This window comes from Manis pentadactyla, chromosome 5, assembly GCF_030020395.1.
Source record: "Manis pentadactyla isolate mManPen7 chromosome 5, mManPen7.hap1, whole genome shotgun sequence".
NCBI classification, from domain to species: Eukaryota; Metazoa; Chordata; class Mammalia; order Pholidota; family Manidae; genus Manis; species Manis pentadactyla.
The window spans coordinates 129,033,109-129,105,197 of record NC_080023.1 but is presented as its reverse complement, the minus strand read 5'-3'; the positions used below and the strand labels follow the sequence as shown (position 1 = coordinate 129,105,197).

Here is a 72,089-nt window from a genome sequence, read left to right as displayed (position 1 = left end):
TGTATCATCTAGGAACCCCTCACTGCAGACAAAATAAGACTTTTCTCACAAACATGAACAATGAGACAACCTCTTGCATCAAACAAGAGCTAGTTGAGGGTCTGGCAGGGTTCCAGGCTGGTTGACTCAACAGCTGACATTGGCATCAAGGATCTGTTTTCTCTCCCTCTCTCTGTGATCCATCATCTGAGGGCTAAAACTGCCCCCACTGGCTCCCCTGTAGTTATAAGATGGCTCCAGGGGTTCTGGGTCTCAATGCCAGACATTAAAGACCCAATGTTTTGGGTAGGATAGAAACGGCCATCCCTTCATGTGACTGCTTCTTAAAAATGAGGGAAACGTCTCCAGGAGCTTCAGCAGTCACCTCCCCATGAATGTGAGTCTGGACTAGCCAGTGCCCTTCCCTGGTCCAGGCATGGCAAAACTTGGACCAAGCACATGTGCCCTGAGGAAAGTGGGACATCCCACCCTGGTAATATGGGAAAGGAGAAAATAGCTGAACGAAATAAGTTTGATCAGAAAGTTATTCTACTTACATTGTTCTAGTTCAGCTGTGTCTGAAAACATGAATGTTCAGTTCTGGCTTAAGTCAATTGACCAAGAATTGAAAATGCTTTTTAATTCAGATAATAGAATCATGGTCAGAAATTAGGGTGATGTTTTTCCAGATTTTGCACAAGTTCTAACCTTCTCTTTCACATGTATGGTAATGTTCTTTATAGACTTTCTATAAAGTAGTTTTTGAGGGTCAATCTATTGGAGAGAATAATGGAATGTTTGCATTGGAACATACTCTGTTATAGATGAATTTCAATGGTAGTCCTGGGCTGTGCTTTGACAAGTTGAGTTTCTGTTGCTGCTCACAAAGTATTAAAATGTCATTTTAAATGTTTGTTTCTTTAACCTATGTACAGTAAAATTTCCATAAAGAAACACTAATTGAATTGTATATGTAACTAACGAACACAATATAATTTAATGCAATTCCAAAAATGTAGAAATGTCATTTCACAGATGTTGAATATGAAGAAAGCTGAACTGCTTGTGTCTGAACATATTTGGAGAGTAATCTTCAAAAACAAAAACAAAACTTTCATCTCCCCTAAAAGACCTATTTTAACCTAATTTGGGGAATATAGATTTATATGGCAATGCTATGATGTTTACCCTGAGGCATGAGAGAATGTGGCCAGTTTTAGCCAACTCCCAGTAGAAATTAATTCAATTAGCATTTCTGGCAGTTTCCAAAATAGACTCATCTTACTGTGGCTTGGCACAATGACCAGGATAACTGATATTGGACAGATGGCTTCTTTATATTCCATTTGGTTATGGAAGATGTTACTTGATCAGCTGTTTCTAGAAACACAAAACGTATATTTAAAAAAATCCCACCATCCACCTTCATTACTTCCCAAACTCTCTTTCCTTTCTTTGTCTTTTTTGGGGTGGGGGAACAGGGAAAATGGGACACAGGTAGTGGGCCTGTGCCTTACTTTAGTTGCTGATTCTAAGAATCTGATTGGCTGCTGTGCCTGTGGAAACATGAAAAAAAGCATATTAATTCCAGTCTTTAACCCCTAGTTGATGTTGAAATTTTTCATGCCTGGGAAATACTCAGGAACTGGCCTCTTGTAAGTTATTTGGCATGTGGGGAAGGCAGAAGCTTCGAGGGGTCTGGATGCCCCCAGCTTGCTCAGTGGGCCTCTGAAGAGGGGCAGAAGCTGCATCAGCATCTGGGAACTTACTAGAAATGTAAGTCCTTGGCAGCCCCAGAGGATCTGAGGTGGGGCCCACCCACCTGTGTGCACACAAGCCCACGTGGGGTTTCTGATGCCCACTCAAGTTGGAGAAGCCCTGGCTTAGACCATCCACGAGTCTTCCTGCCACAAAAGAGCTCCTTCATTAATTGTGAAAATGAGCTTGTATTAATGATGCAGGTGGAGTAGGGGTGTGCATATGAATGTTATTTAAGGTTCGGAGGGAAAACTATGAATTTCCCTGCTATACCCAACAACATCCTGGGGTGGCCAGGCTAGGATTGCAGATTCCTGGTCGCTTAGAGCTGGCCAAGGATCAGAAGCCTGGGCCACAGGATGGGCTCAGGTCCTGTAACTCATGAATAAACCTCCACAGGAGCCGCCGATCACTGAGCAGTCTCCACCTGGAAGTTGTCAGCCATGTGTGCTATGATTTGGAATAAAGGAATTTTGTTCATTTTACCGATAATTGGTTCATGCCTGCTCTGTGAGATATGCCAAGCTAGGCTACTGGGACACTGAGAGTAGGTACAGCACCCACCGACCCAAGGGCTGGTACCATGTGGTGCAGGTACCACGAGATGCAAGCAGCAGTCAGGCTGAAGCAGAGGGATCCTCTGAAGGACCATGGAGCTGAGGACAGGAGTTTTCATGAGACCAGGATATTCTGACACCGCACTCATCCTGCCATCAAAAGTGTCACAGAATATATAGCATATCCAGGTGTGGAGAGACATGCAGGGGACAGTCATTTGCTTTTCACACTCAGACAAGGCCTGTCCCCTGCACCCCTCCATAGGTCCGCAGGCAGAGGGTCAGCTGTGCTCACCACTGGGAGCCCAGCAGCAGAGGAAAGTAGGTGGAGAACAGAGTTCAGGGTCTCCAAGAGACACCTCTCCACCTATGCCAGCTGATGGAGTTTATGCAAAAACATGCGCCAATGGGTCTCCTTTACAACCTCAGTGCCTCAGAAGCCCCTAATGGCAGCCCAAGACAGACAGGAATTTAGGCAAAGTTTAAAACAACTAAATGGGCCAAGAGTTCGGTGACCTGCTGAACCCTAGTGCACAGCTCACACCTGTTGTCCTGGGTGTTACCTAAGATTGTTCACTAAGAACGGCCACTTAGACATATCCCAGCTACTCTACTGAGCAGGTGAGATCATGAGTGGGAGCATGCTGTGTGCATCCATTAAAGGCCCAGAACAGGTGGATCCATTTGTGCCTGATTTACCAGAAGTGTTTGCTAAGATTTCCTTAACAAGTAACAAAAAAATCCTGAACGTCCCACAGCCGAAGCAGCTGCTCATGTACACAGCTGTCCTGAAACAGTGTGTTCAGGAGGGAATTGCTGCAGTGCTGAAACACTGAAGGCAAGTTAGGAGTCTCGCTGCCATGTTTTAATTTCTGGGTCTAACAACACTAGTATGCAGTCACTACTCCTCTCTGTGGAAGTTCACGTCCCTTCCCCACTCACCCATTCTCCCGCTGTGATTCTGGAAGTGGTGGGGGTCCAGTAGGACTAGCTATGGACCAGGCAGGGGAGGCGATCCTGGTGTATGACCATTGCAGGACTGCCAGGAAGCCCACCCCCCTCCACGGGGAGGATGACCATCTTAAACATACTCACCCCAGGCCAGACATCTCGGCGGGATCTTGGGGACGTTTTCCCCCTAGTCTTACTGAAATGTGCATACTTTAGAGCAGGTCCACTGATCTACATTTAGCACAGCAGAAGGTGAGACATTAATGGGATGCATCTGGTGGACTATGGAGGGACAAGGCCACTGAATGGGGGCTTTTGTCACAGGAATAAATTAGTAAGTGTAAGTGAAACAAGCAGACCAACAACCCTGCATGTGGCAAGCTTTCTGCTGTCTGTCAAGCTCTCCCTGCTAATACTGACTCATCAGCTTCCTGTGGTGGACAGACCCAGATTCAACAGCAGCCCAGCCCAGCAGCTCTTCAGACATTTCCCGACTCCATGCCAGGCAGTGTCTGCTTGCCGATGATCATGAAACGGTTTTGGCCCAGTTTCTTCTTCTGGGCCAAGTGGTCTGGTCCTGTCTAACCCTGACCTGCTTGCCTCTTCTCTGAAACAGAGTGAAGTGACTTGCACCCCTTGCCTCTTGTGAGAACCAGCTGCGAACAGGGTGTAGCTGTCAGCAAACCATACAGCAGCACACGTGGAAGGACTTACTGGTCTTTTCTGTGGAGCCCGACTGAGCCAGAGGTGCATGGAGCACCATGAGGATTCTGTGCTGCCTTCCCTCTGCCCCCAGGTGCCCCAAGATCACCACAGAGCAGTTCCAGCGAGGTGTGTGGCGGCCCAGCTAAGAGGTGAGCAGTTAGGCAGACCTCTTTCTCCATCCCTTCCACAAATCAAATCCAGGCATGTCTATTGTCTCTGCTGCCTCGTCGTTCAGAATTAAAGGCAGATTTGCAAACACTCTGAAGATGGCACCTGGGACACTCCAGGAAGATAAAGGTGAAAAGGAGGTTGTGTCCCCGTGTAGAGGTTTGAAGGCTCTGTGCTGCTCACAAACGTTTAGCCCCTACAGATGTTTTTTCAATAAACTATTCACAGGAAACTGGACCCTCTTTGAAATGAGAGACTGTATTTAGAGTTGCTCTTGACAAGCCAGAATCCTGAGAAACCAGGCAGGGTTTCTGAATCCGGTGCCTGCTCTAGACTATGATTATGTCCTGGCATTTCAGACTGTGGAATTTTCCGGACACATTTTGTCTACCTGGGTTCACTTTGAGTTGATCCCAAAAGAGGCAAACCCTTTTAGGATTTAGAAGGTGAGAGCCAGTGCTGTTGGCTCCCTGCCTTGGCCCCTCAGCCTTCACCATTCCAGTGCACGTGATGGCACCCTGCTGCAAGGGCCTGCGCTCCCCCAAGGGCTACCTCTGCCACCGTGGGCAGGCCAGAGGTGCCAGGCAGCCAGCACCCCTGAGAGCTGCCTGGGGGCAATGATGGGCAGGCCTGCAAGGCTCATCCTGGGTGCCCTATCTCAGTGGGCACCCCAGCTTCCCAGAGAGGAGGAGCAGCCAAGGGGCCAGCCCCAGGGCCTCACTCCACACACCACACAGGACGACCCTAAAGTGAACGTGGCCGGAGGATGCAGCACCTTGCTGAGGCCATCGTTGCACTGCACCCAGGGTCTTGGCAGGAAGCCTCAGTCTCCTCAGGACCCAGGAGCCATAGAACTATTTCCTGACAGCCTCCAGGGGTGCAGGGAGGCAGTGGGAGATGGCCTCCTGTACCAGAGGCCCGCAAGGTGCCTGCCAGGACTCAGATCTTCTGCAGTCATGCCTTGTCCTGCTAGCCTTTGTGGACCCCTTCAGGGCCACCAGGGTGCCACAGCAGAGCCACCCTGCTTGAGAACAAATAAGTGGATTACTTATGAACACAAATCAGAGCATTCTAAATTTCATTCTTCACTGATATTTGAGCACCTATTCATGCCAGATGTTGCAGCAAACACTTCAGGGGTATGTTGTATTATTTAACTGGATCTTTCCCACCCTGTGAAATAGGAGTCATCCCACTTTGCAGATAAGGGAACAAGTCTCCGTGGTGATGGGATGGGTCCATGTTTAGGCAGCTGGTGTCTATGCCAGGGATTGCTAGAGGACCTGATTCTTTCCACCACTTTCCAACTTGCACTTTCAAAAAAGCCCAATTGGTACTTTCACATTTCATCATTTTTGAGAATGATAAGGAATATCACCTATGATTCTATGAAAAAAGGAAATCAGTATGTTCTTGAGCAAAGTCACTGGGTTCTATCATGAATGAGAAGGTTTTCCTAAAGCAGGCAGAGTCAGCAGCCTTTTAGAACAAGGGTTAGAGCCTCAGTCACAACTGTTTCTGGTCACCAAATGCCATGCATTATTTCCTGTCTGCAATGAAAGCAACAGCTCAGCTCCATGACCTTCAAACCTTCTGCCAAGCTGCCTGTGTCTTTTGAATACCTAAACTTAACAGTTGAACTAAGCCAGAATAGGGAATGAAAAGGAGCAAGTAGTAAGTCTCTCTCCTTCCTTGCTTCCCAACCATACCTCTTGTCTCTCCTCCACAGTGCCATACAAATGGTAAGAAGGAATCACTTATACAATTAGCCCTACTTCAGAGGCCAGGCACAGGGCTCAGGCTGAGACAGACCCTCCTGCTGCTTCAGGAAGAGGCAGGGTGATGGTGATGGTGGGGCTCCACGTTTGATTCCTGTAAAAGGAAGATACACAGTGAAGGAGAATCTCAGGTTAGTTGCAGATGACAAGGACTTACTCATAACTTCCTATTTAATTGTTTGTGTTTTAATTGATTGTTTTTAGGTTAGGACTTTTTAACTTAGCTAGTTCCTAGTTCTGCTTTGTAAAGTCACAATTGGAAAGATCTCAGTGTCTGGCAGGGAGCCACACTTCCTGAAACCGCCAGGAGGGCAGGCAGCTGGAGGCTCTCCTCCTCTAGGAGCAGGACTTCCAGCTGTAAGCCCCCTGGGCTAGGAGTGGCAGACGGCAAACTGGGAGCCAGCCTTTCCAAAGCCATGCTACAAAGTGATACCCTTGATATGTGCACCCTCTAATCCAGAAATGAGAGAGAAGCACTCCACTCCCTACTGACAATTCCATTCAAATGAAGTCAGGAGGAACCAGAGCATGTAACAAGTTTTTTACTGGACCATTAGCAAGATTACTAATATATAGAGTTAGCAAGCGGATAAGAAACATTTGCTCTCACACTACACTAGCAAAAGTGGTACCTGTTAAAGAAATCTGGGGACAATTTGGTAATATCCATTCAAATTTAAAATGCACATATACTTGGATCCAGATATTCCACTTTGGTATTTCTATACTCTAAGAATACTTAAAGATAAATAAGGAAGTGGTGAATATAACTGTAAAAAATATAAAAAATTGGAACTCACCATCAACAGTGAATAGTTAGATTATGTAACAGATGCCATAGAATAATATGCATCTATTAAAAAGAATGGCGATCCCATATCACCACAATGGAAGGAACTAAGATTAACTGAGTGAAAGACAATAAGTGTGAAATGATGCATTTGGTATAAGAACCCTTCAAGCCAAATTAATCAACCAATAGGTCAACACACAAACCATTTGACTCTCATTCAAATGAAATAGTAATAGACAAGGACAGTCAATGGGTTTGTTGTAGTCAAATAACATCATCTTATTGGATTATTATCATAATCCTTAATTGCTGATATTCAACCCACACCACAATATAGAAATTCCATTTTATTGCACTTTGTAGTTTACAAGGCATTTTCACAGCCTTCGCTCATGCGTTTGGTGGGAACAGGCTCTGAAGGCAGAGGCATTCTTCATAGCACATGGAGGAGGAATGGGTTCAGGATCCATACCCAGCCCCCATGGTATCTTAGACATTTTCCTTTGTTCCAAGAAAAGTAGCATGTGCCACTTTGCAGTGCAGCGCTATTTTGCCTGAGCACAGAGGAGATGATGTGGAGCCCAACATCCCAGCTGCCAAGCCTGAACACATTTATTCTAACTTGACGGACCCTGAACAGCGGGATTTGGCTCAGTTTGCTGACTATTAGAAAATGCAGTGTTGCCCAAGTCCTTGGGGACTTGTATTCACAGATGGAAAGGAAGATGGATGCCCCTCCACTTACAGTGAAAGAAACTGCATTTCTCAGGGCCATTAGATTCTGTTTCAGTATCTTGCCAGACACTTGGTTTACATAAACTAATAGTCTTATGATAAAAGTCACTTCCCCGTTAAAAGTTACTAAATATGTCATATCACAGTAATAGACACATTTTAGCTTTGACAGGGATACTTTCAGAATTAATTTCAGTAACTCTTTTTAAAGTTGGGATTCCTCCAGCTGACCAATAAACCTCCTACTCCTTTCCTTCCACGTACTCCACATACATGACTTTCATTTTCTGGCTGTTGCATGCTACACATGTAACCAAACAACTGCCATTTCAAGCTCATATGCCATCCATGATACCCCTGATATTTCAGTCTTTTGACAAAACATCACCAGTATCTTTGGTAAATGGTTACCATAGTGACTGAAATAGGAAATACAACTTTTCTTGCACTCCCAAGATGTTTTCAATGAATGTTGTACCTGAGTCATAATTCCAGAAACTTTCATTAAGATTGAGAGTAGACTGTTAGTCATTTGCCCCTTGCCTTTAATCCATTTTCCCATTTTTCCAGCTGTCTCCTATTCTTCCCAGAGGAGGAGAGCTCCAGTTTTCTTTTTAAATGCCTTGAACATTTGGTTCCTGTATACAAGAACCAGTGTGTATTCCCGTTGGGCTTTACCCAATGTGTAACAGCATTAAGACCTGTCATGTGGGCAGTGCTATCCCATCCACATGTCCTTCCCTGTCCAGGCCACTTGGCCCCATTGCCTGCACCACAGTTTCCATTTGCATTTCTGTCATTACTCAGCTTCCAAGCCTTCAAAATCCTTAGACTTTGGCCTCTCTGATCACATACCATTAACAAAGAAAGTGAGAAAACATGGGCGAATGAGTAATGTTCAGTAATAATACATACATGCACACATGTGGTAAGTTTTGCTGCCTCAGAAGATGCAAATGCATATTAAATCATATTATATTCCATGAGCAAAGAATTAGAATGTGCTTGAGTGTTTTCCAAATTCATTAGCCCATTTTTATTTGACTGGTTGTCTTTTTCTATACAAGTTCTATGTATATTCTTGATATGTGTCCTCAAAACAGTATGAAGGGGGTACAAGGAGAAACAAGAAGAACAATGACAGAGATTAGGGAGTCCAGAAACTCACCTGCCTGATTTACACCAAAGGGACCACTGAAAGGCACTGGGGAAGGGTGGTGTGTACAATAAAGTGCTGGGACAATTGGTCCTCCACGTGGAAAAATTAACCCCAACCCCTACTTCACAGCATACACAGAAATCATTACCAGATAGATTTATATTATAGATTGAAATGAGAAAGGTAAAATGATAAACCTTTAAGAAGAAAACAGGTGGATATTTTTATGACCTGAAGGGCAACTTTCAAAAACAGTATACAAAAGCAATAACCTCAAAACTAAAGACTAAGAAAAGTGGTCTTAAAAAAAGGAACATCTCATCAAAACATGTCATCAAGGGAGTGAAAATGAAATACATAGACTTGGATAAGAAGTTTGCAATGCATGTAATACGTCTATTATCAAAGCTAGCTTAAAGCCTTCTTGGAATAAAACAGGAAAACAAAGAATATGTAGCATTTACTGAGCACGTATTGTGTTTTGACATGGTGCACAGTGCTCTCCCCATCCTTATCTGATTAAATCCTCATGAGAACCTTGGATGATAGGTGTCATGACTCCGGGCTTCACAGGGGCTGTACGAGAGGGGCGAGGTAACTTCCCCAAGCTCACACAGACGGCAAATGCACAGGCAGGAGTCAGACACAGTCCTCGTCCCTGTGTGGCTATCAGCCAGTGCATCACACCCCCATCCTTTTTCTCCTCCCTCCATTTCCTTTCCTTCCTTCCGTCTACCCACACACACATCCACCATCCATCTCCCTTCCTTCTTTTATTCTGTTCATCCATTTTAGTGTAAGCCCTTAAATTAAGGTCTGATATAATGCGCTGCTTTGACATCTGGTGAAATTGGGAGGACCTCAAATGGGCAAGCCTCTGTTCCTCTCCCCACTGTGCACCTGTGGATAAGGTGCCCCAGCCAAACAGTCCTCTTTGTCAAGAACAGGTGCACGTCCTGCTCTCCCTGAGTAGCAGTTTCAGTCCTCTGTCAGCCCATGGAATTATTTGAGAAAGGTCAGCTGGGTCCCTACCATTAAGAAGATGTTCATAAAGTGCTAAGCATCCCTCTCCTAAAGGAAGGACAGCACAGAGCACCACACAGCAACAGCAAACAATGCCTCAGGCATTGAAGAACTGAAGAATTACTCCCAACCAATCCCTGAACAGGTTCCTCCTCAAGGTCCCTTTGAGGAAAGATTGCTGAAAACCTGGGATCCCACTGGAGCCTCCAGTCTAGAACAAGTCCTGGTGCAGCCAAGTCAGTGGGTGAGAAGATGGACATGGAAGGATGAGGTGCAGCGGTGGGCTGATGTTCTACCTGTCTGCCCTCCTCTGCTCCCAGCAGCTGGGACGTTATGCCCACCTGGCTTCTTATCTCTGTTTAGCCCCAGTTTTGGACCTTGAGAAAGTCATGTTCCAGCTTACTATTCCACTAAGGTCTTAAAGCCCAAACTTTGTCTTTTCTATTCTAAGCAATGGAAAACTTAAGGAAAAACTCTCAAGAGAAAAATACTTCACAACACCCAAAACTGTAAACATGAAAACTCTGGTAGAGCAAACTACTTTTAAAGTTGCCCAGATTTTACAAGACATCTAATTCCATGGCAAGCTCTGGCAATCATCATGCCATCCCAGGATTTTGTAGATGGGAAGGTGTCAGTGGTTATCAGTCTCAGGGTTGTCAGTCCTTGACGCACAAGTTCCATGGAAGAAGAAGTTCTCCAGTGGATGCTAATGTCGAGGCAGGGTTGAAAACACAGGGTATACCAAGTATCCCTGAATACAGGGGAAGCCAGAAAGATTCAGACACCCCAGCAAAAAGTGAATAAGTGGCCCACAGTCATCCAGGAAGGAACTTGTGATGAATTACCAGGGCAGCATTTTCTCTACTGCACAAAATTTCATAGCTCTGCTATAGGTGGGTAGTAAAGAACACTGGTGGAATTCATCTTCTTAGGAGGCTGACTGTCTATCACTTGGCCAGAAAAGCCAATGAATTTCCAGGGTAAATTTATACCAGGTACAAACTCTTCAGCAACAAAGTCTCAAGAGAGTATGAGTCACATGAAAGAGATGTGATTTTAACCCACTCCCCTGATGGTACAGAGAAAAGAATATTTATTGTTTTGTTTTTATGCCTCTCCTCAGTCTACAAAAAATTAGGATGGCTTGCAACCAGGACACTTACATACTTACAATATTTTTAGGTAAGACATGCTAAAATGGAAACAAATGAAGAATCAGGAGCAGGAAAAACAATTTTAAGGATAAAAAGAAAATTCATACACAGTGATACTGAAATGAACAATGAGGCATTGTGGTTTTCTAAGACTGGAGAACATAATGCTGAAATATTTATTAAAGGAGTTTAATTAAATTAACCATGAAATATCAATACACTGTATTACTATGCAATCATTAAAAAACAAGGTGAGTCTGTGTAATGATACACAGTAATCTCCAAGAGGAACCGAGCAAATGGAAGCTCAGACCCCATCCCACAAGCAGCCACCCTCCCAGAGAGGAGCCAGAAACAGGCTGCCCTGAGGAGGGTCATGGGATAGGTAGGCACAGGTGGGACTGACTTTTCTGTTCTGCTGGAATCTTTTGCACTGCATGTATTTCATCCTCCCAAATAAATAAAATGACACTAGGACTATCATTTAAAAGGAATATATCTATAACTTTAAGAGAAGTAGCAATTCAAGATTAAGGAAAGGAAAACCCTAATTGCTCAGAACTAAATTTCAGGACTGTCCTGACCTGTGTGGAAAAGGACAGGAAGGGAATGGTTGAACTCATGAGAAGCCCCTGAGCATTTCAGAGTGACTTCTCCAGCCTGGGGCCTCTTGGGCTCGGATGGACATTCAGGCTGTGTGGGTAGAACTATCCCCCAGACACTAGCCAGAACCTGTGACCCCAGCATGACCTCCTACTTGGGACACTTTCTCCCTCGGGCCAGGAGCCAGAGTCCTCACAGGGCCCGCTCTGCTAGGCCAGTGCCCAGAGACACTGGGTGAGGGCAACAAGGCCTCCCGCAGCCGCCCACAACCGCCCCCAGGGACGCGCCACCCTCCGGTCTTTGCTGCTGGTGAAGCCCTGGCTCAGCCTCTGTGACCGCCTGTGTTGTCGTGGTGGTGACAGGTAATGCTGCCTTGATTATGAGCGAGCCCCTTCCTCGGGATAAAATGCTCTTTGTATTTTTGTGCAGGGTACATCTTTGAAAAGTCCTGAACTATGGAATCTTCCAGCAGTGACCCGTCCAGTCACGCCAGATCTAAGTAAACTCTGGCATCTGCCACTTGAACCAGTTCTGCATACCCTAAATGTGGCGTGATAACACGCCAGATCTAAGTAAACTCTGGCATCTGCCACTTGAACCAGTTCTGCATACCCTAAATGTGTCGTGATAACTTGGGGGATATCCATTTCTCTCTTTTCCCCTGACGTTTCCCCCTTTTAGTTTCCACACAGAAGGTGACAGACATGCCTCCATACTGAAGGAGGCACGCGACCCAGGGAAAGGATTGGTCTGCAAGACACGCTAGTTGTCTGATTTTCTTGCCTAAGGTCTAAGAACATGGAGCTTGCACCCGGCGCCAGGGACATGGAGAGCTACTGTGCAGACTGTCCCAGCCATCCAGGAAGACGACGGGAAGTGCGGGCCTTGGGGAGGAAGGCAGACAGTCCTTGGCAGTGGGAAATCCAGGAAGGTGCCAGAGCAGGAGGACTGCATGGGAGCCGCCCAGAGAGCCAAAGCCGGGCTCCAGAATGAGACGGCAGACTTCCTCCCCCAGTCACCCCTGCCTGTCCCCCAGCCCTGGTGAGGCCTCAGGTAACCCATGGATGGATGGCGGTTCAAACCAGTTTAGTGGGGGCAGGGTTCTGGGTCAGAATGATGTGATTTAAGGAAATATAGATAAATGTACTTCTTGCATACCTGAGCATGTGGGCTGCAAATCCTGTCAGCCACTCATAACTTTCCAAAACCTGTTTCAGAACAAGTCTGATAACGTTTTGTACACTTATCCTGACTAAGTAGAATTTTAAAAAGAGAGAGAGGCTTTGAAAGTGAGTTAGTCGTCTCTTGCCTCGCGCCTGTTTTCCCAGTGAAAAAGCCTATGTGGGCAAGTCCCTGTTCCTGCTCTTGTCCAAGGGCTGCCTGGCTTTCCCCTGCTTGCCTGCTTTTTAGGAAAGGATCAAAAGCTGGGTCAGAAAAGGTGAAGGAGAGGCTTTGAGTGTCAGAGGGACAGGGCCCTGGCTCACTTGTCCTGCGTCCCCTCCTGGGCACTGCTGATGCAGGAGGCTTGGAGGATGGAAGGGGCTGTGTTTCTGACTTCCCACCAATGCATGTTACCTGCTGGGGCCACATCAATCCTCATGGAAGAAACTGTGGGCTTCTGGATAAATCCACGTGCCCAAGAAATCTGAGGGCACTTCTGGGGACTTGTGAAGTGCACTTACATGAAGAGGAAAACCCAGCATTTCTCAGTGGTGAACAAAACAGACATCTCTCGCTGCACATGAGGAAGGAGCTGGATAAGGTAACAGAGAGTGACTTTCAGGGGCCAGAGGGGTCCTACCCACAACTCTGGACAGTTCTCAGGAGAAACCAGTCTGCACACTGAATAAACTGCTCTAAGATGACAGCTGCAGGCAAGGCAAAGCCTCCTTATTGTCATCTGTCTTTGCAGAAGCAATGTGACAAGAAGCGGACAGGCTGAGAAAAGTGGAGATGGGAAAGGAACTGCAGCCTCACTAACCAAAACAGAGAGTCTGCCATAAACTCCAAAAATGACTTTACAGAAGTAAATGCCATATGCAGACTCTGGTGGAGCTAGGATGGGGGAGGCAGGTGGATTCTGGAACAAGTCACTCTGTACTTCTGCCTTGCAGGCTAATGGGGTTAACAATGGCCATTTTTCACTTCCCCTTCAAAGAAACTGCCTGCGAGCCACTACCTGGCCCATGACCTGCCTCTGCAGAGCTGACGTATAGGGTCTGGGCCAGGCTGCTGCTGAAGCACAGAGCAGGCACCGTCTTCCACCACCCTGCTGCCCCAGCCATCCCACCCCCATCAGACCTTCTACCAGGGCGCAGGACATGGGATCACATCCTGTGGGCTGAAATCACCTAAAAATACATTTTATTTACATGTACGTGGTTGGGTTTCTTTATGTAATTGACAAATAAATTCTCATAAAACATGAATGTTGGTAAAATTGGGAAGTCAAGCAAAATGGGCCCATATCTCATATGCCCACAATCAGATGGGGCTGAAGAGCAACTCCCTTTTTAAATAGGTAATAGCTCTTCCACTGGCCATGGTCCCCACCACTCCCTATTGCCTGACTGGCATGGTCCACTCCTCTCACTTATACTACTGCCTGACCCCTGTGGTTCTGGGGTCAGGCCTATGGGAGAATGGAATTGGTAACTGTGTAAGACTAGGCTTTGCTGTGATGTGGCTGGGTGCACTTAATCACTCTGAACAGCAGGCTTGTCATCTTTAATAGGAGTCATGATACCATCTACTGGGACCTCCCAGGCCAGTGGTGAGACTAACTAGAAGGATGTTTGAAAAGGTTTTTGAGGGTTACAAACAGAAGATAGGTCTGCAGCAGAGGGCCAAGTGCCATCCACCATCTCCTATTAGTTGTTCCTGGGAATGAGTCTTTTCTCCCAGTAAAATGTTGTCTATGTCCCCACAGACATATCAAGTGGCCTGGAACAGACCCAAATAGGGCCACAGCCCAAATCCTTGGGGAGTTGCTTCAACAGAAGTGCCAGGAAACAGCTCTCTGACACTTCGGTATAAGGCTTTTTCTGCCCTGCCCCACAGTCCTTTACACCAACTACCTCTTCTTAGGGGATGAAAGGGGATCCGCTGATCTGTAACTTCCATTGCTATTTGGCTTCACAAACTATGGGTCTCTTACATTAAACTTCTTGAAGGCTAGCCTAGCACACACTGGGATTCTGAAGAATTTTCCCAAATTGATTTTCTCAAAGGAAAATGCTGAAGCTTCCGTTAAATGGATTCTAACTTGCACAGCCTGGGCAATGATGTCCTGACAGTGACTGGGACAGGCAGGTGTCCCCCAACACCAGTCATCTGTCCCTCATGCCACAGTACATTAACAGTTTGATCTAACCCCACCATTGGATCACCGCAGGATAAACACTTTGAGAAATAAATGCATAACAGCTCTTCCCCCAAACCCCACCCAGTCCAGGGAAAAGGTCAACAGCAGTCAGAGTAGGACCCTAGCTGACGATGCCAGTTTTTCTGATGCAGTTAGAGAAGATAGCAGGCCTGGGAGTTTGGAGAACATCATTAGCCATCATGCAGAGAGGCCAGCACCCTCTAAGTCCCGGGTGCTCGGTGCTGCTTGAGGAAGAGATGTGGTGACTCACTTTGCAAGCTGCTCCATGAGCTCTATCTTGGTATCTCTATCTCTGTAGCATGACCTCCATCTAACATATATCAGTGTATTTATTCAATACACAAGTGTTGAGACAAATACAGATACATTCTTAGCTCTTGCTGTCCCATGACATCCAGAAAGAGTTAATTCAACCTTCCCTTTTCTGATCTGTGAAAATTTCTACGAATCAGTGTCCTCCCACTAGAATTCAATTTTGGGGTGATTATTTCCCAATTCTCACTCTTTTCACATCAGGGGAAAACTCAACCTGCACTTAATTTCATCAACACACATGTGTGTATACACACATGCACACATACACCACACACCTGAATGTTGGGGGACATTTTAATAAGTGTCTTGGAGACAAAAGGATTCATGCAGAGAAGCAGTGGGCCCACTGATGGTCCTGCTCCAGTCCTCTGCCACCTGCACGACCTGCTGGCCGAGCTGCTGAGGCTTTCTCTGTCCATTCTCTTTCTCCTTAGCTCTCCTGGTATCTCTGGATTCCTCTTCAGTTCCAATGTTGAACAGATTAAGCCAACCACTGTCCCTGTGGCCCTGGCTGGCTACTCCCTCCTTTTCTGTCCCCAGGAGCCCACCAGGAATTTTCTTCCAAACAAAAGTAATTTCCTTCTGATGAAGAATTATGGTTCAGGCTCTCAGAATAATACTGCCCAGCACCCACCCCACCCCGCACTGGGAACACTCCTTTCCACATACTCCCCACTTTTTCCTACTCTTTGAACTTGCTGCTAGTTGTTATAAATTTTGGTTTTCAGAACACAGAAAGCTTAAAATGACAGCTTTGCTTTGTCCTGGAAATGAAAATGGAGTATTTCTCTTCTACCTGTGCATACTACCAGATTTCTAGCTGCAATTGAAACCAGGAAGTAGACTATATAAATCTTTCACAAAAGTGGAGGCAACTTGTTCTATCAAAATGTATCACATATTTGGAGAACTTTAATTGTCCATTTCTTAGTTTGGGTCCCCCCCAAGTGGCCTCTAAGACAAGGACATGGGTCCAGGCGGTTTTATCTGTGAGGTGACCCCAGAGGCTCACTGAGAGCTTGAGGAGTGAGATGGCACAGAGGGCTGGGGAGGGTCACCCTGGGGGCCAGCGGACTTGGCCGCTGGTAACAGAAGAGGTGGTGGACACGCCCTGGGGAAAGATGTCGGGAGCAGAGGCGTCAGCCCTACACAGCTTGTCAGGATCGGCCGGTGACCTACACAGCAGACCCAGGGGATACAGGCTAGACCCCAGCTCCACCTGCTCCTAAGAACTAAGGTGACTTTTCCCTCCCATGTGCACACTGTGTATCTTATCTGCTCCCTCCAGAAAGTCTATGTAGTTTGTGCTTTCCCTATTGAGAAGAAAACCAAGTACATGGAGAGTTTAAGCACCATGCCATGACTGTGCAGCTGACCATCAGCAGGCCCAGGGCTTCATTCTTACATCTGATGCTATAGGACATGGTCTTCAAAGATGTGCTCCCAGTTCCCTCCCTGTAAGCTCATGCTGCTTCACACATCAGGGCTTGCTGTCTGTGTCCCGCACCCTGAATCTGGGCTGGCATTCGACTGCTGTGACCAACACAGTGTGGCAGGACAGCACCATCCCAGTCCTGGGACTAGCTTTATGGAGCTTGCAGCTTCCAATTATTCTCTTGAAGTCAGCCACCATGAAGAGGTGGGCCACCATGAAGAGATGGGCCACCCTGAGACCATCATGCTTTGTGGAAGCTCAATGTAGCCACATGGAAAAGCCACGTGGGACAGCTCCAAGATTTGAGTCATGTGAGTGGAGACTCCTCGGGCTTCCCAGCCAGCCCAGAAGACAGCCTCCATGAGGAACGGAGGTGCCCCGCTGAGACAAGTCAGCCCACGGTACCATGAAAAATAACAAATCATTTCCATGTTTAAGCCAAAACATTTTGACAAGGTTTATATGTACAACAGCTACCTGAAATAAAGGCCAAATGCTATTTTTTCTGCAGTCACTATCTATTTGTATGTAAATAAAATCATTATTTAAGACCTTTAAAAAAAAGAGTTAATAAAGAGATCTGATAGGAAAATCTTAAGATTTCTCCAAGCCACCATGCAGCTGTGAGCCATCTTTGGGAGAGTATTTCACTGTAGCTGAGGGACAGGCAGCAATCTGTGCAGTGATGCTACAAACGAGAATGTGACAGGAGTGAGCCCAGGCTGGCTCCTCAGTGTGCATTTGATAGTGGACTTGCCTTGCTCTGTCTCCACTTGGAGGTATTTAATCAGGGTTGGGAGTAAAAACTACAAAACGAGTTCCTCCGGGTCCCACTGACAACACAGTGTAAGATGCCTGAAGAGACAGATTGTGAGCTGCTCAGTCAGCAGTTTTGAGCGTACTAGGAAAGGCAAGTGGTCCAGGGAGGAAGAGGAGGCAGGATCCTGTGCTCACAGAGCTGATGGCCTAGCTGAGAAGAAAAAACTAGCATGAGACAAAATTAGACAGCTCACGAACAACACAGAGAACTACCAACTTCAGACTTACCATAAAGCTACAGTAATCAAGACAGCATGGTACTGGCAGAAGACTAGACAAATGGATTAATAGAACAGAACAAAGACCCCAGAAACAGACCCACATAAACATAGTCAACTGACCTTTGACAAAGGAGTAAGTACAATACAATTGAGAAAGGAAAGTCTTTCCAACAAGTGGTGCTGGAATGACTGGACAGGCACACGCAAAACAATGAATCTAGACATGGATCTCATGCCTTTCACATAAGTTAACTCAAAATGGATCATAGATCTAAATGTAAGACACAAACCATAAAACTCTTAGATGACATAGGAGAAAATAAGTGACCTTGCATTTGGTGATTCCTTTTTAGATACAGCACCAAAGGCATGAGCTATGAAAGAAAAAATAATAAATTGAACTTCATTAAAATTAAAAACTTCTGCTCTGCAGGAGACTGTTAAAATAATGAAAAGACAAGTCACAGACCAGAAGAAAATATTTGCAAAACAAATATCTTATCAAGAACAGGTATCCAGAACATATAAGGAACTCCTAGAACTCAACAGCAGGGAAGATAACTAAAAATGGGCAAAAGATCTGAACAGTCATGCAGCAAAGAAGATATACAATTGGCAAGTAAAGATATGAGAAAGATGTTACACATCATATGTCACTAGGGAATTGCAAATTAAAACTGCAATGAGATACCACGATATATCTATATTCAGAACACTGATACAACATCAAATGCTGACAAGGATGTGGAGCAATAGCAACTCTCATTCATTGCTGGTGGGAAAGCAAAATGATACAGCCAGTTTGGAAGCCAGTTTAAAGGTTTCTTACAAAATTAAGTATACTGTTTCCACACAATTCAGCAATCCCATTTCTCAATATTTATACAAAGGAGCTGAAAGCTCATGTCTACATAAAAAGTGCACATGAATATTACAGCAGCTGTATTCATAATTGCTGAGACATGGAAGCAACCAAGATGTCCTTCAATGAGTTAATGGATAAGCAAACTGTGGTGCATGCAGGCAATGTAATATTATTTGGTGATAAAAAGAAATGAGCTACCAAACTATGAAAAGACACGGAGGAACAATAAATGCATATTGCAAAGTGAAAGAAGCCAATTTCAAAAGGGCACATCTTGTTTGATTCTAACTACATGACATTCTGGAATAGAAAAAACTATGGAGCCAGTAAAAAGATTCATGGTCATCAAGGGTTTACAGGGAAAGGAAGGAGGGGAAAGGAAGGAGCAGGGATTTTTAGGCCAGTCCTATTCTTTGTGCTGCTATAATAATGGATACATATCATCATGTATTTTTGTATTTCAAAACTCATAGAAGACTGAAAGTGAACCCTAAGGGAAACTATGGGCTTTATCTAATAATAACGCATCACTATTAGCTCATCAGTTGTAAAAAATGTACCACACCAACGGCAGATGTTAATAACAGGGAAACCCAGGGTGTAGGGGAGGAGGGAGCATGTTGGAACTCTCTAAACTTTCTGCTTATTTTTCTGTAAACCAAAAATATCTCAACAAAAGTCTACTAATTTTACACAAATAAAATAAATAGATGCGGATATGCACATAGAGATAAAAGATGTACACCACACTCTCTATCAGTGGTGGGCTTACTGTATTGATTTTCTTCTCTTCCTCTATTTGCATTGCCTATTTTCCTGCAATAAACACAAAATAAATTAGGGAACAGGTATGAAAGTGTCCTTGCCTGACTTAGGAAAAGAGGAGAAGGAGCTATGGATGGGTACACTGAGATGGCTTCCAGGAAAAACTGGAACTTTTAATGAGAGGAAGTATATAAACATCATGTTTGGGAAGAAAACTGGGGTAAGAAAGGAAGCATTCAAGCAATCCATCCATAATTAAATTCAAATGTATAAAATGAGAATAAATACCATGTTTATACGAAAGTATATTCTAAAAATTATTAAAAACCTCTGTCCATTTCCTCTTGCAAGTTCACGTCATTTCTTCGACACCCCCATTCCAGCTTCACCAGAGAAGCACGGTGCTCCCTCTTCTTCCAAAAGCTGAGCCAAGGCATGGGAGGCTGGGGTGCCTGAGGCCACACAGCGCACTGACCCATGTCCAGTCTGCCTGAACTTAACGCTGTTCGTGAAGTAGCACGGCATGTAATTAGCTGACAGTTCCGTCTTGGACAACACAATTGGCCCCATATAAGGAAACTATATGTAAACAAAATCTGAATTTCATGTGCGCAATTCATTCAAACCGCAAAATGATTTAGTTAAAAAAGTTTCATTTGATCCTTAATCAGTATATCTAGGATTATTAAATTCTTCCAAGAATGGATTTTGGAGAAAGAAGGACCAAATTAAGAAAAGAACTAGAGCATCAAAGGGCTAGTATTTGCTCCCTTCTCTAGGACATATTTGTCTGCTCTGTGTTCATCCCCAGGGGCAGGGCCATGATCAAGTAGACAAGGTTCCTGCTGTTACAGAGCCAGTAAACCCGCAATTACCCAGCTAATTATCTAGTGCTGAGTCGTCCAATAAAATAGGATAAAAGGTGCTGGCTTGGATGGACAAACTGAAACTTATCAGTGAGCCTGTGGCAGAGCTAGCAAGGGGTTGAGAGATAAACGATAAGGCTTAGGAGGTAGGCAAGGTCTTGCAGGTCATGGTGAGCATTGGGATGATGCTCTCAGACCCATGAGGAGCCCTGAGGGTTCTGAGTTCAAGAGTGGCATTTTCCAATCTGTTCTCAAAGAGAATGGAGCTCAAGTATAAATATTACCACCTGAATATTGTTTTAAGTTTTCTATTATGATTCTTCGGAAGTTATAGTAAAAATTATTTTTAAAACAATTGCTTAGTTTGCATCCACCGTTTTAACTCTGGTTTTCAGAGCCAAGGCCTGGAGACCAGTGGAAAGGGAGAATGTTCCCCTTCATCGGTTCTTGCCCTCACCGGCCACTTGAGGGCAGCACTTCACTATGGCTACCACCTTGGGGAGCGGCCTGTGTGCTGTGGGTGCAAAAACGGAGATGCAGAGTGCACGGGAAGGTCTCTGGGCGGCTCTCAAAATACAGAGGAGGACACAGCCATTGTGGGGCAAACTTTATTACTGAGGCCTCCGGGATGCGTCCTGTCCCCATCCTGACATAGTCCCTCCCCGCAATGACCCCTGCATACTCTTCCCTTTAGCTCTCTTTCCCAGGCCTCAGATGTGCGGCCATCAGTCTGACACCCACAGCAGGCCCAGCTCCAGGGCCCTGGCCAACCCTGGTGCCCAAGCAAAGCAGCTTTTGCAGACAGAGGCCTGAAGGTTCCCCACCCCTCGGCCCCAGAGTGGTGCTTCTGAGTCCCTGTGGGACCAGCTAAGGCTCAGGAGAAATGCTGCACCCCTCAAAAGGAACAGAGAGTAAGTCTCTTTTTCTCAGGTTTACAGACACAGATGAAGTGCATTGTGTGCTGGGCTCGTATCTGGAATGAGTGTTCATTTAAATCCTTGTCTATAAGCACAACTTTTGAAATATCTACTTTATAGATGAAAACAAACAACTCAAATGGAGACACAAAAATGTAAAATGTCCTCGTCAGCATCACAGAGCAAGTGAAAGCATGGCTGGGACTTGAACAAGCATCTCCGTCTAAAGTTCATGCTGGCTGCCACTACCGTGTGGTCACAACTACCTGGGCTTTGAGCTGAACCACTGCCTCCAGCCACCCACCTACACTGAGACCATTTAGCAAAGCAGTGGGCTTTAAGAGTACTTTAATGTGGTTCAGTTGCTAGAAAACTGTCCTTTAAAAATAATTCAGGAAGAATTCAGTTTCACAAAAAAAACTCTCCATAATTAATGATGTATGAAAATCAACTTATTTTTGTCTAAAAGTATGCTATATTCTACTATAGTTCAGTTCTGATAAAACTGAAGATCTCTTTCATTCTATGTTGCTTTAATACCTACCATTTATTGAGTGCCTGCCATTATGAGAAGCACTTTATTCCAGACATTGTATTTCTTAATTCTCCAATTTCCATTTTTTATAGTTTCCATTTCTCTACCAAAAGCCTCTGTCTTTGCGTTTATAATGACCATATTTTCCTTTACCTCACTATCACTGCAGCAGTTACTTCAAAGTCCTTGTCTCCTGATGCCGATATCTGAGTCATCTCCAGGCTGTTTCCATTGTCATTTTTCTGTCTCTTACTGTATTAAGTGATATGGGATTATATTTTGGCATTGTGACCATAATGCTATGTTGTCAATTATCTCTAAGAGGAGTGCTGGTGTTTACTTGTCTTCACAGGAACATGAATCTCTTTGGCTCTAACTGAAAACCCTCTTTCCCTGACAGGAGTGAACATCTCAGCCCAGCTCCTCAGTCCTTAGCTGGGCTGTTTGGAGACTGCGGTCCGGGGGTCCATGGAAGGCAGCAAAGCTGTACATGGCATATAGGACCCCATTGGGACTCTCTTTCACAGGATCCTCACTTTCCAGCAGCTGAAGTCATACTGAACTTTGGCTTCTGGCTCTTGAAATCAGCAAAGAGGCAAATCACCTATTTGCTTTAACCTCCCAGTGTGGTGCAGACAGTGCCTGCCCATGGCTGGGAGCCTGGGCAGCAATGTGCCATCCCCTCCTTATGAGTGTTGACTCCCTTCCAGAACTTTCTGTGGGACCCTGCAGAGCACGTTACTGTAGTTGCAACCTTACAATCACCTCTGAGGATGACGGCCTAATAATCAGCTCCATTTTCCTGAACAGCAAACAGGCTCAAAGAGCGTAAATCATGGCTTCAAGATGAAGGTCACACAGCCAGTTAATGTCATGGCCAGGAACCAAACCCCGTGAGCTGGGCTCTGAAGCTGTGGTGCCACCCTCAGATGGCACAGCTGCCTTTGCTTAGCAGCCACCAGAATAAGCCACACTGTGCATTGCAGGGGTCACAAGTGAAGAGAGGTGCTCAGGGATGGGGTCTATGGAGGGGGCGTCAGGGGTTCCCTGGGCAGAGGTCGAGGACGAGGACATGGAGCTGTGGCTCCTCTTTGATTCCAGCTGGAAGCAAAGCTGACCATCATCACAGGGGCTGAAATAAGCTGAGTTGACAGAAAAATGCAACAACGACTTTCTTGAGATTTGCAGAGAACATTCTGCAGAGAACTTGGAGGAGGAATGCAAAGCCTCTTCAACTAGGAAGCTATTGATAAAACCTGGTGCTGTGGACCACTGGTACCCGGGTGAGGGTGAGGCTCTTCCTGCAGCTCCAGAGCACAACAGCTGAGCCGCAAGGCCGTCATGGAAGCCCACCACTTATGCACCAGCTTGTTCCATGTTGCTTGACTCATCCAGGCTTCATCATTTGAGAAGAAGAGCCAGCTCTGTGTCCTCATCGGAGGCACCGAAGAGAGAGAAGATCATGTAGGTGAGGTACCCTGCATGGAGCTCAGTCCTGGGTCTGATAACATGGGCCTCTCCCTCCCTCCACATGCCGTTAACATCCCTGGGCACACGGCCTCAAGGGAAGACAGGGCTTATTCAGTCTGTGCTTTCATATTTTACTCTGAATAACAGCAACCCCTCATGCTATAGGCCCACAAATACATTATCCCAGAGGTGTGTCTGCCACTGGTTCAGGCAGAAGAGATGCTACAAAGGTAAACTGGACACAGACTGCACCTTTTAGGAACCTGGTGGAGGGGACAGGACAGTGTCCTAAAGCCTCACTAATCCAAATACAGCCCATGGGCCAGCGGCACTGGCTCCCCCAGAGCGTGTGAGAAATGGAGTCTCAGGTCCCACCCCAGAGCTGCTGAAGCAGAAATCGAAGCTTACTAAGACCCTGGAGGTTTATCTGCCTCCATGGACGATGATGTTTGACTGTGGTCAGGGAGCTCTGCAGAGATGTGCGGGGTGGTTATTGAGGTAGGGGACCATCTGTTGGTGGGGACAGGAGTTGGGACAGTAACAGGGCAGTTGTGAACACTGGTATATTCCAGTGTAGCCTTCTCCTCACCAGCTTCCTATGTGGCCAGCTTTTCAGTTTTGAGTGTGGGAAGGACTAGACAGGAAACAGGCTGCGCCAGGGAAAGTGTCTGCCATCTACCTGCACGCACTTGGTGTCCGAAAAGCTTCTTAGGTTTTGGTCAGGAAAAGACCCTACTTTTCTGGAAAACTGGTGCCCTGTGTTAGTTTCTGTGCCTACTGTTTCCACTTCTGCCTCTGCTGCTATTAGTACGGCTATGGCTGCTGTTACTGCTGTAATTATTCTCACAGCTTTAAGCTGGGGCAGAGCAAATGCATTCTCAAGCTCTCCACCAAAAGGGACTTGGGTACAGTTGTCAGGTTTAGCAATAGAAATATAGGATGCCCAATTAAATTAGAAGTTTAGATAAATAAAACATCATTTTTAGTGTAGATATGTCCCATTCTATATTTGGGTATACTTGCCTGAAAACATCAATCGTTGTTTATGGGAAATTCCAATTTAACGGGTGTTTCTGTATCCTCCCCGCCAACCTCCTTATGTGGTCCAGTCCAGAGGGGAGAGGAGCAAGCTATTGCCATGCATAAGGAAGAGCATGTTTAAAGTGAGTGTGGACAGAGGAGCAGAGTCTCAAAGGCTAGCCAAGCGCATGCAGTGGGAGAAACAAGCCAGGCCATAGCTGCAGGGTCCTGACACTCAGGAATGATGCCAGCCAAGGGCTGTCCCTCATCTCAAAGGCAGTGCAATCCAGCGCTTTGCTCATGGAACATACCTTGTGTGGAAGGTGCCTGGCAGTGTGCCACTCATTCCCCCTTGGCTCTGGACTCACGCACACCCTGGTAGGCCATTGCTCAGCCTGCAGTCTTTGTAAGGGGTGGCTCTGGAGTGTGATTTCTAGAAACAGAGCCTGGGATGGGGCTTTTTGTTCACCTAGGACTAGGAGAATGGCAGTAAGAAAAAGAAGGTGGAGGATGGGGAGAAAGCCAAACAAGGCGGGCATCTGCCTGATCCCACGGGGAGCTCAGGAGCATGCAGCACCCAGAGAAGGTCCCAAGAGGCAGAGGAAGCCAGTCCTCAAAACCCCTGGACCAGTCACTGGCCAAGGGCTGCAGAAGGAGGCAAGTCATCTCTGGTCTGACATGTCCTGGCACCCGTAAGCTGGCTTCCCCCACCTCATTCACATCCAAGCACAGAACTGCAGCTCAAGGACCAGACGCCTTGCCATGAATGCCACGCAGCAACCATCAGTGCAAACACTCCAACAAGCTGACCCTGGACCCCACAATTGCTTCCTCACATGCACAGGACAAACAGCCTGGCTGGAGGAAACAGTCCACTCGACAGGTCGAGCTCTGCAGACCACTGCCTGATGGCCAGTAACTACAGTCACCCCACTGAGCTTCTAAGCAAGGGTTTGATGAATGCAATACAATCTTAGGGGTTCAAAAGCTCTTGAAAAATCACCTGCATCTTTTTATTTGATCAGCAATTCATAAGCGTAAGTTGCTTATTGTGACAAAATTGTGTGTGTGTCTTGGTTGTCAGACTCAAAAGCAAAAACACAAAACCAGAGTTTAAATATGCAAGAGGCCACATCATGCAAGGCCCGAATATCGCAACAACCAGAAACTTCTTTGGCTGATGAAAGATGCCCGGCGCTTCACATTGGCTTTTTGAAAGAGATTTATTTCAACTGAATACCTGTTTTTTAAACAAAAGATTGTTATATTTAAAACCTTACAGTAAAAAAGCACTAGACTGTAAAGCTTCATCCCCACTGAAGCAGCTGGGTGATCAGGTTCTGGGAGACTGGCTCCCACGGGCCCACAGTCCCATCTGTCCAGTCCTGTGCCACCCTAGGGAGAGAGCACTTGGTGGAAGCTCTGATACACGTGGCCTGGGGGAAGCTCCTGGAGTATTCCAGCCATGGGCTGCTGCCCTGCCATCATTCAGGCCTGACGCCCCTGCCCTTCCCCATGGATCTTCTCTAGCACCCTTTCCCAGGCACAATTGGTCACATCCTTTGTGTTCCCATAATTGTAGCATCTTCACATGAGCATCGCTATCGCCACCTGCAGTAAGAGCATCCACTCATGAGGCATTTATTCTGGCCCAGGCACACCTTTTGAAGAAGTGTATATGTTATCTCCTCTGACAGTGGCCCTACTTAGCACTGATCTATTTACTGGAGGTAACAGGAGCCACTGCACCTATTAACTCACCTTACTAACAAGGACACTGAGGTGGAGGGGTGAAGGGTGAGCTTGCAGAGCACTGGGAAGATGGGGTAAGGACCGCTGCCAGCCCTCTGTGCCTGGCCTGGCCCCAGCCTGAGTCTTTCTAGGAACCACAGGGCCATGGTGTGGTCTGCATTATTAGCACACATGTGTACCAGGCCAGGGGGTTTATCGTACAGCAGTAGTAACTGGAACACCCACCCCACACCCACACACATGATCCAGAGATCAGAACAGAGCAGGAAGCACCTGGAATCAGAGAGGGATCCCTTATTTTATGCAAAAAGGAGGAAGCAAGGCTGAGCCAGCAGGAATGGGGTTGAAGGCAGCCAGATCTCCCTACAGCCTCTGCCCCTCATCCCTCATGTGCAGGTCACTGACTCTCCCTGTGAGGTGGGATTAGTGGACAAGTGCCTGGTGTGCTGAGAAAGGAAATAGATGCCTAACACATATGTATGCATACAGAGACACACATATACATGCACATATGTATACACACATATTCAACCACGAGGGCACACAGAGTTGGGGGTCCACACACATACCCACATGCACATTCTACCTCACACAGGGTCAGGCTGCAATAAGTGTACATCCCTCCTCCTGCCTCCAGAAGATTCACCACACATCTCCTTCAAATAGCTTCCTTCTTCAGCATCTCAGTGTTTAACACTTTGGAATGTCTTTTTGGAGAAGTGTCTGCGCTGCCTGTCAGTGAGCTCTGCCTCCTCATCCTCACCACCAGTGGAGGGTTGGCAGGCACACCTTTGCCAAGCTGCTCCTCATCTACTGAGCTCAGACTCCCTGGGGCCTGTCACAGTGAAGACTCTGATTCAGAAGTTCCTGGCTGAGGCCTGCAGTTCTGCTCTCCTGACACGGTTCCAGCTGGTGGTGAGGCTGCTGCCCTGTGGACCCCATCTACCACCCTTGAAGGCTGCAGGGCCTCTACCGCTCTTAGTAATCTGGGAGCCCAGCTCCACAAGAAGGAAGTGAGGCATAGAAAAAGCTCCTGGTCACTGGCTAGACACACAGTGATTTGCTGGTTGAACAGATGTACTCTGGGCCAAACGTCTAAACCAGCTTCCCACGATAAAAAGGTCTCTTTTTTATGATCAGCTGACGAAGCAGTCTTTCACAGCAATCACTACTGAGGGCTTGCTCTGGAGCACAGCCGCAGAATTCTGGAAAGTTGTTACCAATAGGAATTTCTCAGAAACTGTGTTATTTCTCACAACTGGTAAAGTAGGAATAAACATCCCAAAAAACAAATAAAGACACATGAAGAAGTCAGATGCAGGCTGGAGAGCCCCACTGCTGCCCATAAGGCAGGACAGGGCTGAGGTGGGGGGCATCCAGCTCAGCAGGGCCTTTGCGGGGCCTGTCCTCAGGCGCCTCACGGCCTGAAAGGAAAGTCCCAGCCCAGGTGCCGCCCCCACAGAGACCTGCGGACTGACTTCCACCAGCACTGCAGCTCATCCAGACACACATGCTGTGCTGTGTGCGCTCACAGAGCAAGCTCATTGTATGAGGCCCCCTGTGGTCTGTATGTTATCTTGGTACCCGTGTTTGAAGAGGAGGGAGATCCTTAAAATAACAGCTGTTATCTTGAGTATTGGCAGCTGCCAACTATTGTCTAGATTTTCACATGGTAACAATACTAAAATTACCAGTGAAGATAATTATCTCCATGATACTGCTGAGATGTTAGCAAGGCAGGAAGCTTGAGAGGAAGGTACTTCCAGTGCCTCCCTAAAGACCTCGCAGCCTCAGGCTTGGCCCGGAGCACGAGAGGGACAGAGGGACAGAGGGAAAGCACGTCCTTTCAATCATAAACCTCCACTGGGAACATGCTCACTTTGTATGTGAAACAGCTACAACTGGTAGACAGGGGGCTGGAAAAATGAGGCTTCTGAGAATAAAGGGAGCAGAAGGACAAATGGCTTCATGAGCAGCTCCCTGAGTCCACTTCCCTTCCCACCAGCCCTTGTGTGTGGCTCAGGCCCTCTTTGGCACGGCTGTGCCTCTGGCTCTCTGGCTCTCAGTGATCTCAAATCCTTCGGAGCAGCACGGATGCCGTTAGCCAGCAGAAAGACAAGGATAAGACAGTTGGAGTATATATGAAAAGAAGGAACCATTGTTACCATTTCATTCATCTGTTCTGATTTCCCGTATTCTTCTGACAGAATACTTGGGGGAAAAGAGATTTTAAAAAAGAAAAAAATATACCCTGCACACTTACTCCCTAAATATTCCAGTTGGGTTTTATTAAGAACAAGGAATTTTCCTTACATAACCACAGTGTAATAATAAAATTACATTATTTCTAATTTTGAACATATTACTACCAATTGAACAATAGTATTATCAAACACACAGGTCACATTTAATGTCACTAACCACCTAATGATGCCTTTGATAGCTCCCCATACTTGACATCCTGTCCAAAAGCACATACGCATCCAGTTGTCTGCTCTCTTGTGTCCCTGCCCCTCAGCACTTCACGGAGTACTTGACCCTGATGTGTTAGGAAGCAGAGGTCAGTTACATCTTAGAGCACCCTTCAGCTTGGGTTTGCCTCATGCTCCCTCAAGACCTGAGTCAGGTACGTGTTCTGGGCAGAAATGCCACAAATGTGCCTTTGTCAGGGCCCCACCAGCTTGTCCCAGGGCTGACGATTTGAGCTCCATCCCTTGGTCTAAGGTGGTACTGACCAGGTCTTTCCACTGTACAGTGACTAGTTCCCCTTTCATAACACTAATTTTTTTTTTTCTTGATAGTTTGGTTCTGGCCTATCTTTTTTTTTCTTTTTTTTTTTTATTAAGGTATCATTGATACACACTCTATGAAGGTTTCACATGAAAAACATGTGGTTACTACATTCACCCATATCATCAAGTACCTCCCATGCCCATCAGTGTAGTAAGATGCCACAGAGTCACTACTTGTCTTCTCTGTACCACACTGTCTTCCCTGTGACCCACACACACACCATGCATACACTAATTTTTAAAAGCAAAAATCTTAGTATTTTTTAATCTCACATTAAACAACGTTACTAGGACTTTAGACAACATCTTTGCTACATAAAAGACAAAGAACTTGTGTGGAATCCTCCAAAGATGGTGAGAGGTCAAGACAAAGTGGTCTTGGGGCTGAGAGATTTGCGCCAGGGTCTCTGCAGTACCGAGGGAGAGAGAGGGGACCTCAGAATTTCCGTCTTCCCCCCAGTCAGGCACCAGTGAGAGTGGGAACACAGCGGGGACAGTGTGGATGCTCACCAGACTTTCACCAACCACCCAGTAAAGTAAAAAACACTGGTTCTCAAACTTACACATAATCAGAGTCCTCTGGAGGGCTCATAGAAACATGGATTCTGGTGCCCAATGTTTATGATTTAGAGGAGAGAGGGGACCCCAGAACTTTTACTTCTAGCAAGGCCCAGAGTGATGGGGTCACTGCTGTTCCAGGATGCCACTTTGAGAACCGCTGGACTGGACTTCTTTAGAATGACAGCTGGTGGTCGTGTCCTCTCCAAATAGGGGACCTGTTTCTCCAGGCGTCGTCCTGACCCTCTGGCTCACCTCAAAGTCTATGAACCTTCAGCCCCTCACATCACTCTGTTTGCTGCTTGATTATGAAAATTATGTCATTTGAATCACTGAGCTAAGACTTAAAAAAAAATGGATTTATGAGATTAGGAAAGTGAAAATCCATTCCAGCTGCTCTGCTCCAAAATCACTCCTTCCATGTTCATCAGCAGCCGAAGTGTTTATAAACTACATCAACTTTGCAGCTGTAGCTCTAGGGATGTGAGCACCCAAGAATCTACACTTTAACCAGATAATCTCAGAGGCCCTTTATGTAAACCCTACCCATGGCCTACACATAGATTATCTGTGTCAATTCCTGGTCTCCTTTACAAGATTCTTTTACCCATTTTCCAAGCAAGGCTTGGAATGTTAGTGTTCACTAGAATCATCTGAGGAGTGTGATAGACGTGCAGCTCCCAGACCACTGCTCCCTACCCCACCCCAGGGTTCTCATGTCCGTGGTGAGCCCCACAGCCTGCACTGACCATGCACACATGATTCTAAGAAGTGTCCTAAGAAAAGTGATAGCCCCAGTCATCACGTCATCACTCAGCAAATGTTGATTTTCAGCATGAATTGTGTTTAATAAAACAGAAGAGTTGGAGTCTGCTGGTGTAATTGTTCCCAATGCTATGAAAACACATCTCCCAGGGCTGGACCAGATGCTCCCTTTGAGGATGATCCCTACCCGGCTTCTAGGGGGCCAGTAGAGGGGAGCACACATGTGAGCCTTACACACACCTCCTTCGGCTTGGAAAGTGGCTCAGTGTGCACTTCTGTAAAACATATTAAACTCTTCAGGCAGTCAACATTCAAAGGTCCTCCAGGGCAGGCCCCACCCAGAACCTGACACTGCTGCCAGAGCAATGAGAAGCACGTTCCCCTATGCTGGAGACCCTCCAGGGTGCCATCGGGGACTGAAACAGACAGGGAAGGGGATCCTCTGCCCTAGCCTTGCGGCCCTTGGATTGCCCCCCACTAGCCCTCCTGGCTCCACTCTGCCACTTCTCTGATCTCAAGGAGAAGTCTGAATGAGTGTTCAGCTTCTCTCCCATCATTATATAAGCCTAGGGGCCCCAAGCAGAAGGAGTTCCCCTACTCTCTGCTCCCTGAATCCTATCCATTCCCCAGTCTGGCGTTCATGCATCTGAAGATTCTGTACCTGTATGCCTTCCACCCACAGTGGATACTGAGCACTCAGGAGGAGCCACCAGGCTTTTGTTTTCATCCCTATAATTTTCAAAATGCTCAGTCTAATGTCTAGAACATGGAAAGACCTAGATGAATGAATGAATGAATGAATGAATGAATGAATATACAAGGACCTCAGGCCTGCAAAGGCAAAAGGGATATGAGGCAGAAAGCTGCTATGTGAACAGCCAAGGTTTAGGGCCCAGAGAACATATCAGGGAATGGAGAAAAGCCAGAGGGGGCTCTAGAGTGCTCAGACAAGGCAAGTCAGCTCCCATGTGTGCTGGGAGGAAAGCAGACTCAGAGCTCAGTCATACAGGGCTGCTTGAAGGTAATGAGTCCCAAAGCCTGGGAAATGGTCAACTGGTGGGCAGGGGTGAGTCCTCTCCATTATGGGGTGCAGGGAAGGAGACAGAGGGGCCCAGTAATTCCAGCTGTGAGAAAATTGGCCCACCTCTGCCTGCCCCAAACTTCCCCAATAAATGTTGGGTTTTGATATTTTCCAGAGACTAAGGATGACCATGTGTGCACAGCTGGCCCTTTTTCACCCTCTGCTTTGTCTTGAACAAATTTTAATCAGGCTTCTTTCTTTCATTTCATTATAGAGAAAAATCATATCACAGACAAAGCCCTGGAGTATCATTCAGCACTGAAATGTACTTTCACCAACTCAGAGCCTCCTGCTTTCTGAGAGGTGAAGATGAGAAACTGGAAGGTCTCCACTGATGCAGCTCAAGAAACAAAGGCCCTGAGGAGAGCCTGACCTGCCCATCTGGACACCCCATCCATGCTCAGCGAACAAGGCAGGGAGCAGCCTGCAGGACAGCCCCGTCAGTGGGTCCTGTTGAGACAGACTTTGCTTTCCAGAGCTCCATTCCTTTCTCTCATCAACCCCCTTTCATCGGCTTGCTTGTTTTTAGGCTGCTGGATTGGTTTTGCAATTGCTTTTCAGTTTTTTTTTCTGAGTAGAATTTACATAAACAGCACATTTCAGTGACAATACAAATGATTCTGGCACCTTCCAAAAAGCACAAACCCAGAAAGCCATTAGCAATAAAAGGAGCTGCCATGTGTTGCTCTGAACACACAGCAGGAGGGCAAATACAGTTTTTTGAATATTCAGAAAATGCACACAGGATAATTCAGTGACTTTGTTATGGTGACTGTTCCCTGATGAAGTTATCTGAGTCATATTTGATTATTCTTTTTAACATAAGTGATTTATAAGATTTCTGAAGACACTATGTCTATTAACAATGGCAATACCAGCTATGTAACACGTGTTTGTTGGGTGAGATGTCCCAAAGCCATCTCCCTACCCCAACCCCTCCTGTCCAGCCACAGAGGGTGGGCAGAGTGTTTATGTCAACTGCCCTTGCCTGTGGGCCACAGCTCACAAGGGGATGCTGGATGGGGCTGGACCAATCAAATTCACTTCCCTGGTAATCTGAATGTGGGCCCCTGAAAAATACTTACTTGCAAAATAATGGGTTGCCCAAAAGTAAACCTGGGGGCCTTGGGGGCAGCTTGGAGCCCAATGCAAGAAGCAAGCATCACTGCTGGCTATGGATAGGGGACAGGCGCTGAGGGTGGTGGAGATGAGAGGTGGTGGGGTTTCCACTCTTCCTCACGTGATAAGATTAGTGTTGCGAGGTAACTTGCCTGGCCTCTCCAATTGCTGCTCATGGCCCTGACCCCTGCGCTGAGAGCCTTTGCTCTGACTGTCTTCTCAAGGCTCTTTGCACTGTAATAGCCTTAAGGACACAGAGATCATGTCTCCTTGAGGCACAGGGCAGACTTGTTTCCTGATGAGAACAATAAAGATACTATCTCCCTCCAGGGCAAAAGTTGGACTGGGTTGCTCATCCTTAGAAGATTTAAGATTTTTCAAACTCAGGACTCTTTCCCTCTGGTGCAAACATACTGAGTGCGCAGCATCCTCTGGGGCCCACCTCCTTGCACCTTATGAGCTGGTGGGGGACAGGGAGACAGGAAGTAGTGCAAACAGGAAACTTGTGTCCCTTCTGTGTCCTGAGTGATAAAGCCCTTGTCTCTGACCCAGGAGTCGCCCGTCTTTTGCCAACTTCCATGAGGCTGTGGTAGGCTAACTGGTTAGCTTTCAAATAGGGTAAATCTTCAGCCATTCCTAGTTCTTGAAAAACAGTTAAGAAAACAGATAAGTGATGGGGCTGTTTACTCTGTGTACAATGACAGGTAGAGCCTGGTGTACCCAAGAAGCTAAAACCCTGCTCCCAAACTTGAGAAGTTTATAATACATCTAGAATCTCACTTATGATGAGCTTTATTAGCTTCCCAATTGCTTTGCAGGAACTTTTATTATGAATCTATTGTTAAATATATGCATTATAACCTGAACACCAGGAAAGCAGCTTTCTATGATTCCTATGTCATTCAACTGTGAGAGGATTCAAATTTCCAAAACTGATATAGGGGCAAAAACATTTTTCAAATGCTCCTGTAATCTTCCTTCTGTGTTATTTCTTCCCAGAGTAAGTAAAATGTCAGGAACAGAATGTCTGAATTAATAGCCTGGTTCCTGTAACAACATTGATTACAATAAGTGCTAAGAATATGCAAGGTTCAAGGTCCTACGCTAAGCATTTTATATATGTTACATGAGTGACTGTTTTGAACAGAGTCTGGCACATAGTGTAACATAAATGTTTGACAGTGTTATTATCACACTGTCTCATTCACATTGTGTCGCATCTTAGAATGAGAAAAGTGAGGCTTTAAAAGATCAGCAACTTGCCCAAGGATAACAGGTGAGTTTGTGGCTGCAAGCACCTGAAAGCACTGTGACAGCAGGAGTGTGGATCCACTCCCATCAAGGCTCAGTAGGATCAGCGCAGGCTTGGCCACCTCATCAGCTCTATCACTATTACCTTAGATCTCTCCCACTTCCTGCCCTAGATCTCTCCCACTTTCAGCTAAACACTGGCTAGCACATTATTACAGGCTTTTCACCTCATAGTCACAAAGTGGCTGCAGCCCCTCCAGGCATTATATTTTCACAGGGCAATAGCCAAACCTTTCCCAGAAGTTATCCTGCAATTCAGTGATCTACCCTCATGCCTCTTTGGCCAGAGTTAGGCTCCACAATCACAGATTTTGGGGAGGGAATCAAGTTGAGTCCCTGAGTGCATTTAAATGAAGTCCTAAACAAAATCAGAGATCTGCCCACAAGAAAGAGGAGGTGAAACTTTGTCAAAGCTAGCCTGGAATTATGGGGCCTAAAGGCTCTACTTTTACCCTCTACTATGACACTTTCCATTACAATGGAATGTTCTAGATCTTCGTTGTCCACAGCCACATGGGATTATTGAGCACTTGAAATACAGTTAATATGACTTAGGACATGAACTCAATGTTTTTAAGATTAATCAAATTCTAAGAGCCAGGTAAGCCAAGTGGCTATGGCCCCAGTGATACAGTAACAGCAAATCCATAGTGTTGCTCTGAGATGCTCTAGGGCTCTAATGCTGTGAAAAGATCATGTGAAACACAAATGTAATTCAAATTTTCCAATGGCCACATTAAGAAAAGTAAAAAGCAACAGGTAACATCCATTTTACAATATAACTTATTGTACCTGTATATCTGAAATATTATCACTTCAACACGTAATCAATATCAAAAATATTAATGAAATATTTTACATTCTTTTGTCCACCCTACATCTTTGAAATCTAATGTGTTAAAAATCACACTTACAGTGTGTAAGTGTTAAAATGTGTAAGTGTTAAAATCACACTTACAGTACATCTCAATTTTCAAGTGCTCATTAGCCCATGTGGCCAGATCTGGTCCAGAGATTTTCAGAGCACTCATGTCAAGTTATCTTTCCTGATTCTTTCACAGCCCTGAGAAGGGAAACAAACTAGAAACAGCAATACAAGGCTTAGGAAGGCTATACCAGCAGCTCTGACTGTCATCAGAGACCCCGGAGGGCTGGTGAATGCACGTGGCTGGTGTCCACCTTTTGTGTCTCTGCTTCATCAGGTGAATGACGTGCATCGCTAATGGGTGATGTGAATGCTGCAGGTCAGGGGCCACACTTGGAGAAGCACCACTCCAAGGGAGCTGCCTGAACTCACACCCCTTGTAAGCAGAGGGCTCCAAATTAAAACAGCATTCTCTGTCTTCCAGCTCATTCTCTCTACACTGCTGAAACAGTCTAAAACTCTCAAAGGACTGAATGGCACTCGCTGCTCTCTCTCTGAAGGGTTGGAAGCAGAGTCTACATAATCTGTAAGCATTGCACCTGTTCCGGATCTGCACCTTTTGCATGCTGACTTTTGGCTATCACAAATGATTTTAGGTTCCACTTTTCTTGAGGAAGTCACTTAATAAGTAATACATTCTTAAAGGAGACCCTCTCGCTTATGTTTACTGTGCCACCTGGGCCTTTGGGGTAGAGTGGGACGGCACTGTCCTTGCACTGTCTAGATGTCACTGGAGTTCAGATGCAAACCTGGAGAGGCGATTACAATAAATCACTTCTGACAAAGCTTTGCTCCCAGCCCTGGGTAACTGATACCTTTAATATGCTTGGTGGCAGAAGTGATCAAAGCCAAGCTGAGCTTCTGATAAGCACTTCAGATGATTTTCTAATCAGCAGGTACCAGAAGTGGCTCTCAGAACTGCTGTTGTCCTGCTCTGAAGGGTCAAGCCTCCCCTTGGTGCACTGCTATTTGCAGAAGGAACTGTCTCCCTGTGGTCCAGCTGCTTCAAGGCCAGGTGACTCCCAGCCTGAGCAGTGCATCTGAAGAACAGAAATTAGAGAGATGGTCACATTTACGACAAGAAAGCTGATCCTTCTGGCCTGAGGAGGGGCTGTGAGGCTCCTGTACCACCCTCTCGTCTGTCACTCAGCCAAGAGCTCTTCAGCAGCTGGGACCAGCTCTTTCACTACCTGGAGGAGAAGGTCCCTCAGACCTAGCCTGGCTCCAGTATGCATGGCTTATGACAATGTGCAGGGGAGCAATTTGAGACTAATGCCAGATATTTAATCAACAAACCCAAATGGGGCCCCAGTATATACATCCTATAGCAAAGGGACAGTTGAGCTGAAAAATATCTTAAAGACAGATTGTTTCCTGCTGAGTTTACTCAGCATTAATTCTCACTAGGTTCTCTCTTGGCAGAGAAATGTAGTGACTGCCCCCTTCAGGTGTGTATTTAGTGCCTTGGGAGAGGACAGCAACCTGGCCCCAGCCAGTAGGCCTCTTCCTACCTAAGGGACAGCAGTCTGCCCCTCATCCTTCTAGAGGTTTCTGCTCCTTTGAGCAGAGGGGTACCTGGTTTCTTAGATGTTTCTCTTGTCGTCTCCTCCAGCCATCCTAGAAGCACAGTGATTTCCATACCGTGTGGCCCCCAGGCTGCCTGCCTCTCTATAATCCCATTTAATTAAAAGTTGCATCTGTGCAATTCTTTAGAATTCTGTGAAAAGCCTTAAAAAATATCCAGATGCCTAGGCGTCCTCCACACCAAGTAACTCTGGGCTTGTGATTTTCCCCAATGATGTCAACATGCAGCCTGTGGTCGAGACCCCATGCTGCATAGGACATCTGGCTCCAAGGAAGTGGGTCCCTGGGAGCTGGAGTTGTGTTAGATCCCCATCCTATGCCCCAGTGAGGGGTGGGACCTCTTCTCCTGTGATCAGCCTTAGCAGGGTCTGTGCCCGGCTGCTCATAACCCAGTGATGCACACGCCCCAGCAGCCACGCCTGCTCCTCCCAGCTCATCAACTGTGACAAAGCATGCTTGTGGCAAAAACAGATGCAGCCAAGATCTTTCAGCCACCAAGCTCCAGAGGCCCTGGTAGGGGGTGCTAAAAACCACACATAATGCTTATTGGTGTCAAACCCTGTTCTGACTGCCTCACATATGCCACTTGTTCATTCCACACAACAGCCCAGCTGCACTAGGGCTAGGATTAATGCTGCTTTGCAGGGAAGGATATGGAGGCTAGAGAGGATGAGTAACTTACACAAGGCCACACAGCTGGGAGACAGAGGAGCTGGGATCAGACTGAGGCACTCACACTATGCTAGGCGGCCTTCAGGAATACCCAGGGTCCAAAAATGACCTCCCACAGCCCAAACTGTCAGCTGGATCAAAGCCCCAGTAACAGCTTCGTGACCATTCCCCAACTTTGGGGAAGAATACTGAGAGCAGGCCTGAATGGCCCAACCTCCTGCCCTTCACGTCCCCGGGCTTTGTCACTATGATGCTGGGCTGAGGGCAGGGATTCTCCCTATTGACTAAACTGCACTTTCATCATTCCAGTGATTTTTTAAAAGCTGAACTTTTCTCACTAATCCCTGAACCCCACACCCAACCTGGGCCTGGTGTTGGAGGCATGATAGGACTTGAGAGCCAGGTGGAGAGAAGAGAGAGGCAGAAGTGTGTCCATCTCAGGAGGAGCCCAATGTAACCCAGAGGCAGGTGTCCCTCTGGGGCCCACCTTGCAGGAGGTAAATACTCAGCCCCTCACTAGAGAATTCAGAGAGTGGTCTGCATCTTACATGCTTCTCTGGTTCTTCCCAAAACATAGACATCTTGGGACAGCATTTTTTATAACAACTGATTCCTCTGTCAGCCTAGGACACACAGGGCCTTCCAGTTTACTCTCCGCAGTGCCCGGTAGGGTTGCACCTACCCTTTACTACCGTAAAACCCTTCCTGGTGATCCAGGGAGTGGAGTGACAGCCTCCTACAAGTTAATCTGGTGCTTAAGAAACTTTGTTTTTTCTGCCACTTAAAGTGGTAATTCATAAAATTAAAATGGAGAGTCCCCATAATTAGAGCATCCATGCTGCTTTCTGGAAGAGTCAGGAATTATGCTACTGTTTCAACATGATTACTAAGGCAGCTTCTTTTTCCACACAAAAGAATCTGGCTTGAGCCTTTACCCATCATCAGGGTGTGAGTCAAACCAGAATAAAAATTAGGCTGTGTCAGCAAACCTGCTGTGTTTGGGTCGTTCGTACAAAGTTGGGAGAGCAGTAACATTTTCCCATGTATCCTAGGATTGTTTTCAATGCAAGTGAGATGTGAAAAGATTGTCCATAGAAACCTATACAGCAAGTGAGTTGTCGGTGGCTTACCCATCCCTTTTGCCCTTGGCCCTCTGAAGGCAGCCCCTCAGGAGAACATCAGACAGTTGTGAGGCCACATGGGGGCAAGCTGACCTCCTCTTTGGTGTTATCATCCAGAGTCTCACTTTAAGCCACTCAGAAGGGTAGAAAAAGAAATGATCAGGACAGCCGGTGCTCACTGAGCACTGACACAGCCAGGCACTCTCCCCAGTCCCTGCACTTGTGCCTACGTGATGGACCCTCACAACCCCCAATTGAGGAGTTACTATCATTGTTCCCACTCTCCAGGCATGGAAGCTGAGGCACGAAGAGACTGAGGAACTTGTCCAAGACTGCATATCTGCCAAGAGGTGAAGCTGGATTTAAACCAGGTGGCCTCATTTCAAGGCGAGGATGCTACAAGGAGTGTCTGCCCACCAGACCCATGCATGCCTAGAAGGCACCTGAGGGCCCTGCTCTGCTCCCTGTTGCAACAGCCCCAAATGCTGCTATACAGACCTCACAGGCCTGGACCCTCACACCATCCCTTCCAGTGGCCATGAGCCACACAGACCCCAGTTCTGGCCCTGATGTCCTGCTTATACATGGCTCCTGCTTCTCTGTCACTTTGGATGAGGACCCTATGTGTCCACCACACAACGCACCCAGTTCAGTGCAGACTCAGCACCCACCGTCTGCACCCCCAACGTCCCTTCCCTACCAGGCCCTCGGTCCTGCTGCCACCTTTCAGCCCAGGCCTCAGCGCACCCCAGCGTCTGCTCTGCAGCTTTCCTCTCAGGAAACCACTTTCCTCCTCACTCCCTCGGCTGCCCTCTGTCCTCTGTCTCGGGTTCGAGACCTCCTGGCCCCCTGCGGCCAACGCCAGTCATGTCCCTGCAGAGGGCCCTGAGGACGCACGTAGTGGGCCTGTTGGGCAACACCCTGGTCATCATATTCGTGATCCTGTGCGATGCCAAGGTGAAGACGGCCACCAACATCTACCTGCTCAACCTGGCCATCACGGACGAGCTGTGTATGCTAAGCGTGCTGTTCGTGGCCTCATCAGCTGCCCTGCACCACTGGCCCTTTGGGTCAGTGCTGTGCTGTGCGGTGCTCAGTGTTGATGGCCTCAACATGTTCACCAGCGTCTTCTGCCTAATGGTGCTCAGCGTGGACCGCTATGTCGCCGTGGTGCACCCATTGTGCGCCGCCACCTGCCGGAGGCCCCGCATGGCCAAGCTCATTAACCTGGGCATGTGGCTGGCCTCCTTGCTGGTCACCCTGCCCCTTGCCATCTTCGCCAACACCAGGCCAGCGTGGGGTGGCCAGGCCATGGCCTGCAATTTGCACTGGCCGCACCCGGCCTGGTCTGCAGCCTTCGTGGTCTATATGTTCCTACTGGGCTTCCTGCTGCCTGTTCTGGCCATGGCCTGTGCTACCTGTTTATTGTGGGCAAGATGTGGGCGGTGGCCTTGAGGGCCAACTGGCAGCAGTGGAGGCACTTGGAGAAGAAGATCACGAGGCTGGTGTTGACAGTGGTCTCCATCTTTGTGCTCTGCTGGATGCCTTTCTACATGGTGCAGCTGCTGAACCTGTTTGTGACCAGCCTTGATGCCACTGTCAACCACGTGTCCCTCATCCTTGGCTACGCTAACAGCTGCGTCAACCCCATCCTCTACAGCTTCCTCTCCGACAATTTCCACTGCTCCTTCCAGCATGTTCTGTGCCTGCGCTGCTGCCTGCTGGGTGCAGCTGGCTGGGCAGAGGAAGAGCCCCTGGACTACTACGTGCCACGGCTCTCAAGAGCAGAGGCGCGGCAAGATGCATATGCCCACCGCTCCCCTGCCAGCAGAAGACAGTGCAACCGGAAGCCACCTGCAATCACGTACCCCTCACTGGGACCACCACCTTCTGAAGAGCCCTTTCACCACCCCCAACCTGGTACCCCATTACAGCCCAGCAGACTGCCTGTCTGGCTCCCCTAGGATGCACAGCCACCTCCTTCCTTCTCACAGACCATGTGCCAGCCCCAGGGACAGCAAAGGTCCTGTGCTCTCTCCTCTCTGCAGGACGCTGGCTTTCAGAAGGATGCCTCCACAGGGGTAGGACTCCTCTGAAACTAGTCTAAGATGATAGTCATTCCTGAACCCCTGACTATTTTTCAAGGGGTGGGAAGCAGGAGAGTGCCAGGGGGGAATGGCCATCTGCATGTGACTTGTTTCACAATCTCTGCTTGGGAGAGGTCTGCCTGGAAGGTGGAGGCAGCCATGCTCTCGCTCTCTGCAGACTCTGTGGTGGGGACATGGGGCATGTTGGGAAAGACAAGGAAGGAAAGAAGACTCCTGCAAGTATACTCCTTTAGCTTTTGTTCCTGGACTCTTCTGCTGAGATTTGTGTATGACAGCCTAGGGTATTGGCTTCCGTACCTCCCAGACCCAGTGCCTGTTCACAATCACAGATGTCAGCTGGTTGTCTTGGGCCAGCTTCCTGTGAGGAGAAAAGATTTGGAGAGGCATAGCATGGGGTTTGTTATGAGGCATGAAACCAGGTCAGTAATAAAAGACAGGCTAAATCTCATCTGACTCCTATCATGTGATTTTTTTGCCCAGACCCTTTGGTGTGAGACATGAGCCCTCATAAAGGCCGTGAGTTATACCGTGCTGGTGAGTGGGAAACGTTCTGGGGAGGGGGAGATGACCAGAGAACACAGATGGAAATCAGCCCAATTTTGGATAGAGAAGGCAGCTCCAACCTCCACTATTGAAAAAAAAAAAAAAAAGACAACATTCAGTAAAACATCAACCAGATGTAGATAATAAATATATGTAGGCTGAACACAGTACAAGGAAGGCCATGACTTTTGCCTGATGTTAATGCAAGGATAAATTATTATTATCCCCAAAGGAAAGTCAGCTTAAGAAGAGCTTCAGTCCTGCTTTCTGCTATAAGCAGAGGTGGGGGCTGAGGAAATGCTCGCAGTGCTTGTGTAAGAATCTAGAGTGAAAACTTGCTATTGAACATGCATAAAGTGCTACACAGGGCAGTCCGCCTGGCTCAGCACAGCAAGACATTTCTCACCTCACAGTAAGAGCAAGCTGTGTGGGGAAGGAGTGGTAAAGGACCCCTGAAGACTGGGCTCCTGCTCTTGGAGGTATCCAGCTCCTCAGAGCCCTCAGCTTCTTGGCAAGAGAGCTTCCAGAGACAGCATCCCAGGTCTGTCAGCCTAGCAGGCACAGCATGACCAGGGCATGCTCAGGTGCCAGCAGGTGTTCCAAAGAGGGCACAGGGGCTTCTGGGTGGCTAAAGGAGAACGAGGCAGGGCCAGAAGGGCAATGCAAGGCCTGAGAGGAAGCTCTGCCTCCTCTCAGAGTGAGGGAGAAGCAAGACAAAGCAGGGATTCTACCTGAGGTGAGCAGGTGCCTGGCAAAGGGAAGTGAGCAGAACTGAATTATGGTCCTAGATACCAGCACTTTATGATCCAGGCAGGCGGCTGAACCCCAGGACCCTGAGAGTTCTGCCTATAAAATCAGGAGGCCCATCCAGCCAGCACACAGTGATTCTCAATGGTCTAACTCTGGGCTGGTGTCCATGAGCTATAGATTCCATCATCTCCCTTACTGAATGGAGAGAAAAAGAGCCTTACTTAAACTGTCTCCGGGCATTGTAACCTTTGGATCCTTGCTCCTCCACACAGCCAGGCAGCTGGGTGATCTGCAAGCAGAAAGGAGTGCTGATCCCGGATGTCTCACAGGGTTGGGTGGCTGAGGGGAAGACGTAGGGTCTGTGTTTGGGTGGTCTACATCTGTCCTGGAGAGAGAATGTGAAGCCAAGTCTGTACTGTGTACTGGAGAGGTGGCTGTGGTTTGGCAGCACCTAGCTGAGGCACAGACCCCTTGAGCCCTCACATGCACATGCAGACAAGTGCAGACACGGAGCATCCCTAACCTGAGTGACCTTGGACATTTGGAGTAAGACAGTGCTGGAGTTCCCCAGTGCCAGGCAGTGCCTGGCAGAGTGGGCACTTGATAAATGCAGTTAAACTAAACTGCAAAGACCACCTGGGCTGAGAGCAAGTAGGTGAGGGGTTCAGGGCACTGGCAATGATATAATGGGCATGAGCTGCTGGGCCTTTGCCCAGCTTGGTCTTTCTCTTCTGTCTCCAGTACAGACTCACACTGGACAAATTCTCTGGTGAGCAAAATGGGCCCTCACTGGGAGTCTTGGCCAGGCTTATGCTCACCTGACTATTCAAAACTGCAACCTTTTTTTTTTTTATATATCTACATATCTTTATTACACATAAATTTTTTTTTTTTTTTAGATAATTATTTTTTATTGAAGGGTAGTTGACACACAGTATTACATTACATTAGTTTCAGGTGTACAACACAGTGATTCAACATTTATATACATGATAATTCTAAGTACCAGCTATCACCATACCAAGTTGTTACAATATTTTGACTATATTCCTTATGCTATACATTACATCCCGGTTGCTTATTTATTTTACAATTGGAAGTGTGTACTTTTTCTTGGTTGTTGTTGTTAGGGCATCTCTCATATTTATTGATCAAATGGTTGTTAACAACAATAAAATTCTGTATAGGGGAGTCAATGCTCAATGCACAATCATTAATCCACCCCAAGCCTAATTTTCGTCAGTCTCCAATCTTCTGAAGCATAACGAACAAGTTCTTACATGGAGAACAAATTCTTACATAGTGAATAAGTTACATGGTGAACAGTACAAGGGCAGTCATCACAGAAACTTTTGGTTTTGCTCATGCATTATGAACTATAAACAGTCAGTTCAAATATGAATACACATTTGATTTTTATACTTGATTTATATGTGGATACCACATTTCTCTCTTTATTATTTTTAATAAGATGCTGAAGTGGTAGGTAAAACTGCAACCTTTTAAACTTGGATGATGTTGAAGGAGAGAAAGCTTAGGTCATGGAAAGAAAAGCCACTGGGAGGCAAGGAACTGTGGGGTCAGCTGCTCCCATCAGCAGGGCTACAACCTCTCTAAGCCTCAGTTTTCCACTTGAAATACACACAAAGGGAGGGTGTGAGATTAGCATTCTTCCCCACTGTAAACTGCATCCTTACAAACCCTGGGGAGACATACTTACTGAGACAGTGGGAGGTGGAAAGCATTCATTAAGCTTATTGCTCTCTCTATTGTTAAAAATGAACAACTACTGCTGCCCTTGGCCCAGGAATAATACATCACACAGTAGAGGGTGGGACAGAAGGTGGGAGTCCTATTGATCATTTTCTTCCTCAGCTGCAGCCTTTCTGATTTGGGGGGTTTAACACCTCAGCAGCAGCAGAGCAATCAAGCGTTTGTTTGGGGATGCATTCACAGCTTGCCAACAGCCTACAGGCTATAGTTCATGTCAGCCCCGAGCCTGTGGAGCCACTGGCTGCATAAAACCCTGCCTTATAGTCCGGGTGCAGACAGGCTGCAGTGAACTGAAGTCAGTGATGGAGACAGCCAGAGTTCTGAGGGCACCCACACAGGTCCCCAGCTTGGAGGCTGGCTGGACAGGCATGCTGGACCTTAGTCCAACTCACTTATCGTAACAACTTCTGCCTTCAAAGTGAATGAAAACCTTTTTTATCCAGGTAGAAACAGCCTTCAGGCACCCCTGTCAGTGAATTTACTCTTCAGTGACAAGCCAGGTGTTTAATTTTCTAGACGGTCAGGAAAACTATGTTTGGACATGACAGGTGGTCACTCATCAGCATTCATGCCCAGATTATCAACACTATGTCTTTGAGCAAAGATGAATACTATCTTCATACTCACCTTTAAATTCTTTAACTTTCATTAAAAACATCCTACTCCTTAGGTGCTAGATGCTGGTATCAATGGAGAAAACTACCAAATGTGGTATGTTTGGGCCATCTACCTCAGAAATCAGACATGGGAGCCTGAGCAGTGAGGAGCAAATGCCTGCAAATCTGGGTTTCTCTGACAGTCTGTAGGTTATGAATCATCCCCACCTTTCACACTTGCTTACCCTAAGTAGATGACAGAACAGCCTCAAATTCCTTAAAATGTCAGAATCCTGAAGCTCTGTCCTCTGTTGCATGCCATCGGCCAGCACCATGCCCTGACACCCTTCTTTATGGGGGTGTGGGCAGGGGTGTGTGTGCAGACAGCATGCCAAGTGCGCGGCTTTCCTCAGGCAGCAGGGCAGCTTCAAGGTACAGGGGGAGCCTCTGCAGATAGTGGCCTTGCCCTCATGAGCTTGGAGGTTAGTGGCAAAAGATGCACATTAATCAAATAACCACAGAAATGACAGCACAGTTCAAACCAAAATAAGAACCATCCAAGGAAGGAATCTGGTTTCTTGAGTTGATGTACTCAAAGAACCAGACCTTGCCTTAGGGAAGTTCTCCCCAGGAAGGTTGCAGAAGATGACTTCCTGAAAGATGTGTGGGAATCAGCCAGGAGAAGAAGGTGGTGGGGCTCTAAGTAGAATGAACAGCTTGTGCAAAGGCCCTGTAGTGGGAGCACTGAAGGTGAAGGAGCAGGATGGATGATGCCAGCCAGCTGCAGGGGCTAGCAGATACAGGCCAGCAAAGCCTCAGAAGCCCTCCGAAGGATTTAGGACCCTGACGTGGGATGGCAATGGCAGACTCTAATGAGAGTTTGGGTCTATCTGCAAAGAAAACCATCGAGCTCTTGAGTCCTTGTGTGATGAGGATGTGTATGCTCTCCATTTTTCAGTGGAAGGTTGGCAGGAGGAGGTGTCCTTTTCATTTCAACTTCCATCAACTTTGTATCAACAAGAAGGCAGGGTCCTCAATCATAGGAGTGGATTGGCTCAGTGGAGGAGAACCAATGTAAAACCAATGTAAAAATAATCCAAGATCATTAACTGTGTCATCTAGAATGGGAAGATTGACTGTTAAAATAGAACCCGCAGCTTCCTATTCTTAAAAGACACCACAGGCATGCACTTGGAGTTTGAGAGACTTGGGGTTGCCCAGGGTCAGCACTGGCAGTGTGGGCATGTGGAGGAGGGGACACACTTGGACACACACAGAGCAGGGACAGACAGACTGCTTAACAGCCCATGGCCACAAGAAAGTTGTTGGGTCCCTGGAGAAGGGGCAGAACCAGTATTAGGTGTGCAGTGCCTGGCCCAAGTGAAGGCTTGCCGTTTGAATGGTCACCGAATGACAGGAGGGCAAAAGAGTTGGTGCAGAAAGTTGGGGTTGTTTTGTGTTTTTTTTTTTACATCAGGCTTTCTTTAGCCTTTCTGAGGAGGCTCTGACTTTTTTAAAGCTATTTTTATTGAAGAATGAGTTACATATGGTAAAGTCACTTGTTTTAGGTATACAGCTCCATGAATTTTGACAAACTTACACAATTTCAATTGTTTAACTGCCACACCAAACAAGATGGGGACTGCCTCTGTCACCATGTACTTCCCTTTTGGTGGCCATGTGCATGACCTGAGGAAGTGGGTGGACATAAGCATGGGGAGGACAGAGGGAACAAAACTTGTGGCAATGCTGTCCCCAGACAGAGGGAGGCCACCCAATCACACCCCCTAGTGAGCACCCTCCCTGAGGCAGGGAGACCTCACTCAGCTCACTGAGGAAGCCATGGTCCCCACCACCACCCATGGTCACTACTCAGTGACCTCACAGGTTTTCACTCGGAGCACTGAACAGAACCACAGCCTCCTCTCTAGGCCGGGGGACAGAACTGCCTTTAAAACCTGGCAGAGTGGAGCATATGAGACCCAGCACCCTCGAAACCTCCATGTTCATCCCCATGGGCCTGTGGGCAGCTCTCTGTGAGCTTGCTGCTCCATCTCTCTTAGCTCTAGGTTCATTATGGCCTTGCCCTCTGCTCCAGAAGCTTGACACAACCAACAGAGTAGCCCGGAGCTGCTCCATGCCTTCTCAGACTTTCCCTTCTCCTCATGTGATTGTTGGATTTCTGAAGTCCCACCTCTTAGGAGAAGGGTGAGTGTTTGAAGAAAGATGGGAATCAAATTCTTGTAAAATCACCCTTTTGGCCTCCATCACCATTTCAAGACAAATGTAACACCTGTGCCCCAATTATGAGGGTGATGGTGTGCAAGGCTGATGGTTACTCATCTATGAGAGACGGGTGCCTAATCTCAAGCAAACTGAGTGGGATTAAGTTGAAAGGTAGAAGAAGAGGGGAGATTTCCAGAGACTATTGAAATGTCCCTTACTCCTCCCGGGAGGTTGAAGTGAGACTTGCTTGTGTCCAACATCCCATGAGTAAGAGCTGGGGCCAGCCGCAGTGTGAAGCCAGGAGGCCCCAGGAGGACTCCAGGACAAGCCCCACTCACCAATACTCGGGAGAGGAGCTGGCTTTTCTAAGGATAATAGCAGTCATGAAATGTCCTCTTTAAAGATCCATTTCAAGCAGACAGTCAGGGGATGTCTGGCCTGTGGCTGGGACTGGTACTGCCATGGATCCTAGTTTGGAGTCCTGGTGCTTTTCACTGGATACCTGAACCCCTTCTGCTGTTTGCTCACAGTTTCCAGTGGGTGCAACTTTGAATTAACACATTCCCAGGGTTTTTGACTTTCACAATCACATTTTCAAAACAGGCTGGAAAGGCTTTGATTCTGTTAGAGCCTGATGTTAAAACAATATTTCACTTCTCCTGTGAGAGGAAATCAGTTGTTTGCCTGCTTGTGAACCTGCTGACCAAAAAAAGGGGAGGACACTCTCCAAGCAAGAAGAGATAGTGCTGAGCTGGGCAGGTGCATCCTGAGGAAGGGAGAGAGAGTTGGGCATCACCTGTATTGTTTTATGAAGAAACACCTGAGAAGGTCAGGGTGGGTTTTCAAATGAGCTTGGGTACCCTGCACTGAGCCATGACTGTGGTGAAAATATATTATTTGTAACTTCAGTTTTTCTTGAAGAGATGACAGAATAATTAACCTTCATTTAACACAAGACCAAGAGAAGTGCCTAGAAATAACAGCTTGGGGTCTCCTGGCAGTTGGCCCTCCCTGTAGCCCTGTTACGTGCACCCAGGAGCCCAGGAAGGTGGTAGGGCCATGGGTGCCACACAGAAAGCCAGTCGGCAGCATCCTTGCCTGCATGCCTCCCTTACCACCCTCCATGAAACTGCCTGTGGTGAGGGCTGCCATCCTGCTTTTGTGTTTCTTTCTGCACTCCTGGTGGGCTGCCAGGAATTTGGGGAGCACAAGCCCAGAACTCAGGGTAAATGGGCAGGGCACTGGGGGACACAGGAGCTAAGGTTCATTCAAACCTGTTTGCTGAAAGTAAAGAGAGTCAGACTGTCTTCTCATTGCTTAGAATAGCTCATCTGTGTGAATCAAAGATGCAAACACAGGATCCTTAGTGTAGGGAGATCCTGAAGGGGGTGGAAGTTCGGGGAATGAACGTCAGAGAGAATAGGACCTTCATCTGCTGTGTGTAAAGGGGCAAGACCCTAGGGAACTTCTTAGGGTGATGAAATGTTCTATATATTCATGAAGGCTGTCATTCCAGGAATGTATGTGCTCTTCAGGGCTCACAGAACCAGCAATGAAAAAGGGCGAATTTTACTATTTGTCAACTATATTGTAGTGCACTAGCCACTATAGGGGCCTAGGCTGCTCCTCTTGGGTCCCTGGAGGTCCTGATGGCCAGCACTGTCTGGACATGCAGACCTTAACTCTTCCAGTCCCTAATCAACGAGCAGGTACCACTCAGAGCCTCGTCTCTACTTTTTGCCCACAGAGGAAGAGGAAGATAAGCAAACGAGCATGTCTTTTCTTGGTGGAGAGCTCTAAAAGCTCCCTGTGCTTTAATTGACCATGTCACCTTCCCTGAGACATGAAGATGGCAGTGTTTCTGAGGCGTGGCCTCTGATGTGCACAGGGCGGGGGAATGCAGTCACCAGTAGGAATGCCAGTGTCCAGACTCCCTAGAGGTTCAAGTGCCCAGACCTGCCTGCCCACTTGGAAGGTCCCAGTGTGGCAGAGGGTTGACCAGAGTGCTTGGCCATGGGCTGTGAAGCACTTTGAACAGGGACTTGATCCTTTTCTCTTTGCATTTCCTCTTAGGTGTAGCTACGCTTGAGGGTTTTGGAGAGAGTGTGGGTGGGGCATCTCCACCCAGCTCCAGGCTTTGTGTGTGTGGTGGGGGAGACTAGTTTTCTCTTTCCTCTCAACATTCTGGGGTATGCTTTGCCCTTTTCTGTGGCCTCCCTAAGGACACAATATGGGCTCTCTGCACCCCTATATTTTGATGGGCCTTGTGAGCAAGGAGAACAGACCTTGGAAGCAGGATTTTACAGCTCCCAAGGGGCCACTCCCCCCACTGTGCAAATGTCTCTCTTCTGAAGCTCTGCTTGATGCCCCAGTTTCCACCACGACACTCCCATTCAGATTGACAGCATCTCTTGCAAGTGACTGTACCTTGCCTTGAACGAATACTTTCCACTTTCTCTGTAACCTTGAAGTTGTCCTCAAGACACTCAAGATCTCAGTGTAAACTTTTTCTCTAATTTATTCCTGCATACGCTAACACATTAAGGGCACCTACTGTGTGCCAGCATCTGTACTAGCACACCTCATCTCTTCCTCTTGGAAACCCTGTGGGTGACTAGCTAGCAACCATTTTACAGCCTTAGAGCAGCTGCATAGTACTTATGATCATGTGACTATCAGGTGTCAGGCTGGGGTTCAAATACAGGTACAAACGATACCCATGCTCTATGTTAGCTCTGCTGAATGCTTACAAGGTAAATTGTGCAGGGGTCTGCTGACATGTAAATAATCCTAGAAGTGACTGTTACCTCCCCAAACAATTTCAGTATGCAAATTGATACCAGCATGCACTTGCAGATGAGAGAGAATTCAGCTGGCCTTCATTTGCCTCCCCACCCCCCACAACTTCAGCTTCTTCTTGGCCACCTTCTGCCAAGTCTTCCCAGCTCAGGGCTTTCCACCTGGACTTCTCTCCCTCCTCTCTGTGTTTGACTCACCCCTTCTCCTGTCTCCAGTCTAAATCCTGCTGCCCTGTTGTGCTGAGCATCTCCTCCCCAGCTCTTACGTTGTTTCTAAGTTAAATACAGTTTGAGGCTGATCATTTGTTTCATGTCTGTCTCCATGCCAGAGTGTAAGCTTCTCAGGCAGGGACTTGTCACCATGTCTGCCATCATGCCAGACAGAGTATGTGCTTGGTAAATATTTGCTGAAATAATCCAACGAAAGAGATTAGGTCTGAGGTAGGAAAAAGTCATTTAACTCACAAAATCAAGTTCTGCCTTATCCAGAAGCACCACCTTGGCCTCCATCCCTGGCTCTGTGAGCTGGTGCACTTCACTGCCAACTTGTACCACTTGCTGAGATGTGGGACCATCCATCAGATGTCCAGGAATGTGAACAGAAAGCAGAGGCCAGGCAGGTTGACCCACAGCCTCTGATTCACAGAGGCCACCCTGGTGTACATGCCAGGGGATAGCTTCATAAACTAACTGCTTGTTTATATGGCCCTGGTGTCTTTCTCAGAGAGGGACTGTGGTTTCTTACTTGTTTTGAGAACCTCAAGTTCAGATGAGGCCTGTAAACAAGAATAATGATCTCCCATGGGACAGAAAGTAAGGAGGCTAAGGAGGATCTGGGCCTCCACCCTGCTAGTGTCCTGGGGTTCAAGATACCCTGGTAAGGGTTTAGCCTCTGGGTCTTAAAAAGTATGTTTTAATCTTCTGTGTTCCTTAAGGAAACGCCCTTCTTCTTGAGGAAGAAATCCTAAGCAATGAGCCCTTGGGAGGCACTTTGACAGTGGCTGGGAGCAGGCCCTTTTGAAAACTGGAAGGCTGGCAATGAAGACCAGTTGGAGCGGCATCTCTCTCTCCTCTGGACCCCAGCATCATCACTGCCCCTGCTTTGCCTCCATTGATTCAGTTATCCCTTCTCACATACTTACTGTTGAAATTAGTTTTCTGCTCATCTACCAGGTTTCCAGAGAGACATTGCTCAGCTTGTTATCTCAGTAGGGCAACTGTTCACCCCTCAGCTCTCCCAAAGCTGTCCATGTCATCCAATGTGGATGTTGAAATCCCTACTGTATCTTCACAACAGTAATGACTTGGATTAAAATGGAGAAATTCAGCATTATCCAGATGTATAAAAATATGGGAATATTTTATCAAACTCAATTTTCTGCCAACTTTTGCTTTATGAAAATTTCCATAGCACTACAGATAAAATTCAGCCAGTTCCACCATCCCAGAATAAAGGGGCATAAGAAATATGTGTTCAAAAGACAGTGCTTCTAATGTTCAACAGAAATGAGACTCTTCTAAGAGTGCATGAGACTTTACTATGTGGAAATGATCATTTGAACTTGAGCCATGGAGTGAGACCCTGATGACTGCAGCGTTTGGACACCCCAGAGGGCTGATAATGCCAAACCGTTTGCAGGACACACAGCTGGGAATCTAGAGATGTTCCAAGAAGGACTATTTCTTTACCTGATCCCAACAAATAATCCTATAATGTATTTTAAAACACATAGACACAAGGCCTGTGTATGAAGTTGTTATGGTTACAGAAGGAAAAAATAAATAATTATGCACAGACAAAACATGAAGTCCTTCTACAGTGAAAATAGTCTCCTCTGGGAAGATCTTTGAAAATCAGAGATGATGCCACAAGAAGATGGAGCTAGTGATGCGGTGTGGAGCAGCCTTTAAATGCATCTCAACGCTCTGCATTGTTTGTGAGCCCCACTTAATGATATAAAATGGGAGAGGGGAGGAAAACAGACACAACACCCAAGAGTACTCAGTATTTGTTTATTTCCTACATGTGATATCATAAGCAAGAGTTTTGCCCCTGTTCTAGTTTACTACAATAAATAAATAACTATGTACAAATGTGCTGAGTTTACAAATAGTAGAGGAAATCCTTTGTGTGGCAAAAGATACACTTACATGCTACACTTTCCCCATACACTGAAATATGATTCCATTCCTAGCTTAGTTAAACCACAGACCCTGTGCAGCAACATCTAAAGGTGGGTGCTGAGTCTCTTCTGCCAGAAAGCAAAGCTATAAAATGAAAATTCCTCAGTTTCTTCAGAACATAGGGACCTACTTGGCCTGCTGCTTACCACTGATCCATATTTAATGTATTCCAGAAAGATGGAAGCTGTGCAGAACAGTTCTCATCAAACTATACTGAGCAGACAACTCCCCTACAGATGTTAAAATACAGAGATCCTCATGCAGTAGGTGGGGGGGAGCCTGAGTTTCTGCATTTCTAACCAGCTATAAGGGTGGCTCCTGCTTTTTGTTCAGGGACCATGTTCTAAGTGACCAGGGTTAGAAGCTCCCTCCAAAGTGAGGGAAATTCTTGAGAGCCTGATCAAGATGAGGCCCTAATTGTGTGTCCTCCAGGCTCTATCCCCAAGCTCCCAAATCCCAAAAATTCAGTAGTGCTGGTTTCATTTTAGCCTACAAAGAACAGTCGGAGTCAAAATGGTAATTGGCATGAATCACACAGCTTAAAATTTTCTTGAATTGTCTCTTGGGAAATGTTTCCTTCTCTCAATCTAGAGCAATCATGTGAACATTTTTGACACTGTCAAAAATTAGTAATAATAACAATCATCATTGTTAATTAATAATAATGGGAAAGGAAACTACACAAGAATCTTAACAACAATTACTACTTTTCAGTCCAAATCAAAACAACAATAAAACCCAGGCTCACTGTTTATAAAATAAAAATAAAACCTCCTTGGGTTGAATTTCAATGACAGTCCAGCAACATTAGTTTAACAAATTCTCTAACATCTTAACCTTTGTTAAAATTACATTGCTCTGGAAGTCTGGAATTCCAGGATAAATTAACAAGTCTGTGAAAGAGCAAATCCCCAGCCACTTTTGCTCATAGTGTTTTTGTTTCTGTCTCACATAGGCGTTCTGCCTGTGCAGACGGTGAAGAGCGGTAGAGTCCGACACATGTAGGGTGACTCAGTGGGAGGGCTGAACTCCTAAGAGGGGAAAATTTGGGAGGAATCAGGGGGCTGGAAATGAGGCTTGACTTCATAAATGCCAGAGTGCTGGGGGAAAAAATCACAAAGATAGTAGACAGTTTAACTGCTACATGATCAGTGGGAGTAATAAATACATAGATAAGGAAGGAGAGAGAGAGGTAGCAGAGAAGTGAGGGAGGGTAGGAGGTATTGAGACATACACATAGGAAAAAAGCAGAAGGGAGAAAAATTCCTATATTTAAAAAATAAATATCTTGGTCATTATCCACAACTCAATTACACTGACTGGCCCAGGGGAGCACAGTCTGCCCCAAAGGCTACCAGCCAGTAATGCTTGCCCCTCCTGCACCCCTTGATGAGGGCAGGGTCACTTTGCATCTATGTCTTCATCACAATGTCGCCATCTTCAGTGGTTATGGGATGACGTCTTGGAAGTGACTGGGGCACACACCCTTCCATCCCGCCAGCCTGCGTGGAATCAGGGAAAGGAGCAGGTGGGCATCGGGTGGGTCTTGTCCAGCTAAACTGCTCTGGGTAGCCAGGGAGCAAGAGTGGGTGAACAGAGGGGGGTGAGGCTCAGTGGGGAGGGAAAGGCCACATCTATGCCAGCCCGAGGAGTTGGTTCAGAGTCTCTGAAGCATAGGCTCGGTTCGCACGTGGTGCAGCACCACCTCCTTGGTGGGGGACCCACACTTGTAGTCCAGCTCTTCCCGTGCAGCACCTTGTTTCTTGCGCAGGTGGCAGAGGAGCGCCAAAAGCGCCACCACCAAAGACAGGCTCGCAATTGAGATGCCAATGAGCACGCCCGAATGCACAGGCCCTACTGGCGACGGAGTCGAGGTGGCGCCGGGGATCGGGCTGGCAGGGGGCTCCCCAGAGCCGCCGTCGTCGTGTCTGTCCACCTGGAGGGGGTCACAGTCAGTGCCAGCCTGGCCTGCGAGAGCAGAGTCGGGCCCGCAGATGCACTCGTAGCTGCCGGGGAGGTTGCGGCACGTGTACCCATGGGGGCAGTAGCCATTGTCACACTCGTCGATGTCCGTGCACATGAAGCCCTCGTCCAGGATATAGCCCTCGGGGCACTGACAGGAAGCCTGGTCATGGGGGTCGCAGTCGGCTGGGCACGCAGTCTGGTTGCAGAACATCTGGCACCGATGTGGCTCCTGCAGTTTGGGCGCGAAGCCCTCTGCGCAGATGCAGCGGTAGTCCGTGTGGCCCAGGGGCTGGCACTGGTACTCACAGTTAGTCCCGAAGCACGGGTCCAAGGGCTCCACGCACTCGCCGTCCACCAACTCATAGTTGGGGTAACAGTGGCACTCGAAGCCACCCTGCGTGTTGGCACAGTGTTGCGGGCACGGACTGGGTACCAGCAAGCAGTCATCCACGTCCTCACATCTGTGCTTGTCCGAAGCCAGCTGATAGCCGGTCTCGCACATGCACGAGTAGGCGTCTGGCACCCCTGGGTCACCCACGCAGAAATGCTCGCAGGCCTGGTGGCACGAGTGTTCCTCGGGCGCCACGCAGGAGCGCGCGTCCGCCTGCAGGGCAGCGTCCGCAGGGCAGAGGCAGCGCGACGCCCCGGCGCTCCCATTGCACGCGTGCTGGCAGCCGCCCTTCTCCACGCGGCAGTCCCAGGCGCCCGGCGCCTCACGGACCCAGCGCCCCTCGGACTCTCCCGGCGGCGCCGCGCACTCCAGTTCCACCCCGAGGGGCGCCACGGCGGCGGAGCTACCCACCGGCAGCGCCTGGAAGTCCGCGCCGCGAGCCCCGAACGGGGTGCCGTAAGTGACCGGGACACTGGCGGCCGCCGCGACGCCGGGCTCCACGACCAGTGGCTTGCAGGAGGCGGCGAACTGAAACTCGCAGAGGAAACCGTCGGCCTCCGCGGCGCACTGCTGCTCTTCCCAGACCGGCTCGCCGGGTGCAGGGACCCCGGCTGGCGAGACTGCGACGCACAGCGGACCGCATAGAGGCGCCGGGTCGGCGTGGAGCCGCGCCCACCTGCTGTAGCTGGTGCGATTGTCTCCCGTGACCCACTGGAAACCGCGTAAGGGCCCGCGGTTCCCCGGGTCGACGCAGCCAGGCGGGAGCTGCAGGCCGATCCATAGGCGCTGGCCGTAGCCGCCGTCGCCACTCAGTAACAGAGAGATGACATCAGCTGCCACCGAAGAGCGCACGGTCATCAGGTGTCCCTGCAGGCGCTCGCAGGTCTGGCTGGCGGCCAGGAAGGTAGCAGGGCCCAGGAAGAGCGCGAAGCAGTCGTGCTCGACGCACTGGCTGCCGCGCAGCTGCGGCTCTGGGGATGCCGGCAGCCCCAGGCCGGCTGGGGCCAGCACTCCAAGGAACAGGACCCGTAGCATAATTCCAGGCACGACGCGTGCAGGAGCCAGGGAGAGCGCCGGAACCGCAACGGGACTGGGACCAGGCAGGGGCTGAGAGGCGCGGGGCGACAGTCCCAGCCCGGAGGCGTCCGGCAGCGGCGAGCAGCCTTAGCTAGGCAGCCTCTGACAGGCCGTCAGGCCCTGGCCTGAGTTTATAAGTGCGCGGCCCTCCCTCCCTGGGCGTTCGAGAAAAGGAAGGAAGTGCCTGGTGGGAAGGGCTGAGGTTGCATTCTCGGATTACTGGGTTCTCCGGACGCCTTGTGCCCGCCCTCGCGCCTGGGATCACCTCGCAGAGATGAGTAAACCCGGCCTGGGCGTTGCGAGGTCCCGGGCGGGGTCGCCAGGCGCAGGCGCCTCAGGGCGACAGCACCTCGGCCAGGGAGGCTCCGTGCCCGCCCCCACCACTGAGCCCTTGCTCTCGCAGCCCTAAAGGGGGTTTAATCCGCATCCCCTCCTAATCTCTTGGTAGTCTTTCTTTTTCTTTCTAAATGTGTTATTCCCACCTATTTCAAGGAAAACGTGGATTGCAGGACTTTGGGAAAAGAGACAGGGCAATGGGGGGCTTTAAATGGGGGATGGTGGAGAATAGTGCCCGGGACCTGCAGGGCTCTGGAAGGATATTCCCGCTAGGAAGCGGGCTTTGAGAGGGGATGTCCAGGGCGTGGACTTCCTTAAAGACGCGATCGCCAGGAGATGGCTGGACCCCTCACCGGCCAGGCACCTAGCAGGGTGCAGGGATGCGCTATACCCCACAGGACAGAACATGTGCCTTGGGCGACACAGGAGAAGGGTTGCGGGGGAGGGCCTGCCCGAACACCTGTGCCGCCTGCGCACAGCTAAGGACTAGAGAGTCCCTGAGCACAAGCCGCCGAGGCCAGACCTCATCTCATCGCATGGGAAAGTATCAGGGATGCTGTCAAGGCTCCAAGGTCTTGTCACCCTTCAGAAGCGGTAGCAGGCGAATTCTTGCCGAGACCTGTAGGGGCAGGAGTGTTAAGGAGCTCATTCGCTGATTTGGTCCGTTTTCTTCCAGTTTCACAGAGGGACAGTCCATCTTGCACCCACAAAGGGGCGTTCAGGGAGCCCTAGAAGGGAGGCGCTGCGGGCCCCAAGCAGATTCCCCTCCGGGTCTGTTAAGGATTTTTACATTTGGCTGAGATCACGTTGATACAGAGGTGCATATAAACGCCACTTGCGCCGCAAAGTGGGGCGGACCTGCGGCCGAGCAGGATGGGGAGCGCGGGGGAGGAGATGGGAATCTGTCACTTTCGCAACCTTATCCGCTTATTCCAAGAATGCGGAGGGGTGGGTCCAAAACATATCGGAGAGTGGAAAACTTTTTCTTTCTTTGTATACCCTATGCCATGTCTCCTCTGTGGTCACCACAGCTGGTACCGGGCGGCGGCGCTGTTGAACTCTAAACAAAGTCCAAGAGGTTGGTGATCTCCAATCGTGTTTAGCAAAAATGGGTTATAAGTGTGGGGAACGCAGAGGCCTCGCCCAGGGGCGGGAAATTCGCTCCCAAGCAGACCCGCGGACTCCTCGGCTTACCCCGGAGTCTTGCCTCCCTGGTCCAGCAGAACCCAGACTCTGTGGCGTCCTCACAAGCGAAAGACAGGCACTGCCCGCGAACTGTAGGAAGAGACAGCGACCAAGGGGGCGGAGCGTGGGCACTGGTTCCTCCCTTCGCTCACGATTGCCCCTTGTGGAGGGGGTGAACTGGGACCTGAGGAGTCCCCGCACCAGCCCGCGGATCGCCGCTATGTCCTGGAAAGCTTGCCCAGCCCCAGCACAGATATGGTTCGGAGGCTGGGGCGACTGCTCCTTTGGAAGAGGAAGGAAGGACAGCAGATTGGACGGTCCGGCTGTCTTGGTGGAGCATGGCAGGCCCCAGCCTGATATCCCACTTGCTGCCGGCGCTGAATAGGGGGTCCGGAGGGCCGTGGCCCGCTGCACAGCCCACCCAGGAAAGCCCTGGAGGCAGGCCTTCAGGTACAGACTGGCACCCCGCTGGGACTGCTGAAAGTTTTTGGCAAAAGGGGGAAATTGCCAGCATGAATGAGACAAGAGGGGACAAGAGCAGCTACACCTGTGTTCAGAATTCGCTTAGAATTTCAGGACTATGACAGCGAAGAACTAAAAAGGTGGTCCCTCCAGGCCTGCCAGCCCTAACGGGGTTAAGAGACACTCAAGCATCAGGTCTTGCCCACCCGGGCTGGTTCACTTCTTGGATGGGTTCTGGCTGACTCACCACCGCCCCTGGGGGTTTGTGGCACATCCTATTCGGGTTTCCTTGAGCCCATTGCTAATTCTTGAAAGAAAAAGAGGAAGAAAAAAAAAGGTAGTAAGTCTATGAACAGCCTGGTAGCAGAGTCCACAGGAGGGTCTGGATGTTCCCACGTGGAAATGCCCCACAACAACCAGCCCCGAGCAGAGCACCGAGCCCCATGGGGTGGGCAGGTTCAGGGTCACCCCACAGGAGGATGCGGGGACACAACCCAGTTGGCCTTGCCCATTGCCTCTAGCCTTAGCGCATGTCACCCCTGTCTTCTGGGGCCTGCCCTTTGCCCTATCCTCTCCCCTGTCCAGCTGTCACTTTGAGGCTATTTTACACATTTTAAGTGACCCTCAACTTCCTCTCTGCACCTCATGCACAAAAGTGGGCCCTTCCTCTGTCCCTGTGTGGCTGACACACCAACTCTCTCTTCTTGGCTGGCCCTTGGCCCATCATTCTCTCCAACAACTCAACAATCCAGGCCTGTTTTACCATTTTACTCTAACCGTCCCCTTGAAGGTCACTCATCATCTCTTAAACACTGAAGCCACTAACTTGTTTTCATTCTCTATCTCTCTAGACCTCTCCATGCTGTTTGCATTATTGAACCCTCACTCTTCCCAAGTCACTCCTCCTGTGACTTCTAAGTCTCCTGTGCTTCTGTCCCTCCTCTCCTCTACCTGCCTGGGGTGGCCCCTGCCCCTCTGCCCCTCGAGGGTGGCTGTCTCTGGTCTTTGGTAATCTCTTCACATCTCACCCTGTGTAGAACACACTGGTCCCCATGGGTGTTGAAGGTCCCAGCAACAGGGGCTCCTGATGATGGTCCGAGAGATACCTCATCCTGCCTCCCCCATGTCCTGTGGCTCATGGCTTCCCTTCTGCTATGAATGGTTTCATTTTTGCTTCCTTCCATCCCCTGAAATCTAACCTTTTGTTTAAGGTACAAGTGACATGATGGTTCATGAGCAACTGGTTCTGAGTAGCTAAACCAGGTATGATCCCTGTGAAGTTCACAGGATTTCATATCAGCACTCACATACCTTCCTGTACCTAATGTGCTCTTTGCTAGACTTACTGCCTGCTTTCCTGGGGGTGGAGCACAGTTCTCATCTGTCTTTGTATCGCCATGCACCCGACCGCATATTTTGTTTTTGTGGCCCTGTCCAGTGTGATGTTCTCATGTTAACTGGCACACACAAGGACAGGGTGTCTCAGAGCCTTGGGGTTAGGAGGGTGGGCTTTGGAACCAACCTGGCTGGATTTTGGTCCCAGCTCCATCACTTATAAGTTGTGTCATACCAGGCAAGTAACCAGGGTTTCCTCAGCTGTGTGATGGGGATCACTACAATCATCCCTTCAAAGTGTTGTTTCCAGATTAAATAAGTAATACACGTAAAGTATTTAGAATGGTCGAGCTGTAGAAAACTCTCAACAAATTTTAGTGAAAAAAAGATACATTTGGGTCCCTAAATTTATTCTACCGTTTATTATGTTAAACACCCAGCACAGTTCCTGTCCATAGCAGAGACTCACTAATGTCTTTTGGATGGCAGTAATTCAGCTGAGCATTTTTACCAATAAGAATAAGCAACTGTGAAAAAAAAATAAAGGACAGAAAAGACGTTCGAGAACACAGGGGGCATGGGGAAGGAATTGAATATAGCCAGGGAAGCATCTCCCCGTGTACCAGGAGGGCTCTGGAAAAGCTTCAGACTTACTCCCTGTCTGCCCTGGAGGCATCCATTATTAATTCCTCATCTTCCAGATGTGGAAATTGAAGGTCAGAGACAGTAAGTGATTTACCAAGGCCACACAGTAAGATTGTCTAGTCCACTTTCAGATGAAAAAACTAGAATGTGTCTGAGCCCTGACTTTGTCATTTACCAGCTATTAAGTTACTTAAATCTCTGATTTTCTCCCCCCACAAAACTGGAGGTATAATATCTAATTTACAGGGTTGTCTTGCAAATTAGAAAATAAACACACAGTAACTATTACCTTTCTTGGAACACAGCAGCTGTTGAACAAATACAGTTGTTACTACTGGTGAAAAGCTTTATGAAGGGCTCCTGGGGTCACTCATATATGTCCAGAAAGTCTGGCCTTTAGATGGGAGGGAGCATGTTTGATGTGTGTGGAGGACGCTGGACCCACCACCTGGGCAGTGAACAGATTCTGGCCATTTGTACTGAAGGAAAACACATGTGAATGTTGTTAAAACAGAGATGAAGAGAAGTCCAGGTGCAGAAGGGGCCCCAAAGACAGTGTGGGCCCCAGACACACCTTAGCCAAAGAGCTTTATCAAGTGTGGCAGGCAGATATTTTCTTAACAGATATAAAAAGAACTTTCTAGTTTCAACATGAACACCTGCTGTTGGACTTGTTAACTCCTAGGTCCCTCACTCAAAGCCTGCCACTGTGCTGCTCTGTGTCTTTCCCAAGCACATGGGCGGATGTGCTGTTCTGTGTGACCAAGGAAAACAGTCTGGTTTAGTTAACAATGCTGGCTCAAAGCATAAGCCTCTCCTATGAAAGAAGAGAAAACCCATCTGTCAAAATGCACAGTTCCAGGTGCTAAGGACATCAGGAGTGTTTAGATACTACTTGTTGCTGCTGACGAAAGTTCCAGGTGCCCTGGATAGAAACTGCTGTCACCAGCACTTGGGGATGAGGAGGGTGAAAGCTGCATACCCTGTCCAATGTGACAGCTGCCAATCACCTGTGCTTATTTAAACTTAAACTCTTAAAGTTAAAAATTCAGCCTCTCTGTGTCACTAGCCACATATCAAATGCCCAATAGTCTAAGAATTACCAAATTGGACAGTACAGAGAAAGAGCACTGATCATCACAGAAATGTCTATTGGACGGTGCTGATCTACACACAGTGCCAGGTAATGTCACCTCAGAAAGACATTGGCAGGAACACATGAGTATATCCTTCTTGGATTCAATGAATACTATTTTACAACAGTTGCTGTTTTCTTGGTAATGGTTGTCAAAACTGCAATCAGAATCTATAGGGTCAATAATTATTAGTACTTGACTAATAAATGCATCAATATTATTTTCAATGTAGATATTCATTACAGTAATTTAGATATTAGGAGGAAAGATATTAAAAAGACAAAAACATTGTATTTATAAGCCATAACGATGTTAAAATGCAGACATAAAAATTAAGTCTCTGTGGCTATGCAGCACTGTAGGAATCAAAGGGTGGAAAAATAAACACCTGGTTAGCAAATGTTATTAAATGAACAACAGCATGTCACTATAGCAGAGCACATATTTTTTCTAAATTTTGGCTTTCACCTAGGCATTCTTCAAGAAGCAAGGTAAAAATTGACAGTCCTCTTTTGGCCCATTCTTTGTAAAAGTGAATATGTTGCATCTTCAAAACCACACAGCTGATATCAGACTTAATGGTGGAAGGCTGACTGCTTTCCCCCAAAGGTCAGAAACAACACAAAGATGTCTATTCTTGCAACTTCTATTTAACAATGTATGAATAGACAGAGTAGTTAATCATGTTAATGAAATAAAATGCAACCAGACTGGAAAGAAAGAAATAAAATTATCTCTGTTCATTGATGACATGATCTTGTTTATATACAGAAAATCCCCAAAAATAATTGAATTAGTAGAAAACTATGAAAATTAATAAACAAGTTCAACAGTTGGAGGATACAAAATCAGTATACAAAAGTCAATTGTATTTCTATATGATAATGCATAAACTGAAAATGAAATTAAGAAATGAATCCCATTTACATAGCATTAGAAATAAATCTAACAAAAGAAAGGCAAAAATATATACTCCAAAAACCACAAAACAATGTTGAAAGAATTTTTAAAAGACCTAATTAAATGAAAAGACATCCTATGTTTATGGTTGGAAGACTATGGTTAAAGTGACCACACTCCCAAAATTGATCTACAGACTCAATGCAACCCTTACCAATACAGACTTGATGTGATCCTTATCAAAATACCTGCTGATTTCTTTGCATGTATTTTCAGGTTGATCCAAAATTTCACATGGAAATTCAAGGGACTCTGAATAACCAAATCAATCTTGGAAAAGACAAACAAAACAGGACTCACACTCCCTGATTTCAAAATTTACCACAAAGCTACAGTAATCAAAACAGTGTGGTATGGACACAAGGATACATATAAGTCAATGGCATAAAATTAAGAGTCCAAAAATAAACCTTCAAATTCATTAATTTCCACAAGATTGCCAAGACAATTAAATCTTGGAAAGAATAGTCTTTTAAATAAATGATGATGGGATAACTATCCACATGAGACTGGGTTGGACCCTTCATCTAACATACAAAAATTAATGCGAAATGGATAAAAGGTCTAACTGTAAGAGCTAAAACTAGAAAACTCTTGGAGGAAGCAGGTGTAAAACCCCATGGCCTTGGACTAGATGATGCTTCTTAGGCATGACACCAAAAGTACAAGCAACCAAAGATAACAGAAACTGGATATTACCAAAATGAAAGGAATTGTGCTTCAAAGCAAGATGACAACCCACAGAATGGGAGAAAATATTTGTAAATCATATGACTCATCTCCAGAATATATAAAATATTACAAGTCAATGATAAAGACAGCTAACCCAATTAAAATACAGACATTTATCTGGAGAAGATACAAAAATAGTCATGAAACATATGAAAAGATGTTCTAAAGCATTAACCATCAGGGAAATGCAAATCAAAACCACAGTCAGATGCTATTTCACTCCCACTAGGATGACTAGAATAAAAAAGGCATAGATAATAATAAGTGTTGACAAGGATGTGGAGAAATTGGAACTCTCATATACTGCTGATGAAGATATATAATGGGACAGCCACTTTGGAAAGCAGTTTAGCAGTTCCTCAAAATGTTAAATATACAGTTACCATATCCTACAGGAATTCTACTCCTATGTATATACCCAAGAGAAATTAAAACATGTCCACACAAAAACCTGTATATGAATGTGCATAACAGCATTATTCTTAGTAGTCAAACAGTGGAAAGAACCAAGATGTCCATCACCTGATGAATGTATAAATAAAATGTGGTATAGCCATACAATGGAATGTTATTCAGCAATAAAGATATGAAGTACTGATTCATGCCACAAAATGAGTAAACTTTGAAAACATTATGCTAAATGAAAGAAACTAGTCACAAAAGGCCACATATTATATGATTCCTCTTCCAGAAAATGTCCAGACTAGACACATCTAAAGAGACAGAAAGTAGGTTACTGTACCTAGAGATAGGGCATGTGGGGTTTGGGGGATTGGGACACCTCAGCTAATGGGTATGACTTCTTTGGGGGTTATAGAAATGTTCTAAAATTGATTATACTGATGATTGCACACCTCTGTAAATATGCTAAAGGCCTTGAAATGTATATCTTACATGAGTGAAATATATGTCATGTGAGTTATATCTCAATCAAGCTATTAAGGAAAGGAGACATTATGTTCCCCCAATTACTCAAGTATCAGGCCATCAAGTGCACCTCTGAGCCCTTTCCCACTACTGGTGGTTTTATCATACAAGGCAGCAAATGATGCCAGTAACTGCCACCCTTTAAACAGCTTTGCATCTCTCATCTCATTGGATATTCACATAAGCCAAAGGCAGTTCATAGATGACCACTGACCTGCTCAGGGATGGTTGTCCAACATGGCCCACATTGGGACTAGGGAGGATTTTGTGTTTTGTAGATCCATGGACCCCCACCATGGTGTTCTCACACATGTGTCCTAATGTGTTCCCACCTTTCAGAGGTGTTTTCTGAGAAAAGAGGAGCAGAGAGGAAAATAACAAGAAGGTCCCAGATGCCCAGCCAGTGGAACAGCAGACGTTTCTGCCACACTGATCTGACTGGTTGTGGCCATCTTTGCTGAGGCCATAGGTGATAAGCAAGAGGTGAGCAGCATTCGTGCCATAGACCTTCCTACAGTCAAGTCAAGAAGCCTGTGGACCCCTTCTCAGAATAATATTTTTAAAGAATGCATGCAATGAAATACACAGAATTACAGAAGGAACCAACCACCTTGAAATACAGTTATAAAAACTGTATAAAAACAGCAAAAAACTGTATAAAAACAGCAAAAAGAAGTAACTATGGACCTAATAGACATCTACAGAACTCTACACACAAAAGTAGCAGAATACACATTATTCTCAAGTGCACATGGTACATTTTCAAGAACAGATCATATACTACACCACAAAAAGAGCCTAAATAAATTTAAAAAGACTGAAATTGTACCAACCAGTTTCTCAGACCACAAAGGTGTGAAACTAAAAGCATGTGGAGGCTTCACAACATGCTCCTGAATAACCAATGGATCAATGACCAAATAAAAACAGAGATCGAGCAATATATGGAAACAAATGACAAGAATAATTCAACACCGCAAAATCTGTGGGACACAGCAAAGGCTGTGCTAAGAAGAAAGTATATTGCAATACAGGCCTACCTCAGGAAAGAAGAACAATCCCATATAGCAGTCTAAACTCACAATTAATGAAACTAGAAACAGAAGAATAAATGAGGGTCAAAGCCAGTAGAAGGAAGGACATAATAAAGATTAGAGAAGAAATAAACAAAATTGAGAAGAATAAAACAATAGAAAGAATCAATGAAAGCAAGAGCTGGTTCTTCAAGAAAATTAAAAAAATAGATAAACCCCTAGCCAGACTTATCAAGAAAAAACGAGAGTCTACACACATAAACAGAATCAGAAATGAGAAAGGAAAAATCACTGCAGACACCACAGAAATACAAAGAATTATTAGAGAATACTATGAAAAACTATATGCTAACAAACTGGATAACCTAGAAGAAATGGACAGCTTTCTAGAAAAATACAACCTTCCAAGGCTGACCAAGGAAGAAACAGAAAATCTGAACAGACCAATTACCAGCAATGAAATTGAACTGGTAATCAAAAAATTACCTAAGAACAAAATCCCTGGACCAGATGGCTTAACCACTGAATTTTATCAAACATTTAGTGAAGACCTAATACCCAACCTCCTTAAAGTTTTCCAAAGAGTAGAAGAAGAGGGAATACTTCCAAACTCATTCTATGAGGCCAGCATCACTCTAATACCAAACCAGGCAAAGACACCATGAAAAAAGAAAATTACAGACCAATATCCCTGATGAACATAGATGCAAAAATGCTCAACAAAGTATTAGCAAACCAAATTCAAAAATACATCAAAAAGATCATCCACCATGATCAAGTAGGATTTATTCCAGGGATGCAAGGATGGTACAACATTTGAAAATCCAACAACATCATTCACTACATTGACAAAAAGAAGGAGAAAAACCACATGATCATCTCCATAGATGCTGAAAAAGTATTTGACAAAATTCAATATCCATTCATGATAAAAACTCTCAACAAAATGGGTATAGAGGGCAAGTACCTCAACATAATAAAGGCCATATGAAAAACCCACAGCCAACATTATACTTAACAGCAAGAAGCTGAAAGATTTTCCTTTAAGTTCGAGAACAAGACAAGGATGCCCACTTTCCCCGCTTCTATTCAACATAGTACTGGAGGTCCTAGCCACAGAAGTTAGACAACACAAAGAAATAAAAGGCATCCAGATTGGCAAGGAAAAAGTTAAACTGTCCCTGTTTGCAGATGACATGATATTGTACATAAAAACCCCTAAAAAATCCACTCCAAAAGTACTATATCAAATATCTGAATTCAGCAAAGTTGCAGGATACAAAATTAATACACAGAAATCTGTGGCATTCCTATATACTAACAATGAACTAGCAGAGAGATAAATCAGGAAAACAATTCCATTCACAGTTGCATCAAAAAGAATAAAATACCTAGGAATAAATCTGACCAAGGAAGTGAAAAACCTATACTCTGATAACTATAAGACACTCTTGAGAGAAATTAAAGAAGATACCAATAAATGGAAACACATCCTGTGCTCATAGATAGGAAGAATTAATATTATCAAAGTGGCCATCCTGCCTAAAGTGGTCTACAGATTCAATGCAATTCCTATCAAAATACCAACAGTATTCTTCAATGAACTAGAGAAAATCGTTCTAAAATTCATATGGAACCACAAAAGACCTCGAATAGCCAAAGCAATTCTGAGCAGGAAGAATAAAGCTGGGGGGATTATGCGCCCCAACTTCAAGCTCTACTACAAAGCCACAGTAATCAAGATCATTTGGTACTGGCACAGAACAGACCCATTGACCAATGGAACAGACTAGAGAGCCCTGATAGAAACCCAACCATAAATGGTCAATTAATATACAATAAAGGAGCCATGGGCATACAATGGGGAAGTGAAAACCTCTTCAACAGCTGGTGTTGGCAAAACTGGACAGCTACATGCAAGAGAATGAAATTGGATTATTGTTTAACCCCATACACAAAAGTAAATGCCAAATGGATCAAAGACTTGAATGTAAGTCATGAATTCATAAAACTCTTAGAGACAACATAGGCAATAATCTTCTGAATACAAGCATGAGCAACTTCTTCAAGAATGCATCTCAAGCAAGGGAAACAAAAGCAAAAATGAACTCATGGGACTACATCAAACTAAAAAGTTTCTGTACAGCAAAGGATACCATCAACAGAACAAATAGGCATCCTACAGTATGGGAGAATATATTTGTAAATGACATATCCAACAAGGGGTTAGCATCCAAAATATATAAATAATTACACACCTCAACACCCAAAAAGCAAATAACCTGATTAACAAATGGGCAGAGGATATGAAGAGACAGTTCTCCAAAGAAGAAATTCAGTTGGCCAAGAGACACATGAAAAGATGCTTCATATCACTAATCATCAGGGAAATACAAATTAAAACCACAATGAGATATCACCTCACACCAGTAAGGATGACCAGCATCGAAAAGACTAAGAACAACAAATGCTGGTGAGGATGCAGAGAAAGGGGAACCCGCCTACACTGCTGGTGGGAATGTAAGCTAGTTCAACCATTGTGGAAAGCAATATGGAGGTTCCTCAAAAAACTAAAAATAGAAATACCATTTGACTCTGAATCCCACTTCTTGGAATTTACCCAAAGAATACAACTTCTCAGATTCAAAAAGACATATGCACCCCTATGTTTATTGTAGCACTTTTTACAATAGCCAAGATATGGAAGCAACCTAAGTGTCCATCAGTAGAGGAATGGATAAAGAAGGTGTGGTACATATACACAATGGAATATTATTCAGCCATAAGAAAGAAACGAAGCCTACCATTTGCAACAACAGGGATGGAGCTGGAGGATATTATGCTCAGTGAAATAAGCCAGGTGGAGAAAGACAAGTGCCAAATGATTTCCCTCATTTGTGGAGTATAACAATGAAGCAAAGCTGAAGGAACAAAATAGCAGCAGACTCAGAGACTCTAAGAGGGAAGCAGTAGTTACCAAAGGGGTGGGGTGTGGGAGGGTGGGTAGGGAGGGTGGGAGAAGGAGATTGAGGAGTATTATGTTTAGTATGCATGGTGTGGGGGATCACGGGGAGAACAGTGTAGCACAGAGAAGGCACATAGTGGATCTGTGGCATCTTGCTACACTGATGGACAGTGACTGCATTGGGGTATGGGTGGGGACTTGGTAATATGGGTAAATGTAGTTACCACATTGTTTTTTCATGTGAAACCTTCATAAGAGTGTATTCAATAATGCCTTAATAAAAAATAAATAAACAAATGAAAATTTAAAAAGGAAGTGACTATGTGATACCAAATAGAAATGCTGCTTTATCGATATTTAAAATCACAAGACCCGTTGTGATAAACACAACACCACATAAATACCATAATTTCAAAGCGGTGATCCATGTAAACAGTATTTTGGAAGATCTGTACTACCTGTGGTATGGCATGAAGTACCTCACTACTGCAACCTCACGACTGACCGTCTCAGGTCTTACCTCTTTTGTTATAATGGGAGGATATGCTAAATTTCAGGTAGAGATTAGGGAAAATAAGCATGTAATGCTTTTCCAATCCAAGTTCATGGAACCCCTGAATTAAGAACTACTACTCTTTTTTTTGCTTAACAAAGAATACAGATCTCTGTCAGCCAAATAGAAGCCTCTAAAACTAATGCTTTGTCAAGGTATATTTATGCTATTTTAAACTCCCCTTTATTTTTTACATATTTTTTCACAGCAGATTCTATTTTTATTGAAAACACAATGCATATTTGAAAGGAATGCTCTGTCCTTGCAGACAGTTCTCACAAGGGAGCCAAGAAATCCAAAAGTGTTATTTGAAAAACGTCAAATATGCTTTGACGTCTGGCAAACAATTCCTGTGGAATATGTTCTCACTCAACTACATGCAAGATGAGAGACTTAAAAGTGAAGCTTGTGTAGAGAACATCACCTATTTAAGTAGGAAAATAAGAAAAGGGGACTTATGTATTTAATGCTATTTAATAAAGTTGTATTTTAATATATACTTCAAATGTTTTATATGTAAGAAATCCAGCAATGAAAACACTTATCTACCATAATGCACACAACCTTTTTGAAAGTTAGAACCTGAAAACTTTGTTAGCATAAGAAGCATAGAAAGCTATGGAAATAGATTCACCTGACTTAGAAAAAAATACTACATATGGTTTATATGTTTATGTTAACAAAATGATCTCTGAGTTGAAGCATAACAAATGACTTACTTTTCTCTTATTTCCTGTGTTTTCTACATCAAGCATGTATTTCATAACAGAAGGGCTCCAGTTCTTTATAAAGAAAGTAAAATTATTTTTTGGCAATTGAAAGCTAATGAGTTTAAATGTAATTTGGGTAATAATGTACAATTTATTTTTGAACTCTCATGCAAAATAGAACCTATTTTGAGTCACTTGGCTCACCACTTTTGAAGCATTTAATGAGCTTCATGAGATAGCTGCTTTTGTGAACTTAACAAGGTCTGGGCTTCTGCACACCTGAGCTCAGTGCAAGCATTCCACCAAACAGATTTCATGATTGAACAGATCTTTATCACACAGATTCAACCAGGCCATGTAGTGGAGACCTGTCCCAATTCCACTGAAATGTGATTACCAATTTACCATTTAGTTGCTAAATCTTATGGCTTTTTGGTTTGAATTGTGAAAGATGAGACAATAAGAGTTCTGTGGATGCAGAAGGTCAACAAACTTTCTCTATAATAGGCCCGACGGGAATGTGTCTAGCTTTGCAGGCCCTTCTGTCTCTTGTAACAACTCAACCCTGCTGTTGCAGTGTGAACGAGTGTGCAATACAATTTGTCATCTACTGCTACATAACAAACTATCCAAGATTCAGTGATGGAAGCAATCCATATCTGAAAGCCCATTACTTAGCCAGGTTGTCAGTGAGTGATACTGGCCCAAGGTCTTCAAGCAGCTCACAGATGAGGGTAAAGGTAGCAGGCCCCATCAGGGCCACAGACAAGCGACCACAGACCTCTGGTGGCAGAAGATAGGCCTGCAGGATAGTTCAAAACCTCTGGGTGAACTGGCCAGAACATCTTGAACTAGCTAGGGCTTACGGGTCCTGTGGGGAGAGGAGTCTGGGAGAGCAGCTGTAAGGGAGGGAGCTTTACTGTGGGGCCAGGGGTTGCCAATATTTGAGTCCATCACTCAGTTAATCCCACTTCCTCCCATAGGCCTGGGAGTGCCTGAGGCTCTGTGGGAAGAGGGGAGGGAGCTGGGGAGCTTCCAACCCCACTCACCTGCATCTGCAGTCAGCCCACCCACCACAGGGTGGAGAAGCATTCCATCCACACCCAGATCACTGGAAATGCTTTTCAGACTGGGAGTCATTCTGCAGCTGGATCTCAGAGAAGCACTGGCAAAGGAGATGTATTCTCCTTTTGGGGGACTTTTGGGAAATTAAGCAAAACCCAGCCTTCCAGAGTCCCTTAAAGGGCCCTCCCAGAAAGATGGGCCAGGGGACACCTACTCACCTTGTAGGCCATAGGCAGCAGGGAAGGATGCTTCCTCCTAGGAATAGGTCATTGTTTTCATGTCCCTGCTGACCAGCTGGTCCTTGAAGAATGCCAGAGCCAGCAGATGCAGGGAGCATGCTGGCAGCATCACCCATGGTAAAGATTGAAAACTTCAGCTGGTTCTGCTGCAGGCAGGATAAATGCACACACACAGCTTATAATAAGTAAATTCAGAACTTGAAAAATGCCACAGAGATACATTATAACTCCATTTCCTCATCATGTATGCTCTTCCCACTGTTTTACTGTGGTCTTGAGCTTGGACATAATTTTCATACTTTATCTTGCATTCTGAAAGTTGTATTTCACTGGGAATTAAGCAGTTTCTGAACCTGAAGAAAATAATGGTTGAAAGAAAAAACATTTGGCTTCTGTCTCCCAGAAAGTGTTTGCTACCATTTCCATTTATTCCCCAGCATCTTTTCAATGAGTTGACAATGTCATTCATGAGACAGTATCTTGGGCCCAGGAGCAAACATGCGGACACCCTGCCCCAAACATTTGTGTGTCACTGCCCCAGTGCAGAGAGAGGCAGCTGGGGCTGCCAGCAGGATGGCCCTGCTGTGAGGCAGGCTGAGGAGGAGGAGGGAACCAGCCAACCCAAGTGGTACCCTGCAGCTCTGCCCCCAACACGTGGTCCCCAGGCCAGCATCCTTATCTTCCAGCCTGTGAGAGGGCAGCGTCTCTGACCCCACCCCACACCTTCTGAATCAGACTCTGCCTTTGAGGAGATCCCCGTGGGGTGGGTACACACACCCCCTAGTGTCGCTGTGCCTGAGAAAGAGCGAGCAGGACAGCCAGATGGACTCATTGAGAGCTTTGTAGAGAGGAGCCGGCTCCTCCAGCCCTCCACAACAGTTTCTCTGGTTGTGTGGAAAGGACCTCCTGAGCATCAGCATTATGGCTTCTGTCTGCAAACGCCATCCTTCACCTGGGACTTGTCAGAAAGGCAGATGCCTGGGCCCAGCCCAGGCCTGAATCAGAAACTCCAGGGGCTGGGCCCAGCCATCTGGGTTCAAGCCAGTCCTCCCAGGGATTCTAACGCATGCGCATGAGAACCCCAGGCTCATGGTTGTGACACGTGAATGGAGGGGCCTCCAAAGCTCTGATCACACGCTCACCACCCTCACCTCTGCTCCTGAACCTGCCGCTCTGGGTCCTGGATCATCCAGTGCTCCCCTGGGCCTTGCAACCACCATTCCTGCCTGTAGTGCACAGCCATCCCAAACCATATTCTGATGAGGGAGTGGAAATAGCCTTTTAAGCCAAACGAAGTGGAGTTTGCAGAATTTTGTCACAAAGACAGAAGGTACAGCATATCATGGCCATGAGGCTGGGATAAGAGCAGGAAGACCAAAGGGATCCAAGATGCTAAAAGCACTAGGAATTCACAGCCCCAGTCAATCTGCGTACTTCCTGTTAGGGGGGTTAAATAAATCCCTGCTTAGTTCCTCCAGTACAACTGGGCTTGCGCTGCATGCAGTCGGTCACCTGCCCAGCTGGTTCAAACTTGAATAAGCTAAGGTATGGCTTCCTGGATTGCCGTTTATCTGATCTAATTTCTTTAAACTTCAAGGCCTGACCCCTATTTTTAGTCAAATGTCATCATTCAATAGTATGTTCTGTATGTTCATTAGGTTATGTCCCTCAAACCAGAGGTCAGCAACCAATATTTCAGTCATTTCAGGCCACTGGTCTCTGCAATTATAGATGAAAGCAGTCCTAGGCAATACGTAAATATGAAAGTGCTGTGTCTCAATAAAACTTTATTTGTGGACTTTGCATTTTTTTATCATGTTCACATGTCATGAAATATTTTTCTTCTTTTGATTTTTCCTAACTTTTAAAAACCATAAAACTGTATTTAGCTCTTTGGCCATACAGTAACAGGCATCAGGCCCGACTAGGCCTGCAGTTCATGTTTGGTCAACCCCTGTCTTAAACATATCAGAAAAGAAAAATCCCAGATGACACAGACCTTGCTTTAAAAATTCTCTCTAATTCAAAGAAGATATGGAGACAGAAAGAAAAAAAAAACCAACAACTTAAATAAGAAGGATTTTATTCAAATATAAGGAACAATGGTGGGGGGACCTCCATCTCTAATTTGTGCCTATTATGGATATATTTCTCATTGTTGTGCAATTCACAAAAGATGAGGACAGACAGGCTTTGAACTGTAGAGAGAGGGAGAAATGCTATTCTTTCAGTTACAGACCAAAAGCTCCCACTGGCCTCCCAGTGAACCTGGGTACAGAGTGAACCTGGATTCCAGAGTTGGCCTTGCTGGGACGATCGCCCTCCAGCACTTGGAATCCTGCAGGGTGGCTTCCTGCAGTCTGTGAGCCTGCGGACCCTGCCATGCTCTGACCTCGCCACAGCTCACTGTGGGGCAAACCTTCTCACATCTGGGGAGGGCCAGAGCTCAGTTCTGCTGCAGCTTCTCTGCCATCAGCCAGTTCAGACCAGGTTGGCACCCAAGAGCCAAGGTCCCTGTCCTGCAGACGCTGCATCAGTTCAGACCCTATTTTTCATACACTTTCCCTATTGCTCTTCAGTGAGCACTACTGTATTGCAGAATAAAGTCCTGCTCTTTGAAAACTTTGGAAATATCCATCCCTTGTAGTGAGTAGCTGAGTATTTTTCTGTGAGGCAGTCTATTAGTTTCCTATTTACTGTTGCCAGTCACCACAGATGAGCCCTTTAAAACAACACAAGGTTGTTATCTTACAGTTCTGGAGGTTAGAAGTCCAGAATCAAGGTATTGGCAGGACCGTGTTCCTCCTGAAGAATCTTTCCTTGCCCTTTCCAGCTGTTGGAGGTTGCCTGCATCTCTTGTCCCAGGGCCCCTCCTGCATCCTCACAGCCAACAGTGTGGCATCGACCTGTTCCTCCTGCTCTCTAGCCAGTGGCTGGGCTGTTATATCTCTTTCTCTGCCCCTTCTGAATGCCTTGTCCATCTTTTGAGGGCCCTACAATCACACTGGGCCCACCAGACCAAGGCCCTAAGTCCCAAACCAATGCAAAACCCCCATTTGCCAAATGACATAATTGCCCTGACATTTCTGGTGCCAGACACAAGCAAATACAGTCAACAGAGTATTTGGACTGAGTTTTATGACATCTTAAATGTCTTCAAATGACATGAATTAAAAACACCATTCATTTCCTTCTGAATGGAACTTACTGTTTCCACTAAAAAGTTCCATTTCAAAAAAAGTTCTATTTCTGAATTTCATTCAATTGCTTGAATTTCACACCTAAATCTAAAGGACTATTTCCTGGTGCAGATGACATGGATGATGTAATAAATCCTCATCAAAGAGGCTTTCTCGGCCAGTTGTCAGTCTGGTACCTCAGTCACCACAACGAAGCCCCTGAAATCCACGTCCGCTCAGCTCGCTGTCATTTAATTAAATTCACCTGGACTTTCCAGCAAGGCTGTAAGAACTCGGAGTTGATTGTCAAGGCTGCCAAACCCCAGTTTAAAACGATCAGTTTACTTATAATATAAGTTTCTTTTTTTTTAAATGATAGGAGAATATGAAGTAGGAGAAAGGTAAGGAGAAACAAAAGGTGTGTGACCTGTTCCCTTTACAGATTTGGTTGGTCCTGTGCCTCCTGAAGAACCTGAAGCTAAATCCAAGATCTAGAGCTCAGATTATCTCGTCTCTCAAGCACATGAGCAAGGTTGGCCAGACCCCCGCTGTGTGC

The 72,089-nt window shown here is 46.5% G+C and overlaps 2 protein-coding genes across 2 annotated transcripts; one reads left to right on the top strand and one right to left on the bottom strand.

The window, feature by feature from the left end:
- The first annotated feature begins 38,526 nt into the window (after positions 1-38,526).
- SSTR4 (somatostatin receptor 4) lies at positions 38,527-39,553 on the top strand. Its single transcript, XM_036892211.2, is given in 3 exon segments — positions 38,527-39,061; positions 39,064-39,425; positions 39,428-39,553. Coding segments are annotated over 3 exon segments (1,023 nt in total).
- A 10,899-nt stretch (positions 39,554-50,452) lies between these two features.
- Positions 50,453-54,618, bottom strand: THBD (thrombomodulin). The gene has a single exon (XM_036892200.2). The coding sequence runs from the start codon at positions 54,026-54,028 to the stop codon at positions 52,295-52,297; it is 1,734 nt and encodes a 577-aa protein (XP_036748095.2). The 5' UTR covers positions 54,029-54,618; the 3' UTR covers positions 50,453-52,294.
- Between the last annotated feature and the right edge of the window lie 17,471 nt (positions 54,619-72,089).

Excerpts from the sequence above, each read along its gene's own strand:
- THBD (XM_036892200.2), bottom strand. The coding sequence starts at position 54,028 with ATGCTACGGGTCCTGTTCCTTGGAGTGCTGGCCCCAGCCGGCCTGGGG.